This window comes from Monodelphis domestica, chromosome 4 (assembly GCF_027887165.1).
Source record: "Monodelphis domestica isolate mMonDom1 chromosome 4, mMonDom1.pri, whole genome shotgun sequence".
NCBI lineage: Eukaryota > Metazoa > Chordata > Mammalia > Didelphimorphia > Didelphidae > Monodelphis > Monodelphis domestica.
In genome coordinates this window covers 41,349,629-41,421,717 of record NC_077230.1, presented here as the reverse complement: position 1 = coordinate 41,421,717, position 72,089 = coordinate 41,349,629, and positions in this window count along the sequence as shown.

Here is a 72,089-nt window from a genome sequence, read left to right as displayed (position 1 = left end):
AATGCTAATAATAATAACTAATATTATGTAGTGCTTTCAAGTTGCCAAAGTATTGAGCATGTTTTCTCATTTTACTCTCACAACAGCTGTAGGAAGTAGATGCTATTATTATTCTCATTTTACAGATGAGGAAACTGAGAAATGAAGAGATTAAGAGATTTTCCTAGGGTCACACTAGTTTAGAATTGAATTTTGGCCTTCTTGATTCAAGTCTAGTGATCTAACCACTGCATAACCAACTGAAGGGATCTCAAAGTCCATCTAGTCCCATGGTGGCAAATCTGTGGCATGCATCCCAGTGTGAGCACTCAGAGTCCTCTCTGAGGGCATGTGCATCATCGCCCCGGCACAAAGTTTGTTACTAGAAAAATGTATTAGAGGGTTTGTTTGGGTATAATGGAGAAAAAGTATATGAAAATGCCCAGAAGGTAGAAGGAGGGTGAGATGGATCCCCCCCTTTCAATTTTCTTCAAATATGTCTCTCCACTAATCCCACCTTTACTCCCCTCTAAAAACTGATTTAATGGGTGAACCTTTTCCCCTTGGTTTTGGAAAGAGAGAGAAATCATCTCTCTACCTCTTCCAATATGACAAAGAAGTCATTATAGGATAACTGACAACTTTATTCTAACAAACTGTGATTAGGGGTAAGATAAGCAAGATGTCTATAGATTGAAGTCTATACAAAAGAGGGTTAGGAAAGTCCCTATTTGTCTAAAAATATCTTTCTCCCTCCCTCCAAAGTTGAGAGACCCAGGCTTGCCAGCCTGGTCTCTAAGAGTTTCAGGGTTTGGTGACCCCTGGTCTATCACAGCAGAACCAATGTCCAGATCCATCGTGACACAGGAGCTGTGTGAGATCTTCTGATGCTGTTCTTATTCATCTCAGTTTCTACCACAATTCTTGGTATTGGGGGTGGGAGGGTGGATGGTGATTAGGTTCAATGAGGGATTTGAATAGCTGAGGAGAGAAGTCTCTGATCAGACTGTCCCCTTAGCTGTCTCAAGATTGAGAGAAAGATCAACTGCCTTTCCTTGCTATCTTTGCTTCCCTCAAGATTCCAGGCCTTCTCAACCTTCCCCCACTGTGGATGGAAACCTTTGCATGTCTTCCAGGCTCTGCCCTTCAAAGCCTCTACATCATTCCTCTATCATAAAAGCTAGATGAGAAAACCGAGTCTGAGGTGAGGTGCCTCTTCATAGATCATAATTATTTGCAGAGATAGGTACATGAACAAGAGAAAGAAAGCTGCATTTGGACAAACCCAGCTCTGCCATTTGCTACCTTTGTGAACACTGGCAATTCACTGAACATCTCTGATCCCCAGGTTCTTCCTTAAATAGGGAGGTGTGGTGATGAAGAGAAGGGTTAGGTGACATCAAAGTTCCCTTCCAACTCTAAATCTATGAGAACCTATGAACTGTATCTTTAAGGAGTATAACTTGAATTCCATCATATTTTGGGCATCCTTTGTCTGCTAGTCTATGGAAATAGAAATCTGTGGTCTTATTTCTAGAATACCTTCATTCAGCGAATCAATCCAGGTTTTCCAACTTGTAGTCCATTGCTCTTTCCATTGTACCATACTTCCTCCCAATGACTTTGGGGGCAGCTGGGGAGACTACTGTTATGGACATTTTGTAACACTGTATAGAATTATTTGAAACTATCTATTAGCCTTTGTAAATTGTTGTTGATAAAAAAATGGGGGGCAGCTGGCCTTATAAACTGAGGTGAGCGATTGATAGGTTTTGGACCTAGTAAAATTGGCTGGCAGTAAAACGTCTAGGAGACAGATGTACAAAGTAAACCTCTGTTTACTATCTTAAAGGTTGAAGGAATATAAGGATAGTTGTAACAGGAATCAAGAATAGGGGTTCCCTAAGTCTAATAAGGGGTACTACCTCCAACCACACCCAACTCAAGGCTTCTCACGAGAATCACTTCCATCTGAAAATCCCAGACATGCTCTCTCTCTCCTTAACTCTAACTAAACCAAATTTCTATCTATATAAACCTATTTCTAATGTCCTTACAAAAATATATAATTCTCAAAAATACTGTCTCCAAATGTTCTTCCAGTCTCTACTGCACTGCTAGACTAGTCAAGGTTGAGTCTAGTTGAGGCAGGGGTGGTTTCCCAGCCTGGATAGACCCAGAGCCTTGCCTTCACTCTGCCATCCCACAGAGATCAGAGAAAAAGGTCTTCGTTCTTCTTTCTATCAGTCTTCTCACTCCAGCCACTGCCAAACACTCTTTCCCAATTGCCAACCTGGTATTCCAAAGTTTTCAGAGGAAACACAAGAAGAGCCAGGGAAAATGTCAGCCTCCAGGACCCAAGGTCAGATCCAGAGAGACAATGACAGTTGGAAAATCCAATCCTTATCAGTCTCTCAGAATTCTGGCAAGAATTCTGGTTCCACATTCCAAAGTAGGCCCAAGACACTGAGACAGCATTCCTTATCTATTCTTAATCACTAATCTCCTTTAATTAACCCCAAATCTTATAATATTCCCAGTACTACCATTTTCTAGATGTCTTCAACAACTCTTATTTCCCTGTTTCTTGCATCTTTCAGAAGTTGATTTTCTCAATCTCTTTTACTGGTTCTTCATCTCTATCATACTTTCTCACTCTAGGATCACAGTCTCACGCATACACAGTCTCAATGATCTCATCAGATCCCCACCAGCTCCTATGAGTTTAATTATTACCTCTCTGCACATGGGTCACAGATCTATATATCCAGCCCCCAAATCTACCCTGATCTTCAATCCCATATTATCAGCTACCTATTGAACATTTCAAAATGGATGTCTAAGAGACCTCTCAAATTCAACCTGTTCAAAACACAATTCATTAATTTTCTATTTTTTTGAAGGCACCATTATCCTCCCACTCTCTCAGTTTCACTTATAGTCATCCTTGACTACTGGGGCAAGAACAGCATTTACTTTATAGACTTGGATGATTTTCTTTTAATGAGTCTGTATTCAGACAGAAACTAATACACTGTGGTACAATTGAATGTAATGGACTTCTCCATTAGTGGCAATGCAATGATCCTGAACAACCCAGAGGGATCTATGAGAAAGAACACTATCCACATTCAGAAGAAAAACTGTGGGAGTAGAAACACAGAAGAAAAAAGCTGCTTGATTACATGGGTCGAGGGGACATGGCTGGGGATGTAGACTCTAAATGAACATCCTAGTGCAAATATCAACAGCGTGGAAATAGGTTCTGATCAAGGACATAAGTAATACCCAATGAAATTGTGTGTTGGCTGCAGGAAGTGTGGGTGGAGGGGAAGGAGGGAAATAAAGTGATTATTGTAACAAAAAAATATAAATTTTTTAAATGTAATTTAATTTTTAAAAATGAATCTGTATTTAGGATTTGGGTCTGGTTTGGAGGACTAGGGGCCAAGTATAAGGACAGTTGGTGTTCCTACTGTCTTGTTAATTTTCTACTATCCTGCAGGAAGGCCATCAAAAGTAAAGTAATGGACTTCTAGGTCATGTGAGCAATAAGATGGTAAACTAACAATGCATTTTCTCCAATCCCTACAACTTCTCAAACATCCCCAAAACAGAAATTATGTACCAAAGATAAAGCAACTTCAACTTTCCCATGGTGTAGGACACCCAGAATGATTCAAATGAAGGTTAGAGGAAAAACCACAACTCAGGAACTGATACTGACTGACCCTGAGCTCACTCAGGATCCCTCGCTCACATCCCATGCTACCACCAGTGAGACTGCACTAGCAGACCAGCCACGGACACAACACAGACTTACATAAAAACATACCCTGGTCTACCTTCCATCTTCCTCAGGATATTGAAGTTTTCTCTGGCCTCAGAGAGCTTGGCTACAGAGATTTGGAAGCAAAAGCATGCCAGGGACTGCAACCCACAAGAACCAGCAGTACAAAGCTCTGAACTACCAATGATTCTTTTTTCACATAACCTCCATCTTAGGTTAGCCCTTCATCACTTAGATATCCTCACTGAATCTCCACTTCAAGTTTCTCTTTATTCCAGTGTTCGGAAGTGATCTTCTTAAAGCACAGGTTCAAATTCAGTCCCACTGACTCACTGTGGGACCTTGAGTAAGTCACTTAGCCCACATCTGCCTCAGTTTCCTCAATTGTAAAATGGGAATAATAATGGCATCTACCTCCCAAGGTTGTTGTGAGGATAAGATAGGGAAATACTTCTGGAACATAGTAAATGCTTAATAAATGCTTATTCACTTCTCTCCCTTTCTTTAAAGTCCTTTACAACCTGACTCCAGCCTCTTCATACATGATTTCCCTTCCTAAACTCAATAAGCTAGCCAAAGTGACCTTCTTCATAGAAGCCGCTTCAACCAAAAAAATCCAGCAGCAAGAGATAAAAAGAAAAAAAAAAGAAATTCCATTTAAAATCACTCTAAACAATATAAAATACCTGGGAATCTACTTGCCAAGGCAAACACAGAAATTATATGAATACAATTAGAAAACACTTTTCACACAAATAAAGTCAAATCTAAATACCTGGAAAAATATTAATTGCTCATGGTTTGGCCAAGCTAATATATTAAAATGACAATTCTATCTAAGTTAATTTATTTAAGTATCATATTAATCAAATTACCAAAAATTATTTTATACAACTACAAATATAACATAACAAAATTCATCTGGAAGAATAAATGGTAAAGAATATCAAGGGAAATAATGGGGAAAAAAATCTGAAGGAAAGAGTACTAGCACTACCAGATCTCAAATTGTATTACAAAGCAGCAAACATTTAAAAAAATCTAGTATTATTGTGTAATTAGAATCTGTTACCCTAAAACTACAATGCCCAGGACCTCACTCTCTCACCTTGCATGCTGACATAGAGAGGTTGTAAATTTTGTGTAACCCCGCCTCTCGCTCTCTCAAACCTGATTGGTTTGGTGGAACTGACATGAGATGAGTGGCAGGAGCTCACGTGGCTTTATATTTTATTATATAATTACCTTTTTGTTATTTTATTTCAAGTGATTATTAATAAAATTTATAAAATATAACACAGTATTAGATATTTATTTAAATCCTACACTGTCTAAGAAATAGAATGGTAAATCAATGGAGAAGATTGCACATACAATATACATGGGTAAATGACCTTGGCAACATGGTGTTTGATAAACCCAAATATTCTAGCTTTTGGAGTAAGAATTTACTCTTTAACAAAAACTTCTGGAAAATTGGAAAACAATATGACAGAAACTAGGTACAGACCAACATCTTACACCCAATACCAAGATAAGGTCAAAATGGATATATAATCTAGATATAAAGAGTGATACCATAACTAAATTAGGGGTTTACAAGATATTTTACCTGGAAGATCTTTGGAGAAGGAAAGAATTTATGATAAAACAAGAGATAGTGAGTAGTATAAGATATAAAATTAATAATTTTGATTATATTAAATTAAAAGGCTTTTGTACAAAGAAAACTAATATAACTGAGATTAGAAGGGAAACAACAAACTGGGGGAAAATTTTATAACAAATCTCTCTGATAAAGGTCTAATTTCTCAAATGTATAGAGAAGTCAAATTTGCCAGAATACAAGCCATTCCCCAATTGATAAATGGTCAAAGGATATGAACAAATAATTTTCAAATGAAGAAATCAAAGTCCTCAATAATTATATGAAAAAATGTTCTGAATCACACTTAATTAGAGGAATGCAAATTAAAACAACTATGAGGTAGCATCACCTATCAGATTGGCCAATATGGTGGTAAAGGAAAGTTGTAAATGTTGGGGCGGATGTGGCTAAATTGGGCCTCTAATATATTGTTGGTGGAGTTGTGAATTGATCCAACTATTCTGGAGAGCAATTTGTAACTATGCCCAAAAGGTTATAAAACTGTGCATACTCTTTCATCTGATAACACTACCCCTGAGTCTATATCCCAAAGAGATAGTTTAAAAGGGGAAAGAACTTATTTTTGCAAAAATATTTATAGTTGCTCTTTTTGTAAAGGCGAATAATTGGAAATTGAAGGGATGTCCATCAATTGGAGAATGGCCGAACAAATTTGTGGTATATGTTGGTGATGGAATACTATTGTGCTCTAAGAAATGATAAGCAAGATGATTTCAGAAAAAGTTGAAAAGATGAACAGGAAGTGATGCAGAGTAAAATAAGCAGAACTAGGAGAACGTTATACACAACAACAGCAATATTGGGCGATGATTACCTGTAAAAACTTGGCTACTCTCATCAATGCAAAGATCTTGGACAATCCTGAAAGACATATGATGGGGAATGCTATCCACCTCCAGAGAAAGAGCTGTTGGAGTCATCTTTCACATCAGTATATTTATGATTTTACTTGGAGGTTCTGGTTATGTCTAAAGTGTGCTCTTACAACAATGACCAATATGGAACTGTGTTTTGCATGACAATAAAAATAAAGTTAAAAATAAAAAGAGGACACTCCATGTCCCATGCCTTTTCACTGGCCCTCTTCCATCCCTAAGATGCTCTTCCTTCTCCTCTGTGGTTCATAGAATCCTTCTCTTCCTTTAAGATGAAACTTAAGCACAAGCATCTGTGCAAAACCTTTCCCATCCCCTTCCCAACTCCCAGTGCTTTTGTTCTCTTTTGTGATCATTTGGTGTTTTCTCATTTATACTGTATGTACTTGTGATTTCTCCACATGAAATCAACATTCTTTGAGGAAAAGTACTGTTTCTTCCATTCTATCTTTTATATCATTGTATCTCAGGGTCTAGCACAGTGCCCTTCTTGAAGGAACCCTGCCTGTTGCTGCAGGGCATTGAATTCAGGACATTACATGAACTTATCTGATTGCTCTGTAAGAAGAGCCAGCTTAGATGAGGTTTTAATTTTTAACATTTATTCCATACCTTCTTTTTGAGAAAAATTGCTAGGGCACATCAAAACTTTTCATTTGCCCAGCTTCAAACAAAATCAAGGTTGATATTTTTTAGAGATTATAACAAACTCATTTCTTAATACAATATTTTCATTCTGGGAGGTGAGTTAACTAATCATTCACTTTAATAGCAATTTCCTGCTTCTGACGCATGTAAATATTCACTATATGGGTATAAGCACTGAATAAGTATTTCCTCTCTCAAGAGGCATGCTGTATTAAGAGTCACTTTGTAAACTCTGCTTTGCTCTATTTTTATGATTTATTTCTGCATATTCTATTGCTCGGTTTTCATATGACAATTCCCCTTTGATTCAAACAGGCTATGTTTATTCTTCTTAGGGTGGAGGGCCAGACAAAAACTAAATTTGAATTTAATATTCCTAACAGAAGCATAAGGCAAAGTGAGAGCCACAGTTATATTACCCAGAGGACTGAAGACCCAGGGCAATTCACACTCAACATCTCCTACTTCCCTACTTCAATATTTTTATGAACATGGAATTCAAACAGCCAGCCCTGGTGTCTTTCAAAACACTAATCTCATACAAGACTCCCCCAGTTGTTTGTGCCCTCCATCTTCATCATCCTGTATTCAACTAGTTCTTAAAAAATATTTTAGCCAGTACCTACTTTGTACCAATAGCTATGTTTAGTGTCCTGGTTATATTAACAATAACCTTCCTTCTGCTTTTAGCAAAAGCAGCTAGCTTTACCACTTTTTCAATCTAATTCAAGTCAGCCAATGTTTATTAGAATGTGTCTTATAATAAATGCTAGGGATTGTACTAGATGCTAGAGAAACAAAGACAAAAACAAAGAGATTCCTTTTCTCAAAGAATATATGTTCTATTTGAGGGGATGGAGCAGAATGGAATATATCATACATATATAGATGAATATGTGCAAGACATATATGCAAAGTAATTTCAGGAGAGGGGCAAGTGATAACAATTGAAGAGATTAGAAAGAACCTTGGACTGTATTCTGAAGGAAGCTCAGGATATTCCAGTCATAGGGAACAGCTTATTCAAAAGAATAAAGACAGGGCATAAAATGTCATGTAATGAGAATAAGTCTCGACCCAATGTGACTGGAATGAAAAATAAAGAAATAAGACTGGAAAAAAAAATAGGAACCATACCCTGGAGAATTTCAAATGGAAGCCTGAGGATTTCATCATTATAAAAAATAACATCATAATAAAACAGGATATTGTTTCATTTTATTTCTTGTCTATACATGGTGCCTCCACGTTCTCCTCCTATTTCCTTTTAAAACCTCTGTAAGCTAAATTTTGGCTTCATTTTTTCAACAAAAATTTCTCTCCCCAGAGTTAACAATGATCTTTCTTTCTTTTACTTCCTTTATTTAAAAAAAAAAAACTGTTACTGTCTACCTTAGTAAAAATTCTAAGACAGAACGATAAGGACTAGCCAAACAGAGGTTTATCCTTTCCTCCCTTCACCCCAGAATATGAATGGGCAGATCAAAAATTCAACACTTCAACAGCTAGCCCAATTTCTTAAATTCTAGGGAGAGTTCCAATTGAAAATCCCCTAAGAAAGATTCAGAAGCAAGATATACCAAGCCCCGGACTGCTTTGGGGAAGCCAAAGGAAGAGATTCTGGAGGTTTGAAGTAGATTATTTATTGATGAACAATAGCTAAAGCAAGCACTAACGTCTGCCATAAAGATTTTTTTCAAACTCTTACCTTCTGTGTTAGAACCAATACTATCAGTTTCAAAGCAAAAGAGTAGTAAATTAGAGTTAAATGACTTGTCCAGGATCATACATCTAGGAAGCTTCTGAGTTCATATTTGAACCTAAAGCCTCCAGTTTCCAGACCTGTCTATTCAATGATCCACCTAGCTGCCCCTGCTATGAAGATTTTTTTTAAGAGTTGCCTTGAAACTGAGTAACATCTGAGCAAATTGTAGAGTTAGAATAAAATGCATTATTGCACTATAAGGAATGATAGAGGTGAGGAATTTTTTAAAAACAGAAGACTAGCTGAACTGCTACAAAATAAATTATGTAGAACCAGGAAAATAATGAAAAAAGGAAGGAAGGAAGGAAGGAAGGAAGGAAGGAAGGAAGGAAGGAAGGAAGGAAGGAAGGAAGGAAGGAAGGAAGGAAGGAAGGAAGGAAGGAAGGAAGGGAGAGAGGGAGGGAGGGAGGGAGAAAGAGAGAGAAAGAGAGAAAGAGAGAGAGAGATTGATGAAACATTTAAAAACACAATAAGAAAGTAAAAGAAAATGCAGAACAGTACCCAGACAAGCAAAGCAGTGTTAAAACTACCATGCTAAGTTTGAAATGTATATATTTTTTAAGTGATGTGTACCAGAGATTGACAATCTCATATGTGGTCTTTTTTTCTGCTTTTTGAATGTGAAAATATTAATGTTTTTTAGTATTTATTAAGTTCAGAGTAATAAAAGATAATTTTTTTAAAGGAGAGGGGTAAGATAATGAATTCTTTTATGGACATGATGCCTATGGGAAATCCATTTCAAAAAATTATTAGACAATTGGTGATAAGTGATTAGGACCCAAGAGAAAGACTAGAGATTAATATGTGTGTGTGTGTGTGTGTAAATCATATGCATAGAAATAATAATTGAAATCATAGGAAATTATGAGATTATAAAGTGAAATAGCATATAGAGAAAATAGGGCCCAGAACAGAACTTTGAGGGATAGTTAGTGGACATGATGCAAATGAAGATTTAGTGAAGGAAAAGGAATGACAGGGAGAATGCTAGGTGGAAGAGAACCAAGAGAGCAAACAAGAGTCACACAAAAACAAAGGTGAAAATATCAAGGCAAAAAGAAGTGTTCAACAGTGTCAAATATGGATGAGGACTGAGAAAAGACAATATTTGACAATTGAAAAATAATTGACCAAGACATCTAGGTGGCACAGTAGTAGAGCACCAGGCCAGGAGGTCTGAGGTTCAAATCTAACCTCATACACTTTCTGGATTTGTGACCCTGGGCAAGTCACTTAAGCACCACTGGCTAGCCCTTACCTCTTGTTTTAGAGTTGTTACTAAGATAGAAAGTAAGGCTTTTATTTTGTTTTGTTTTTTTTTAAGAAAGATAATTTTGGAGAGACAAGTTTCTATTGAAAGATGAGGCCAAAATTCAGATTACAAAGGCTTTAAAAGAAGAAAGATGAGAAAAAGACACTGTGTGTAAATAGTTTTCTCAAAGAGTTCAGATGAGAAGGGAAAGAGAGGTACAGAACAATAGCTAGCAATGATGGCAGAGTCAAAGGCAAGTATTTTGTTTTTTAAAGATAGAGGAAATATGGGCATGTTTGTAGGAAACAGGAAAAACCAAGAGATAAAGACTGATGAGAGGAAGTGAGGTGATGAGGATGGAGCATAATAATATAATTAAAATGATGAACAAAACAAAAAAAAAGAGATGTCTTTTCTAGAATAACAATAGTAATAGAAAATTATACTTATGTAGCTCTTTAAGATTTGAAAGGCAATTTATATGTTATTTCATTTGATCATCATAGAATCCCTACCTATAGGAAAAGTATCCAATTTCCTTTTATAAAGGGTAGTTTTTAAAACCCTGTCACCATAAGTAGAGATGGTTCCCTACATGCTCCAGAAGAGAGTCCCTTCTCAAAGGCATAAATACTTTATAGAAGTCACACATTCTGACACTCTGCTCCACCTCTCCATGGATCCCTACCCTCTTTACAGATCTCCCTAAAATGAAGTAACTTCTTCTACACAATATGTACAAAAAAACCCACTTAACTATTTTCAGTCCTGAACTCCAAATTCCAGACAAACCAGCCTGCCTCCCAACAAAGCATGCACTCTGTTCTCATCTTTGCCTTTTAGAAATAGTAGCTTCTACACCCAAAGTGATAATAAAGAAAATATATGTATTAATATGTATTCATAACTGCACTCTTTGTGGTGGCAAAGAATTGGAAAATGGTGGGGAGTGTCCATTTATTGGAGAATGGATGATCAAATTGTGGTATCTGTTGGTGATGGAATACTTTTGTGCTGAAAAGAATAATGAACTGGAGAAATTCTATGTGAACTGGAAGAACCTCCACAAACTGATGCAGAGTGAAATGAGCAGAACCAAAAGAAAGTAAAACATTATGGAACAATCTAATGTAATGAACTTTACTACTAGTAGCAATGCAACAAGCCAGGATGCTCCTGAAGGACTTATATAAAAGAATGCTAACAACACTGAGAGAAAGAACTATGGGAGTAGAAATGCAAAGGCAAAATATATGACATCACTTATCACATGTATATATGGGTATGTGATTTGGGGTTTAGGCTTTTAAAAAATCACTCTATAGCAAAATTGAATAATATGGAAATACGCATCAAGTGATAACATTTGTATGACCCAGTGGAATTGCTTGTCGACTCTGAGAGAGGGGAGAGAAAAAAAATGAATCATGGAAAAATATTTTAAAATAAGATTAATTAATTGATTTTTTTAAAAGAAATGATAGCTTCTTTTAGAACTTAGCTCTAAAAGTGGAGCTTTTCCCAGTTTCCCAAGTTGTTAATTCCTTCCCCTCCATTGAGTATACTTTTGCATTTGGAATTCCAATTCTTCATTTGCTAAAGGAGAGACAATATGGAATAGCAGAAAGAGGGAGTCAATATATCAGGATCCAAATCCCATCTTTGGTGTTTTGATGCTTTGATATTTGTGTGACCTTGAACAAACCACTTAATCCACTTAGGTTTGTTTCTTTACAAAATGGAGAGAATTAACTGATCCCTGAGGGTCCTTAGAATATAAGATTCAGGAGGGAAGGGATTGCTTTGTTCTTGCCTCAGTATCCCTATCACTTCCCAGTGCCTGATCCATAGTAGGCTAAACTGAATAAATGAATTCTAGATCTCCTTTGTCCCTAGTCTTTTCCATAGACACAAAAATGCAGAGACTTTTCCCTGGCTATTCACACAAAGACTGTAAGTCAGCACCAAAGTGTGAGAAAGAGATGCTACTCCCTTAAACACCCTCCATCATCTTGCTCTCACTCATCTCTCCTACAGCACCAGCTGCCTTTCAACATATGGGAAGCTTGTTACAATAACACATTCCCAGCAAACTAAGCATCATATGTCATAGTTTTTTAAATTACATGTATCTATCTAAGTGTCAGCATAAACAGTGAGAAAGTCATCATGAAAATTGTACTGTTTTTAATATAAAAGGAGTGTGACCTTGTTTTTTCAACCCGCAAATAAGAACTGGAGGAAGGCTGAAAATCCTTTAGTGGTTTGAATCCAATCAATACTGATCTCTCAGGCAGGAAACTGCTCTAACACATAAAGCCACTCAGACATCCTCCTGAAGCAGACAGGGAACCAGACATCCTGACGGAGGATCACGTAATCATTCCTTAGCAGCAAGCTGCACCTTACTTTGCAGCACACCTTTTCCCATCAATATTCAAAATTGCCATTATGAGCTATTCAACAGCCATTTCATGTTTAAAATAAAAATGTCAGCTGCATGAAAAAAAATAACTCACTTAACCCATCTACATCTCAGCCATGCTGTGGATAATTCAAGTGGAAAGTCACTTAACCCTTCTGTGCCTGTTTTTCCATATCTGAAATGGAAATAATGATCTCTGCTCTGCCAGCTACTAAGAAAAACTAGTAAATCACAAGACAAGGCACTTTGCTAATAATAGTAAGAGCTAAGCAGTGAGGTAGTATAGTGGACAGGTCATGGGGCCTGGAGTTAGGAAGACTTGGTTTCAAATCCTGCCTCAGACACTAGCTGTGTGATCCTGGATAAGTCACTTAACCTCTATGTGCCTCAGTTTTCTCATCTATAAAATGGAAACAAAAATTATTCCTTCCTTCCAGAGTCCTTGTGAGGATCAAATGAGATAACATTTATGAAGTATTTAATATAATGCCTCCCCCAAAGTAGGTACTTAATACCTACTTAATGAAATCAAATTATAACTTTAATATGCCAAGTTGAAGAATTTTTTAAATTATTTCAGAAACAATAGGAGGTCACCAAAAGGGAGATTTACATGGTCAGACTTAAAATAAAAGCACTCAGGAAACAATTGTTGTGACTTTTTCCATTCTTCTACAATTGGGATAAGGGAATACCAGCACAAAGATGGAGGTTCATTCACTACTACAGTTTATCCATAGTAAAGTTCTGAGATAACATAATGAAAACAATCAGAGAGAAACGAGAACATAAAGATTTTTTATCTTACAGAAAAATTAATCAAGGACAAATAGTTGGAAGAATTTAAAAAATGTATCAAAGTACTATAGGAATTATGTCAAAAGATCTTAAAACAATTCCAAAAGACTCGTGATGAAAAATACTCTACCTCTAGAGAAAGAATTGATAGTCTGAATGCAGAATGAAACAAATTATTTTTTGACTTTATTTTTCTTTTTTTCTGTATCTGTGTTTTCTTTCTTAACATGACTAATATGAAAATATGTTTTGCATGACTGCACATATATAACATATCAAATTGCTTGCTTTCTCAATGTGTGGAGGGAAGAAGAGAATTGAAACTCAAATTAAAAAAACAACAAATGTTAAAAAAAATTATATGTAATTGGAAAAATATAATAAAATATTTTTAAGTGACAAATCTCAGAATGAGTTGAGGCTGGCAGTAACCTTGGGTTATTTAGGACAATGCTAACTCACTTGGTTTTAGCATGCATTCTGTTTTTCTCCTCAAAGTATCACAAAATTGCTTAAGCAACAAAAGTGAAATATAACCAACTCTCATAAGGTTTAGAGAAATGAGGAAATGAAGGCTTTACTTAAATCATTTCAGTCATTTTACAGTGGAAGAAACTGAGACCTGGAGAGGAGAGGTGATGTTTTTCCCTAAGACCACCCAATCAATAAGCAGGCAAAGCAAAATTTTGACCTCAAGTTCTCTGACTCTAAATCCAGTATTCTTTCCAAACTCCGGGAGAAGAGATATGAGTCTCTCAAGGTGGACAATACAGAAATAGTTCTCACATTGCTTCCACATGCATGAAATGTTTCTTAACAGTTCTCTGATACTTTGAGAGATCTATAATCTCAACAAGGTAATGTGCTCTCTCCAATAATGTAGAGCACCATCTATCCATGCTTCCTCCACTCCCTGGAACTCTTGTTCACATCGTCTCAGAAACCTGAACAGACAGTCCAGCCAAAATGCACTGTGTGTATCTTCTAGATCTCTTCATATTCATAGATTCCAGAGAAGTATGCTGACTATCCACTAGTTAATGATTGTCCTTGCTACAAGATCAGCCAATGATTTTTAAGTCCTATAAATATATCTGAGAGCATAATTCATGCCATTTCTCCTGTATAATTCCTCATTTGTAAACATAACCTGCTCCTGATCTCATGCAGTTCTCCACTGGCCTTTGGGTGTACCTCAACTTCAATTCTTTGGAGACTGTACTAGTCCATGACTCATAGCCATAATACATGACTGTGAGATTATAGTGATAAAAGGATGGGCATTTGTTTCAAGTAAAAACTTACAGTTCTTTAAAGAAATGAACAGTTTCCCAAAGGAAATTCAAGCCACTCACCTTTTCTATTTTGGGTATAGTTCATTAGCCATTAACCATACCTTTCCAAGGTATATTTTCTGGTGGAAAAGTTCCCTAGGCAGTCTCTATCCAGCCATATATCACTGTCTTCACTCACTTTGGTTTTCCTATGTGGATAATTAGATCAGAACCTTTTGTGTTATTATGAATCTCATTCAAGAGCCTCTGCAATGTTCTAGGGTTTGATAAAAATCAGTACAATATCATTTACAAATGGGACCATCTAAATTACCTTACCATATATGGAAAATTCTGATTCCATTTGGACTTTGGATAGACATCTTCTAATATAATAGACACCATTTTCAGAAAGCATTTATTTCCCTGTTTTGTGCTTCACTTGATAGTAATAATCAAAAAAAAATTTGAGACCTTGTTATTACCCCCAAAAAAGTGTCCAATATAATATCGGTAACTACTGACTACATCAACTGACAAACATTTAAACACCTACTTTGTTAAGCATTCCTTCTTATCTACAAAATCTTTATGGGAATAACTGATGTGCACATGTAATGTGGGTATTCTTGAAGAAGGTATGAAGTGGAGTTGATAGGCAGGTACCTACAAACAGAATAATAATAGGTAATATTTATATAGTGCTTACAATGTGCCAGGTACTATGCTAAGAAAGTGGTTTAAAATTATTATCTCATCTGATGCTATACAAAATATACCCTATGATAGATGACATCTTTAGTTGAAAATTTGACTGAAAGTAGAGAAGAAAAGATTCCATTTTGCCTATTCCGCATTGATTCAAATAAATTATTTCAATCAGTTGGACCAAATGCCATTTCTGAAGTTTTCTCTAAAAAGATATTTCTCAAGCAATTGTCAAGACCATATATGATCTCATGAAAGACATAACAAAGATAACTTTGGTAGTCCTGATTATTATTTTATAGTAGGTTTTCTAAAATATTGTAAGATTAAAATGAGTTGAGTGTGACTTAAAAGTAAGCCCGTCCCCAATATTATAGAACTCATTATCTAGACAGACTATAATCCTGAGCCAAATCCAATAGACTAAATTTTAATAAGAATGCAAAGTATTACCCATGGATCCAAAAAATACAATTGTACCATTATAAGGCTGGGGAAGAATGGATGGCAAAAAAAATGTGAAAAATTTTAGGGAGTTTTACTGGGCACAACAATGTGACTAGGGCCTCCCAAAAAACTTGGGCTATACCAAGAGACCTGGCATTCAAAATGAAGAAGCCATGTTCCACTGTATTTTGTCCTAATTAGACCATCTCTAGAATATCATGGCCAGTTCTGTTGCCACATTTTTAGAAGAATATTGAAAAACTAGATCACATCCCAAGTAGAGAAAGGGGTAGTATGGTGCAAAGGAAAAAAACATGGAATTTCAAATCAGAGGACCTGGTGTCAAATACTAATCATGGCACTTATTGTCTGGATCATTTAGACAATTACCAAGCTCTCCAGGGGAACAACTTCTTCATCCATAAAATGAAAAGTTTGGACTAGATATGCTCTGAGGTCCCTTAAACTCTTAATCTATGAACCTCGGGGCAATCAGTTTGGTGAGAAGACTAAAAGACATTCTGTATATGAATCAGTAGAAGGCCCTGAGAAAATTTATCTTGGAGAAGAGAAGGCTTAGGGGAAAGTGATAGCAATGATGTGCAAGTATCATGCAGAAGAGGGGTTATTTTATTTCACATAATCCCAGTGGTAGAACAAAGAGAATAGATTGAAGATGTAGAGTGAAGGACTTTGATTTAAAGTAAAAGGCACTTGTGGCACTGAAATAATCCAGTAGTCTAAAATAGTTCATTTTCTGCCTCCCTTAAGCAAAAAGAGTAATAGATTTCTATATTAATTATGCTTTGAGGGAGTATTATATCTCATTTCTCCACCAGATGGAGCTCCCTTTGAACCAATAACTGACCAACTTAGTTCCTTTTAGTTGCATTAGTGAAAAGCCCTCTACCCACCCACCTCCATCAACCACCAAAAGAATATAGTATCCCACTTTGGTAACTAGAGTCTACTAATGCTTAGAGTGCTCCCTGTCTTAAATGGCATTAAGACTTCAAGTAAAAGAAATTAGTGCTTTAAACATATGTTGATGAAATTCAGAGAAAAGAGCCTAAGATAGGAAATAAAACATTATTTAAAATATTAAAAACATGAAATCAAAATCCACATTTTGACTTTCCTCTCTTACCTTCCACAGTAACAGAATGAAGGTACAGTATACAGTGTCTATAATAAAATGGGGGTGGGGGATGGAAGGAAAAAAAAAGTATTCATACCTAGAGCCATTCACACAATCATCTCTTAGAAACCTCCTTCTTGTTCTTCAGCTTTATCTGTGGAACTACCAAGCCAATTTTTGCTATATAACTTGGATAAATAGGATTAAAAGACAGAAAGTATATTCTGAGCTATATATTCTCAAGGTTAAGAAACAGACCAGGGGCTTGGGTGACATATTTAAGAAAAAAAGTCTTTTCCTGCCTTTTCACCAATTCTCATAATTTTCAAATAGCTAGAAGCATCCAATACTCAGAACATTCTCTCTTTTTATCACTCATCTCTGTTCCAGTATATAAATTGTCTCCTACAAGTTGCTTTCCAAGAGTCTGATCAGGTGGCAGGAAATACCAATTCCCTGAGTCTCACCAGGCAATCTCAGAAGACTAACTTAAAGATTCATGATGGTCAGCAAGCTCACTTCCAGTGATAGCCACTAATCACAACAATGACTCCCTACGTGGTTAGAAGGAACTCCAAGACTCTAAGGAAATAGAGAAAATACTGAATGCTAATTTATATTTCTTATCTCATTCAATTCGATTACACAGCGTCCTGCCAATTTGAAATATATACAACATTTCACAAATTCCCAATATTTCACAAATCCTGTTTCAAAATTTCTGCAGCCCCAAATTCTTACCAACAAAACAAAAACACAGTTTGCATGAGGGAAAATTAGAGAGTCCAAACTTGAAGGCAGCCACCATAAAAGTTAGTATATTCCTTCTCACTGTAGATGTTCAAGAGGAGGCCAAAGGACTTTTTGTCATTAATAATACAAAACACTGGGTACAGATAGTCAAATGTAATCAAAGATCCTAAGCCATTATTGAATATTTAATACTTTTTAGAGAAAGGAGATTTGCATGTACATAAAAGAAATCCTATCAGGAAACAAAAATCAGGAGAGGAGCCTATAATAAAAATTGACTGACCTATTCACAAATTCACCATCAGCTCTCACAGCCCCTCCAACAAGGACTATGCGATATTTTTACCAAATTTTAAGAAGGAATAAAATATTGTATAATTGTTGGTAACAACTCTCTTTGAAAAGTCTGTAATGGGCAGTCAAGATAGTGTAGCATAGGCAGAAACTCAGCTAAACTTTTCCAATATTCCCCTCTAAACTACTTAAAATAAAGCTTCAAATTGAATGCTGGAGTGTCAGAGGCAATGAAAGGTTGGAGTGAGACTTTTTTTTTTCCATCCAAGACATCTAAGGAGGTAAAAAGGAAAGATCTATCACACTTCAGTGGTGCTCATACACATCAATACCAGTTGAAAGCAACTTTAATATCAGAAGCTATGGGAGATGGTAAGGGGTCAGATAATTGGTCAGAAGGACATGAGAGGAGACTCTTTGCTTGTACTGGGTTCAGTATCTTGTTACACTGAGTATACACAGTCCTGGATCATGGTTCTATGGCCCCTGCCTAGATGGAGAAGACTTCTTTTTTTTTTAAACATTATTTTATTTAGTCATTTCAAAACATTATTCATTGGAGACAAAGATCATTTTCTTTTCCTCCCCCCACCCCCTCCCTCCACCTCTCCCATAGCCAACGTGCGATTCTACTGGGTATCACATGTGTTCTTGATTCAAACCCATTTCCATATTGTTGGTATTTGCATTAGTGTATTCATGTCTCCTCAGACATGTCCACTCAACCCTTGTAGTACAGCAGTTACTTTTCCTTGGTGTTTTTACTCCCACAGTTTGTCCTCTGCTTGTGGATAGTGTTTTTTCTCCTAGATCCCTTTTTAGGAAAGATCCTTCTATTCCTATACTTTCTAGTGTTTTTAATAGGAATGGGTGTTGTATTTTATCAAAGGCTTTTTCTGCGTCTATTGAAATAATCATGTGATTTTTGTTGCTTTGCTTGTTGATATGGTCAATTATGTGGATGGTTTTCCTAATACTGAACCAGCCCTGCATCCCTGTTATAAATCCTACTTGATTATGGTGAATGACCCTTCAAGATTTTTGCATCTATATTCATTAGGGAGATTGGTCTATAATTTCCTTTCTCTGTTTTTGACCTGCCTGGCTTTGGACTCAGTACCATGTTTGTGTCATAAAAGGAATTTGGTAGAACTCCCTCTTTGCTTATTATGACAAATAGTTTGTATAGTATTGGGATTAGCTGTTCTTTGAATGTTTAATAGAATTGTGAATGCATCAGGCACTGGGGATTTTTTCTTAGGGAGTTTGTTGATGGCCTGTTGGATTTCATTTTTCTGATATGGGATTATTTAAGAATTCTATTTCTTCTTCTGTTAGTCTAGGCAGTTTATATTTTTGTAAATATTCATCCATATTGCCTGGATTGGTATGTTTATTGCCATATAATTAGGTAAAGTAGTTTTTAATGATTGCCTTAATTTCCTCTTCATTGGAAGTGATGTCCCCCTTTTCATCTTTGATGCTGTTAATTTGCTTTTCTTCTTTCCTTTTTTTAATTAGATTGACCAGTACTTTGTCCATTTTGTTTGTTTTTTCAAAGTTCCAGCTTCTAGTCTTATTTATTAATTCAATAGTTCTATCAATTTTGATTTTATTCATTTCTCCCTTAATTTTTAGGATCTCTAGTTTGGTTTTCTTCTGGGTGTTTTTAAATTGTTCGCTTTCAAGTTTGTTTGTTTTTTATTTGCATTTCCAATTCATTGATCTCTGCTCTCCCTAGTTTGTTAATATATGCACTCAGGGATATGAGTTTTCCTCTGATTACTGCTTTGGCTGCATCCCATAAGGTTTGAAAGGATGTCTCATCATTGTCATTTTCCTCGATGAAATTATTGTTTCTATGATTTGTTCTCTAACTAACAAATTTTGGAGTATTGGAGCCTTGTGAACTGAAAAGGTTGCATTTATTATTTCTGTTTTTCTGCATTTGTATGTCATGTTTCTGTGACCTAGTATACAGTCAATCTTTGTGAATGTGCCATGTGGTATTCAGAAGAAGGTGTATTCCTTTTTGTACCTATTTATTTTTCCCTTGATGTTTCCCTTTCTAGTCCCTCCCTTTTTATTCCCTCCCCCTCCCCCGTCTCCTTCCCTCCCTTTTTGTGTTCCTTTCCCCCACACCACTTGGTTTTCCCTTCTCCTTTACCCTGTTGGATAAGATAAAATTCAAGATCCCAATGGATCTGGATGTTCTTCCCTCTCAGAGTTGATTTCACTGAGAGTAAGGTTTAAGTAAAAACTCTCTTCCTCTCCTTCTTAGAGGAGAATTCTTCCCCTCCCCTTCCCATGTGTATCTTTGTGTGAGAAAGATTATTCTATTTAGGTTTTTTTCCCTATTTCATGGAGTATGCCTTAGTACCATCAATGATCCCCCCTCCCTTTTTCTTTCTATCCCCCCTCTTTCTCCATATCATCTTGATGCCCCAAATTTTCCCTATGCATGATTCTTCTCACTACTCTAATGATGCATACAATTTTTGAGAGTTACACATTATTTCCCCATGTATTAATATATATAATTTGATATAAATGTAGTCCTTATAGAAGAGAGTTTGAATAAAAGAAAAAGATAACGTTTTTCTCCTTTTCCCTTTCCTTCATATTCACCTTTTCATGTTTCTCTTGCTCTTTGTGTTTGGATGTCAAACTTTCCACAGAACTCTGGTCTTTTCTTTACAAACACTTGGAAATCTTGTATTTTGTTGAATGCCCATACTTTCCCCTGGAAGTATATAGTCAGTTTTGATGGATAGCTGATTCTTGGTTGAAGTTCCAGCTCTCTTGCTTTTCTGAATATCATGTTCCATGCCTTTCAGTCATTCAGAGTGGAAATTGCTAGGTCCTGTGTGAACCTGATTGGTGTTCCTTTATATCTAAATTGTCTTTTTCTAGCTTCTTGTAAGATTTTTTCTTTTGCTTGGAATCTTTGGAATCTGGCAATTACATTCCTGGGAGTTGTCTTTTGGGGGTTTAGTGTAGAGGGTGTTCTGTGAACTCTTTCAATGTATATTTTGTCCCCTTGTTCTAGAATCTCTGGGCAGTTTTCTTTGATGATATCAGGTATTACGATATCAAGATTATTGTTTATTTCTGGCTTTTCTGGTAGAGCAATGATTCTCAGATTGTCTCTCCTTCCTCTGTTTTCCAGTTCTGTCACCTTGTCAGTGAATTATTTTGTTATCTTCTAATCCTTTAGTCTTTTGACTTTGCTTTATTAATTCTTGCTCTTTTGCAAGATCATTGTCTTCCAGTTGCCTGATTCTGACCTTTAAAGACTAGTTTTCCTTTTCAGTTTGTTCTGACCTGTTTTTTGAGGCTTCGAGCTGTTTCTGCATTTGCATATTTTGGTCTCTCAGATTGCTGAGTTCCTTTTGCATTGTTTCCCATTTTTTCTGCCAGAAGGCTTTCACCTTTTTTATAATTTCTGATTTAAATTCTTCAAGAGTTTGTGGAGAATTTTCATTTCCTTTGGAAGATTTTGGAGCATTTGCTTGTGTTTCCTCTTCCATCTCCTCTGTATTTTGTATTTTTGCTCCATAAAATGTGTCCAAAGTCACCTCATTCTTCTTGCTTTTCTTGGTGTTTGAAGGCTTTTGCACTTCTGTACTGTTTGCCATCTCTATGGTTTTTCTTCACCTTTCCAGTCAGAAATTTGAGTGAGAAGGACTGGCTCTTAGTGTATCTGTCTGATGGTCTGAGGCTTTAACCCCAGGCAAATTGTCCTTTCTCTGGAGCTGCGCTGTCTTCCCGGGGAGGCCCAGGGTCTTCCCTCCCCTGCCTGCTGGTGTTTCAGGTGTTACTGCTCTCAGTTCCCTCCAGTTGCTTCTCTGTTGCCTTACTTCCATGCTCTGAGCCTGGGACAGCACTGTCCACAAGGTACCTCTGTGCCTTTGCCAGCCCTGAGGTTCCTGTCCTTTCAGGGGGCCCTGCACTCTAAGGGGCAAGGGGTTCTGGCCTCCATGAGTTCTGAGGACTCCTGATGGGATTAGGTTCAGCTAGGTTGGTCTGGATGTGCCCTGAGGCAAAAACCTCTGGTGAGACTCCAATGGAAGGACCCAGCCAGGGGGCTACAGGCTCCCTCTGTCTTTCTCAGGCTGCTTCCCTGCCGTCTGTGTTAGACACCCCGAGACTGACCCAGGTTGCTTTCAAGTTATGCCCTTCAGAACAAGTGGCCCTGAGGTCCTTTTGCTGGCCCTGAGGTTCCCGCTGCTGCAACAGGCTCAGTGCTCTGGGTTGGGAGGGAGGGGTCCTGGGACCTTCCTTCTGCCTTCCCCTTAGACCCGAATGATCTAGGATTCCGGCTTTTGCGGGGCATACCTTTTGATTTGAGTCCAGAAGGAGGGTTCCCCAGCTCTGTCCTATTGTTAAGTTTGAATTTCAGTCCCCTAGGAGCATTCAGTTTTTGATTGGTAAGGAAGGGTGTTCAGAGGTCTGAACTTTTGCTGCTTCTAAGCCTCCATCTTGACCTGAAGTCTGGTGGAGAAGACTTCTAATGGTCTCTCACAAAGGAGCAAAAGCCCTGATGCTTGCACCATAGGAGAGCAAGGGATCTGGTCATAGTTCCAGAGCTAAAAGAAACATAAGCACTTGTAGTTGTTGGGTAACAAGGTCCTATCCTTGGTAAAGATGAGAGTACAAGCCAGGAGAGCAATGACTACACACTTTCTTGTGTCATATCATTTTAGAAAAACAGAAAAACTTCAGAGCCCCAGAACTAGCTCTGAAAACAGCAGCATGAAAAACGTAAAATTTGGGATATTTACCCCAAGAACAGAACAAAAAGTTAAAAGTAAAAGAAGCAGCCTGAGAGAAATAAGCAAACAACTAAAAACAAATCTGTTATAAGGGAGTATATAACAAGGGAGACAATAGTCAGAAGCAAAACAGACTTCTGAGAAGGGACAGGATAAAAAGATAGAGAGAAAGATAAAAGGGAGAAAATAGGATGAAGGAAAATACACAATAATCATAACTATGAAGATGAATGGTATGAATCTACCCATAAAAAGGAAGAAGATAGCAGAATGGATTCAAAATTAGAATCCCAACAATATGTTGTTTACAAGAAACACAAGTGAAACAGAGACTCGCACAAAGTAAAAATAAGGGCTTGGAGCAGAATGTATTATGCTTCAGTTGGGATTTTTAAAAAGGCAGGGGCAGAATTGATCCAACCATTCTGGATGACAATTTGGAAATATGCCCAAAGGGTTTTAAAAGACTGCTGCCCTTTGATCCAGCCATATCACTGCTGGGTTTATATTCCAAAGAGATAATAAGGGAAAAGACTTGTACAAAAATATTTATAGTCATGCTCTTTGTGGTGGCAAAAAATTAGAAAATGAGGGATGCCCTCCAATTTGGGAATGGCTGAACAAATTGTGGTATATGTTGGTGATGGAATATTATTGTGCTCAAAGGAATAATGAACTAGAGGAATTCCATGTGAACAAGAATGACCTCCAGGAATTAATGCAGAGTAAAAGGAGCAGAACCAGGAGAACATTTTACAAAGAGTCTAATACACTGTGGTACAATCAAATTTAATGATCCAGGACAATTCTGAGGGAATTATGAAAAAGAACATTATCCACATTCAGAGAAAGAACTGTGGGAACAGAAACACAGAAGAAAAACAACTGATCAATCACATGGATTGATGGAGATATGACTGGGGATATAGACTCTAAATGACCACCCTAGTGTAATTATCAATAATATGGAAATAGGTCTTGATCAATGACAAAAGTAAAATCCAGTGGAATTTTACATTGGCTATAGGAGTGAAGGAGAGAGGAGGGAAAGAACATGAATCATGTAACCATAAAAAAATTCCCAATTAATTAATAAAATAAAAATTTTAATTCCCAAATAAATAAATAAATGAAAATTTAAAAAAGGGGGATCAGAAATAATGATCTTAGACAAAGTAAAAGCAAAAATAGACTTAAGTAAAAGAGAAACAAGGAAATCACATCTTGCTGACAGGAACCAAAGAAAATTATGTAATGCCAACACTAATCATATCTGCCCCAAATTGTAAGCATCAAAATCCTTAAAGGAAAAGTTACACAAAAAATAGTAAAACTATACTAGGAAGGAACCTCAACATTACCCTCTCAGAATCAGATAAATCTAATCATAAAATAAATAAGAAAGAAGTTAAGAAGATTAATATGATTTAAGAGAAGTTAGATATGATAAACTGTAGAAAATTGAACAGGAATGGAAAGGAGTACAACTTTTTAATTCAACTGTATATGGCACCCACCGTCACAATATGATCATGTATTAGGGCATATAAAAACTTCAGAAATGCTGAGAAGCAGAAATATTAAATGCATACTTTTCAGACCATTATGTAATAAAAAATTATATTCAATAAAGGGTCATGGAAACATAGATTAAAAATTAATTGGAAATCAAATCACCTAATCCTGAAAAATGAAAGATGGGCAAAAGAAAAATCATAAAGTCAATGAATAATTTAAAGAAAATAATAAAATTAAGACAACATACTAAAATTTACGGGATGCAGCTGAAATGGTACTTAAGGGGGAAATTTATATCTCTATTTTCTGAGAAAGTATGAAAATAATTCTGGTGATTTGAGCTGCCATCATAAGAGAGCTAAATGGTGAGACTTTTTCCAGAACTGAACTCACATCAGCAATGTCAGTGATGGTTAAATAATTCTGATTCTAATCTTCTTCATACATACATTGTAAATAATAATTTGTGTCTTTGATTTATTGTTACATAATAAATGAATTACAGAGGCAGTTTTATTATGGGATAGGACCACTGCTCCCAGTGGATGAATTGATGAAATTGAATGATGGAGAGAAAAAAGGGGCTCAATTCTAACTTTACTTCTGTTTTATTTGCCAAAGAGAAGAAATTTTGAAGAGGAAAAATAACAAAAAAGTCTAAAAGAGAGTTGAAATTCATGTTAATATGTAGATAGTGAGAAAACTGATGTACCCTTGATGAGTTGAAATCACCAGCCTCAAATAAACTATATCCCAGGCAATTGAAATAACTGGCAAACATTATTGAAAATGGCATGAAGATTTAAAAAGTAGACAAAGAACCTAAAATGGACAAATGTTGATCTGATTTTTAAAAAAAGAAAGAATACAATATTTCAGACTTTGAGTCAATGTTTGACTTTAATTCCTGAAGAAATTCTAGAATATACTATTACAGGGATAGTTAGTAAACATCTTTAAAACAAGGTTGTTGTTGTTGTTGTTTTTAAACCCATATCTTCTGTCTTGGAGTCAATACTGTGTATTGGCTCCAAGGCAGAAGAGTGGTAAGGGCTAGGCAATGGAGGTCAAGTGACTTGCTCAGGGTCACACAGCTGGGAAGTATCTGAGGCCAGATTTGAACCTAAGACCTCCCATCTCTAGGGCTGGCTCTCAATCCACTGAGCTACCCAGCTGCCCCCTAAAACAAGGTTTTATTACAAATAATCAGCTTGGCTGTATCAAGAATGAGATTTGTTAGAATTGTTCTCATTTTTTTTACAAAATTACTAATTGATTAAATTTGGTGAAAATTATAGTGTTTACCTCAATTTTATCAAGACATTAGGTAATATGTCTAATGGTTTTGTTTTGTTTTTACAAAATGAAAATATATGAGCTAAGGAGAATTTAAAATTGAAGGAGTGGCTGACCTCAAAGTACAACTATTAATGATTTGCTATTAATTTGGAAAATCTCCTATGAAATGAAAGCCCAAGGAATTTCCATTTTGTGGTGGTCCTTGAGCTATTTAATGTTTTTGCAGTTAGTTGGATAAAATTATGAATTGAATATTTATAAAAATTACATATGACACAAATCTGAAAGAGAAAGTGTGAGATTTAAAATGGTATGTGTCTTAAACTGTAAGAGTTAAAATGGTTGAGGTTATAAATTGTGATAGATATAAGAGAGGGTGAGTAAATTTGACCGCAGAAAATATGTTTCACTACAGTGTCTTGGTTTTTAAATCAAATATAAGGTGGTCGCCAGGGAAATATTCCCAATTATTCAAATACCCAAGTCAACTGGGTTTTATAGAGATTTTAATTAATAATATAATGAGTAATCAAAGAAAGAGAGAGAGAGTAAGAAAGGAATAAGTATGAAGGGCCTCAAGCCAATATGGCCTAGACCTGAGTCTTAAGAGAGAAATCAGTCAATTTTTTAACACTCACCACAAGGTCTGCCTAAACAAGGATTCTAGTGACACCAGGCCAGCTCCATCTCAGCTGACTTCACCAGAGAGCCTTCCAGCAAGACCTCCTTAGAGGTTGTCCTCCAAGAGCTTCCCTTCTCCAGAGCCTCTCTCAAGAGATTCTTCTCGAGCGATCCTCATCAGAGATCCTCCAAAAGGATTTCTCCAAAAGGATATCTCCTCAAGAGATTCTGCTTTTTCTTATATAGGGGTTTTTCTCCCATGTCACCTCCCCTAAGTCCCTACATCTACCAATCACTGTAGATGCTTTCCAAAGGACTGCCCATCTAAATTCCTGCTAAGTCGACCAATCTCCTCAGTAAGTCTGAATCAGAAAAAATGCTGCTGTGTCGATCAAATCTCCTCAGTAAGTCTGAACGAGAGAAAACACAGCTGAGTCAACTAATCTCATCAAGAGAAAACTTGCCCGACCCTTTTAGGTACCTAGCATCCCATTGTATCAATTCTAAAAACAGGCCTGGCTCAAAGAACTCCTTGCCCCACCATAAGCATGGATCCAAGTACTTTCTTTGTTTAGCAAGGAGTTTTCTTCCCTAAAGCATTCTTAAGTACGGGTGGAATAGAGGTCCTCCCATTTCTGATCCTGGCAAGTTCTCACCTCAAAATGGGTAATGTTTCTCAGTAGGGAATTTGGAGATTCCTTTATGTGGAGTAAAATTTTTAACATTCATAAGTCTGTGAAATTTTAAGGTTCACAATAGTTAACATTGAATGACAGAGTCAGGATTCAAAAACAGCTTGAGAGTATAACATTGGGCTTAATCTAAAAAAATGGAATTTAATAGGGCTGAATATCAAGTCTTATATTTGAGTTAGAAAAACCAACTTCAAAAGTACAAGTTACAGGGAAACAATAATCTGCCTGGAAAAAGATTTTGGTGTTTTTGTGAATTTCAAATTAATTTTAGCAGACAGTTTTTGCCAAGAAAATTGCATAATTTATTAGCAAGAAAATTAATGCAGTAATAAAATATGTTGAGAAAGATGATTGTAGGAAGACCTGGAAAAACCTCCATGAACTGATGCAGAGTGAAGAACTAGGAGAACGTTGTATATAGTATAGTATAGTATAGTATAGTAGTAGTAGTCTCTCAGTGATCGAGAATGACTATTGTCTTTGTGCAGTTTCATCTATGATGTACCCTCATGTGGCTTTGGAGTCCAAAGGCTGAGGCACCCAGTTTGTGGCACATGGGGCATGGGACACCAGTTGTTACGGGAGGTGCGGTTCTGGCCTGGTGTCAGCATTCACGCGCAGCGGCAAGACATCGACGTCGCTCATCTTCAAAGGTGGTGGTGGCATGGTGAATGTGGGTTCGCCAGCTGCTTCTGTCAGAGGCAGCAAGTTCTAGTTGATTTGGTGTAATGCCAGCCCACTTCAAGTTTGACTTTAGCTGCTCCTTGAATCTTTTCTTTGGTCGGCCTTGTTTCCTGAGTCCAGCTGACAGTTCACCATAGAATACCTGTCTTGGTATTCACTGTGGATCCATGCGGATGACGTGTCCAGACCATCGTAGCTGGGTTTGGAGGACCAGGACTTCGATGCTGGTGGAGTTGGCTCTGTCGAAGACTTCCTGATTGGTGATTGGGTCCTGCCATCGGATCTTCATGATTGACCGGAGGGAGCATTGGTGGAATTGCTCCAGCTGTTTCATGTGCTTCTGATACAGTGTTCATGTCTCCCAACCGTACAGAAGCGAGCTGAGGACCACTGCGTTATACACTTTGAGCTTCGTCACAGTGCTTACACCTCTATGTTGGAGGACTTTGAAGCTCAGCCTCCCAAGTGCCTGGCTGGCCTTTTGGATCCTGGCGTTAATCTCATGGTCTAGGGACCCGTCGTTGGCGATGGGGCTGCCCAGGTACTTGAAAGTGTTGACGTTAAAAAGTTGCGTTCTGTCGATTGTAATGCATGGCTGGTTCGTTGGCCTCCCTGGTGAAGGCTGGAACAGCACCTCTGTTTTGCTGAGGCTGATAGGCCAAACAGTTTTGTTGCGGTGGAGAACCTGTCCACAATGGTTTGGAGATGATTTTCTTGGTGGGCCATGAGAGCACAGTCATCTGCAAAGAGAGCTTCCAGGATGAGTCTCTCTGTTGTCTTTGTTTTTGCAGTCAGGCGGCAAAGGTCAAATAGTGAGCCATCCAGTCGGTATTTGATGTAGACGCCCAGGTCTAGATCCATCACAGCATGTCGTAATACTTGGGTGAAAAATAGGTTGAATAGTACCAGAGCGAGGACACAGCCTTGTTTCACGCCATTGGAGATGTTGAAGCGATCAGAAGTCTCTCCACCAGATAGGACTTCCCCTGTCATGTCGACATGAAAGAGCTGAATCAGTTTAATGAATTTTGCTGGGCAACCGAGCTTACTGAGGATCACCCACAATGGGTCCCTGTTCATTGTGTTGAACGCCTTTGTCAGGTCTATAAAGACAATGTAGAGACTCAGGTTCTGCTCAAGGCATTTTTCCTGCATTTGCCTCACTGTGAAAACCATGTCGATGGTGCTGCGATCTGGTCGGAAGCCACATTGTGATTCAGGCAGGTTCTGCTCTGAAACAGATGGCAGGAGTCTGTTGAGTATAACATGGGTGAAGATCTTTCAGGCAGTGGAGAGTAGTGAGATGCCTCTGTAGTTCTTACAGGCTGCTCGTACACCTTTGTTCTTGTATAGGGCTACGATGGAGGCATCTCTGATGTCTTCCTCTTCCCATATGCTGGTCAGCACTATGTGGAATGCCTGGAGCACCTTTCCATTTAAGGTCTTGTACACCTTGGTTGGGATCCCGTCTTTACCAGGTGCCTTGCCTACACTCATTTGTTTAATGGCTTTTTGGACTTCCTCTATTGAAGGAGGGATGTCAAGTTGTTCAATGCAGTGGTTTTGGGGGATCTGGTCAAGGGTGCTTTGGTCAACTGAAGAGGGTCAGTTGAGAAGCTGACTGAAGTGTTCTTTCCACCTGTTGCTGATGCCTTTTTTATCTTTTATGAGAGTGTCACCGTCAGAGGATAGCAAGGGAGTGGTGGTGGGTTTTAATGGCCCATAGACAGTCTTGAGGGCACTGAAAAATTGTTTGTAGTTTTTCATATCAGCAAAACACTGGATTTCTTCTGCCTTTTTTTCCCACCATCGGTCTTGCATCTTTCTGATCTCACGCTGTGCCGTGGCTTGAAGAGACTTGAATCTGTCCTTTTTAGGTGCAGGGTTTGGGTTATTTTGCCACTCCATAAAGGCTTTGTTCTTCTTGCTCAATAGGTCTTCAATAGCAGTGTTGTTCTCATCGAACCAGTCCTGTTGGTTGCGTTGTTTGGGGCCTAGGACTGCCTTTGATGTTTCCTTCACTGCATCTCTGAACTGGTTCCATTTCTCGGTTGAGCTTCCAGTGAGTGGTCCCTTGGCAGACAGCTTGTTGTCCAGAAAGGACTAGAATGTTTGCAAATAAGATGGATCTCTAAGACGACTCACGTTGTAAAATGTGAGAACTGTCTGGGCACGTTTTGGATGGCAAGGCGCAATGAGCATTTGAAGAGTCGCTCTAACCAATCGGTGGTCTGTCTAGCATTCAGCTCCTCTCATGGCTCTGGTGATCTGTACATCCTGGATGTCTCGCCGGCATATAATGATGTAGTCAATGAGATGCCAGTGTTTTGATCTTGGGTGCATCCACGTTGTTTTATATTTGTTCGCCATTCTGAACACAGTGTTCGTGATGGTGAGTTCGAACTCTGAGCATTTGCTGAGTAGCAGTAGGCCATTGTTGTTCATTTTGCCCATGCCGTGTTTGCCAAGCACTCCTTTCCATCTTTCATGGTCCTGGCTAACGCAGGCATTGAAGTCTCCCAGTAGTATCAGCTTGTCATTGGTGGGCACTGAGTGCAGGATGGCACTCAGGTCAGAGTAGAACTGCTCGATGGTCTCCTCTGTGCTGGTCAGTATTGGGGCATATGCGCTGATGATTGTGGCATACCGGTCTTTGCTGAGAGGCAAACGGACCTTCATGAGCCTCTCGCTGATGCCCACAGGCAAGTCTGGCAGCTTTTTGAGTAAACTGGTCTTGATGGCCAGGCCAACACCGTGGATTCTATCTTCATTTGAGGCTCTACCTTTCCAGAAGAAGGTGTATCCAGTGGTGGGTTCGCTGAGTGATCCCTCTTCTGGTAAGCATATTTCGCTTAAGGCTGCAATGTCGATGTTATATCGCGCCAGTTCTTTACCGATTAGAGCTATTCTTCTCTCAGGTCTTGGGGTATTCTCTATATCAAGTAATGTCCTGATGTTCCATGCTCCTAGTAGGAGTTTCTTTGTATTTTTTCTTTGGTTTCGACCGCTTACAGGGGATGACCCACCAGCCACAGTGTGCTGACCGGGTGTTTGTAGGGCAGGCAATGTTTGGGACACCTTTTCTAGTCCCCTCCCTTGATTAGGGTGAGCAGTGCTGTCCTAGAGAGGGCTGCTCAGTCGCCCAGGATGCTGTCGAAAGTCCCTGCTGCCCACAGGGCCGAGCGACCACTGTTCCGTGGGCCGCCTACATGGAGGATCGTGACTACAACTGCCAGTGGTCACCTCCACCTATTTCGTCGTCACTCCCCCATCTCCACAGGTCTTGAAGAGGGTGGACGGGGTTAGGATAGATGAGTGTGCACAAAGATACTTGTTCATGAAAGAGATTTAAATGGAAAAGCCGATGCACAGAGACAGTCCCACTCTCTCGGTGTTGGAAGCCTGGGTCCAGTGGCACAAAAAAATTGTTATGTCTGGAGACTTCCTCAGCTGCATTGGATGGCCATGTTGTCCTTTGTGCTCCAACACGCCCTGAGCACTCCACAGTGCTTTGCTGCGTCGCCATCTCAGCCGTTGAAACTTCTTATTGGTTTCTTCCGTCTATTCAGCCGAAGCAGTCTTCACATGCTGGGTGAGCAAAGCCCTGGTTCACCAGGGGTCAATGACCCGATGGCTACCCTCACAAGGTTTAGCCGGCCTGTCGAAGCCATTGCCCGGGGTGTGGCCGCTGCCACATGCTAGCAGCTACTGGGAGCCACAAGTGAGAGCTGGGTGTTAGGTGAGGGTCAGAGGCTGGAGAGCTGCCCTAGGAGGGCACAACAAGCCCTCCATAAAAGAGATACTACCCCTCCCTGAGCACCCCATACACCCCTGTATATAGTAACACAATATTATATGATGAATAATTGTGGATAAGTTAGCTATTCTTAACTATACAATGATCCAAGATAATCCCAAAGGACTCATGATGGAAAATGCCATCCACCAGAGGGGGAAAAAAAACCTGATAGAATATGAATGTAGACAAAAACATAGTATATTTCACTTTTAAAAAAATTTTAGTTCTCTTCCACAGTGACTAATTTAGAACTTTTTTACATTATTACACATGTAAAATCTTTAACAGCTTTCTTGTCATGAAAGGGGAGGGGAAGGAGAGCAAAGAAAAGAGGGGGAGAATTTGGTTGCTTTTTTTTTAAAAAATGAACATTAAAATTGCTTTACATATATCTGAGGAAAAATAAAATATCATGTTTAAATGAAATAAAATATAACAGACTTATGAATTTAAAAATATAATGCAACCATAAGCTCCAAACAAGAAGATTAATTTCCAGGAATTAAGAAGCAATGGTTCTGCTATCATCTGCTCTTGGGCAGACAACTTTAGAAATGTTGCATTTGTTTCAGAATGGCACATTTTACGAATTACATTAATAACCTGCAATGTCCAGAAGAAGACAAACAAATTAAGTAAATGTGTGATATTTATTCTGAGGAAAAGACATAGAGAGGATATGATGGGTATCTTCAAATATTTGAAGTACTCTAAATTAATTGATTAGCATTTATTAAATGTCAACTTGACATAAGCACTGGATATACAAAGAAAGGTTAAAGGTAGTCTCTGTTCTCAAACAGGGGAGGTGGGGTTAATTTGTTCTGCTTAGCCACAGAAAGCAAGACTAGAAGCAGTGGGTAGAAGTTGTGAAGAGATAGTGTTAATTCATAAAATTAGTTCTATCCAAAAATGTCACCTTTGGAGGTATTTGGTTCCCCCTCAATTACAACCTTAAAGCAAACCCTGGATTACCTCTTTTGGAGTATCTCCTTACTTTAACCTCAGTCCAGGCATAAAAAAAAATGAGTCCATAATGATCCTGACGGTCTGTCTATACCACTTAGTTGCTCTGGTTTAGCAGCAGAGAGATCAATGAATGACAAGAGAACTAGGTCCATTAGACCAGTCATTAGGCTAACTTTTGATGTTACAGATAAACCTGAAGATGCAGTTGTACCTGTGTGTAGGTGGGGACACTAGAGATTTCCCATGTGAAATATGCCTTAAATGTAAATTACTGCTATACATGTGAATTTTTTTTGCATGCTTGACTAGTTTCTTAACTTGCTATTATGATCATTTGATTATGTTTTGTGTAAATTTCATGCTATGGCAATGCCTGTTGTTTGCATATATGCTTCTGCTTTCCCTTAAGTTGTATTTTATGGATGGATGCATCCATACTATTGTAGCTGGCTGGCTTTGCTTTGTTGCTTTTAGTTGATTGCTATGAACTATGGATTTGCACATACTTTAGAAATGTGTCCCAAATGTAGTTAGCCATGTTGTCCTTGTAGTATCCTTCCTGGTGATCCACTTTATTGTGCTGTCTTGTTCAGACATTTCAGTGTCTGTCTCTTCATGACCTCATTTGGGGTTTTCTTGGCAAAGATATTGGAGTGGTTTGCCATTGCCTTCTCCAACTCATTTTACAGATGAGGAAACTGAGTCATCCAGGGTTAAGTGACTTTCCAAGGATAACACTGCTAATAAATGTCTGAGGCCATATTTGAACTCATGAAGATGAGTTTTTCTGGCTCCAGACCTAGCATTCTATCCACTGTACCACCTAGCTGCCCTATCATGTCTACTGCAAGTAGAAGTTTTATGTTAATGTTAATGTACCCTCATTTTATTTCAGTTTTAACAGTATCTTGGTTATTTGGGAAGCCAGGAAAATCCCTTGTTGTTTCAAAGAGTTGATATTTATATTCACTTTGTATAGTTTTTGTATAGTTTACTGTATAGGTTTTGGGTTTGCCCTTAGCTAACATTTGCAAGAGACTGCAAAGACTTCAGTCCAATTTCTGATATTATCTATGTGACTTTGAGCAAGTCACTTAATGTTTCTGAACCTCAGTGCCCTCAAATTAAAATATATAGGGTTTGTATTTAACAGTCTCTCCTCCCTTTTAGCTTTCCATCTATGAGCCTTTGGGGTTTTTTTCTTTTAAATATTATTTTATTAGGTCATTTTCAAACATTATTAATTGGAAACAAAGATCATTTTTTCCCTCCCTACCTCCTGCCACACCCTCCCATAGCCAGCGTGTGATTCCTCTGGGTATCACATGTGTCCTTGATCTGAACCCATTTCCATAATGTTGGTATTTGCATTAGGGTGTTCATTTAGAGTCTCTCTTCAATCATATCCCCTCCACCCATGTAGTCAAGCAGTTGCCTTTCCTTGTTGTTTTCACTCCCACCATTTGTCCTCTGCTTGAGGGTAGTGTTTTTTCTCCTAGATCCCTGCAAATTGTTCAGGGATATTGCATTGACACTAATGAAGAAATCCATTATGGTCAATTGTACTACAGTGTATCAGTCTCTGTGTACAATGTTCTCCTGGTTCTGCTCCTTTCGCTTTGCATCACTTCCTGGAGGTTGTTCCAGTCTCCATGGAATTCCTCCACTTTATCATTCCTTTTAGCACAATAGTATTCCATCACCAACATATACCACAATTTGTTCAGCCATTCCCCAATTGAATGGCATCCCCTCATTTTCCAATTTTTTGCCACGACAAAGAGCACAGCTATAAATATTCTTGTACATGTCTTTTTCCTTATTATCTCTTTGGGGTACAAACCCAGCAGTGCTATGGCTGGATCAAAGGGCAGACAGTCTTTTATCCCTTTGGACATAGTTCCAAATTGCCCTCCAGAATGGTTGGATCAATTTACAACTCCACCAGCAAAGAATTAATGTCCCAACTTTGCCACATCCCTTCCAGCATTCATTATTTTCCTTTGCTGTCAGGTTAGCCAATCTGCTAGGTGTGAGGTGATACCTCAGAGTTGTTTTGATTTGCATTTCTCTGATTATAAGAGATTTAGAACACTTTTTCATGTGCTTATTAATAGTTTTGATTTCTTTATCTGAAAACTGCCTATTCATGTCCCTTGCCCATTTATCAATTGGAGAATGGCTTGATTTTTTGTACAATTGATTTAGCTCTTTGAAAATTTGAGTAATTAGACTTTTGTCAGAGGTTTTTGTTATGAAGATTGTTTCCTAATTTGTTGCTTCCCTTCTGATTTTAGTTACATTGGGGTTTTTTTGTACAAAACCTTTTTAATTTGATATAATCAAAATTATTTATTTTACATTTTTTATACATTCTAAGTCTTGTTAGGTTTTAAAATCTTTCCCTTCCCAAAGGTCTGACATGTATACTATTCTGTGTTCGCCTAATTTTCTTATACTTTCCTTCTTTATGTTCAAGTCATTCACCCATTCTGAGTTTATCTTGATGTAGAGTGTGAGATTTTGATCCAGACCTAATCTCTCCCACACTATCTTCCAATTTTCCCAGCAGTTTTTATCAAAGAGTGGATTTTTCTCCCAAAAGCTGGAGTCTTTGGGTTTGTCATAGACTGTCTTGCTGAGGTCATTTACCCCAAGTCCACTGATCCTCCTTTCTGTCTCTTAGCCAGTACCAAATTGTTTTGATGACCACTGTTTTATAATATAGTTTGATATCTGGGACTGCAAGGTCACCTTCCCTTGCATTTTTTTCCATTATTTCCCTGGATATCCTTGATATTTTGTTCTAAATGAACTTTGTTATGTTTTTTTCTAATTCAGTAAAAAAGTTTTTTGGAAATTCAATGGGTATGGCACTAAATAAATAGATAAGTTTGGGTAGGATGGTCATTTTTATAATGTTAGCTCGTCCTACCCATGAGCAGTTAATGTTTTTCCAATTGTTCATGTCTAGTTTTAGTTGTATGAAGAGTGTTTTGTAGTTGTGTTCATACAGTTCCTGTGTTTGTCTCAGCAGATAGATTCCTAAGTGTATTATTTTGTCTAAGGTGATTTTTGAATGGGATTTCTCCTTCTAAATATTGCTGCTGAGCTGTGTTGGAGACATATAGAAAAGCTGATGACTTATGTGGGTTTATTTTGTATCCTGCAACTTTGCTAAAGTTGTTGATTATTTCCACTAGCTTTTTTGGTTGATTCTCTAGAATTCTTTAAGTAGACCATCATGTCATCTGCAAAGAGTGATAGCTTGGTCTCCTCATTGGCTATTTTAATGCCTTCAATTTCTCTTTCTCCTCTAATTGCTATTGCTAATGTTTCTAGTACAATGTTAAATAATAGAGGTGATAATGGGCATCCTTGTTTCACTCCTGATCTTATTGGGAATGCATCTAGTTTATCCCCATTGCAGATGATGTTGGCTGATGGTTTTAGATATATACTATTTATTATATTTAGGAAAGATCCTTCTATTCCTATGCTTTCTAGTGTTTTAAATAGGAATGGATGTTGTATTTTATCAAAGGCTTTTTTCTGTGTTTATTGAGATAATCATGTGATTTTTGTTGGTTTGCTTGTTGAGATGGTCAATTATGTGGATGGTTTTCCTAATATTGAACAAGCCCTGCATTCCTGGTATAAATCCTATTTGATCATAGCGAATGACCCGCCTGATCACTTGCTGGAATCTTTTTGCTAGTATCCTGTTTAAGATTTTTGCATCTATGTTCATTAGGGAGATTGGTCTGTAGTTTTCTTTCTGTTTTTGACCTGCCTGGCTTTGGAAACAGTACCATATTTGTGTCATAAAAGGAATTTAGTAGAACTCCTTCTTTGCTTATTATGTCAACCAGTTTGTATAATATTGGGATTAGCTATTCTTTGAATGTTTGATAGAATTCACTTGTGAATCCAACAGGCACAGTGGATTTTTTCTTAGGGAGTTCTTTGATGGCCTGTTCAATTTCTTTTTCTGATATGGGATTATTTAAGAAATCTATTTTAAGAAATCTATTTCTTCTTCTGTGAGTCCAGGCAATTATTATTTTTGTAAATATTCATCCATATCACCTAGATTGGCATATTTATTGCCACATAACTGGGCAAAGAAGTTTTTAATAATTGCCTTAATTTCCTCTTTATTGGAGGTAAGGTCCCCGTTTTCTCTATGATACTGTTAATTTGCTTTTCTTCTTTCCTTTTTTAAATTAGATTGACCAGTACTTTGTCTACTTTGTTTGTTTTTCCAAAGTATTTCTCCCTTAATTTTTAGGATTTCTAATTTGGTTTTCTTCTGGGGGGGGGGGGGTAATTTGTTCGCTTTCAAGTTTTTTGATTTGCTTGTCCAATTCATTGATCTCTGCCCTCCCTAATTTGTTAATATATGTACTCAGGGAGTACTGCTTTGGCTGCATCCCATAAGGTTTGAAAGGATGTCTCACCATTGTCATTTTCTTCAATGAAATTATTAATTGTTTCTATGATTTCTACTCTAACTACCTGATTTTGGAGCATCATATTATTTAATTTCCAATTGATTTTTGATTTGGCTCTCCATATACCCTTATTGATCATTATTTTTATTGCCTTTTGATCTGAAAAGGTTGCATTTATTATTTCTGCTTTTCTGTATTTGTATACCATGTTTTTATTAGCTAGTTTATGGTCAATCATTGTGAATGTGTTATGTGCTACTGAAAAGAAGGTGTATTCCTTTTTGTCCCTATTTATTTTTCTCCATATATCTATTAACTCTAATTTTTCTAAGATTTAATTTACCTCTTTAACCTCTTTCTTATTTATATTTTTATTTTATTCATCTAAATTTGATAGTGGTTGGTCACCCACTAGTATAGTTTTACTGTCTATTTCCTCCTTCAATTCTCCTAGTTTCTCCATTAGAAATTTGGGTGCTATGCCATTTGGTGCATACATGTTGATTAGTGATATTTCCTTGTTGTCTATACTCCCTTTTAACAAAATATATTTACCTTCTCTATCCCTTTTAATCAGGTCTATTTTTCCTTTGTCTTTGTCAGATATCATGATTGTAACTCCTGCCTTCTTTCTATCAGTTGAGGCCCAGAAAGTCTTACTCCATCCTTTAATTCTGACCTTGTGAGTATCTACTCGCCTCCTGTGTGTTTCTTGAAGACAACATATGGTAGGGATTTGGATTCTAATCCATTCTGCTATTCATCTACATTTTATGGGTGAGTTCATCCCATTCACGTTCAAAATTATGATTGTCACTTGTGGACTCCCTGGCATTTTGATATCCTCCCCTAATTCTGACCTTTCTTCTTTTGCTATAACCCTTTAAACCAGTGGTTTACTTTAAATCAGTCCTCCTAGTCCCCTCCCTTGCTATGCTTCCCTTTTTGGCCCCTCCCTTTTTGTTCCCTTCTTGGTTTTTTTTGGGGGGGGGAGGTCTGCTACTTTCCCTACCCCTCTCCTTCCCTCCCTTTTTGAACTCCCTCCCCTCTAGCCTCCCCACCCCCCTGTAATTTTTCCTTCTCCCTTAGCCTGTTGGGTAAGATAGAATTCAAGATCCCAATGGATCTAGATGCTCTTCCCTCTCAGAGTTGATTTCACTAAGAGTAAGGTTTAAGTAATATCAATTAGCACTCTCTTCCTCTCCTTCTTATAAGAGAATTCTTCCCCTCCCCTTTCAGTGTGTTTCTTTGTGTGACAAAGATTATTCTATTTAATTTATTTCTATTTCTTCAAGTATATCTTGGTACCATAATTGATTCCCCCCTCCCTTTTTCTTTCTTTTTGTTTTTTTCCTCCAAATCATTTTAATCCCCCAATCTTTTCCTATGAGTGATTCTTCTGATTATTCTATTAATGCATATAATTTTGAGAGTTACACATAACATTTCCCCCATATATTAATATAAATAATTTGATCTAATTGTAGCACTTATAGAAGAGAGTTTGAATAAAAGAAAAAAACATTTTTCTCCTTTTCCCTTTCTTTCATATTTACCTTTTCGTGTTTCTCTTGCTCTTTGTGTTTGGATATCAAACTTTCCACTGAGTTCTGGTCTTTTCTTTACAAATTCTTGGAAACCTTCTATTTTGTTGAATACCCCTACTTTCCCCTGGAAGAATATAGTCAGTTTTGATGGGTAGCTGATTCTTGGTTGAAGACCCAGTTCTCTTGCTTTTCTGAATATCATGTTCCAAACTTTGCAGTCTTTTAGTGTGGCTGCTGCTAGGTCTTGTGTAATCCTGATTGGTGCTCCTTTGTATCTGAAGTTTCTCTTCTTGGCTTCTTTTAAGATTTTCTCCTTAGTTTGGAATCTCTTGAATTTTACAGTTACATTCCTGGGAGTTGTCTTTTGGGGATTTAGTATAGAGGATGTTCTATGAACCCTTTTAGTTTATTGTGATTCTAATTAATATAGTGGAAAGAAATTAAGGAGAAGGAAGAGGGAAAATGTGAAGGATTTCTCCCTCCTGGCCTGAACCAGGGGGAAGATTGGAGGCTTTTTCTAAGAGGATAGTGTTTGGAAGATAAAGGAGAAAGTATCAGCCTAAACTCCAAGAGAGCTCAGCTAAGATGCCTGAACCTGAACTAGCTACTCAGCTTCTCCCAGTATAGTATCAAGGAAAACTCACTGCCAAATCCAACAATAACTGCCACCACGCCAAGATGCCAAGACGCCAAGGCCCCCAGCATGCTGGCACCAGACACATCTCCGCCATGCAAGAGGCCAGAGAGAGGAACTGACGAGAAGTATATAGACAATTTTACATCACTTTCCTACATCTCACCTATACCAATGGTAGCTTTTGCTTGACTTAGATAGCCCAGGTGTCTGTCAGATCTTTCTTCTTTGTGGTTTGCTATCACATGTCTGTCATAGGCCATCCTCCAAAATACTTAATTCTTAAGTATGGGTGTAGACATTCCTGATTTTGTTAGACTAAGTAGGGTGGAGTAATCTAAAGTTCACTTGCTCTATGATCCTCTTGAAAATAAAAAACCAGGAAGTTCCTTCATTCATATATATATATAATGTGTATTTACATACATTCAGGTCCCTATATAATACCTATATTGGAAGTTCATTATTACTTTGACATTCCAAAAATATGATTGGCTAGAAATTTCAACTTCTCCTTCATTACTTCATCACAGGAGAGGTGGGTCTTTGCCTAAATAAGGAAAACATCAACACACCCTTCCCCCAGGCACTTGGCTGACTCATTATACTTTTCCATGGGTCATAGTTCAACATGGCTGATCAGCTTTGCCTTTATTTTTTAAGATTATCAAAAGAAAAAGATATTAGCCCCATTCTACAAATGGAAAAAATTGAGGTAAAGAAAGGTAAGGTGATTTGTTTAGTAACATATAACAAATAAAGGAAAGACATAGGAAAGACAGAGACTAATCTAATAGTTTTGGTGGTGGGAATAACCTTAGTTTGGAAGAAGGTTGTTTCAGGCTGACCTTGCAAGGATAAGGGGAAAAATGATTTCACATAAAAATATTGCTAACAATACAACTCAATATTAATTTTCCTCAAATCCCTTGGCTTGTCATATTATGTGGGCAGGGACTATGTGATCATCAGTCATTCTGGCTGCCCTCCACAGCAACTGGTACAAAGTAGTTAACTAATAAATACTTTTTAAAGTTATATTATATAGCCATACTTCACTTTTGAGACTATCTGGGGAATAGTATTCCCTTGGGGAGTCCCAAGTCCCCCCTGCATCAGTAATTAGCAAAGAATAGCCTGGGGGATGAATCAAGGATTTTCTTATATTGCCATTTCTAAATATGGGGCAAAATTGCAGTTAGAAAAAAAAAAGATTGTTTTGGTGTTAAATGGAAGATGATATCAATTACAAAGTAGTGATGTCCTCCCAAGGTCAGCCAAGGATCTGACCTCCCTGGCTTACTCATTGCTTTATCCCTCTACTCAGCATTGTCATGATAGGCTGGATTGAAAAGGCTGCAGAATTGACTCATCAGCCCTGCCTCAGGAAGGAGAGAAAAGCTTCCCAGCTTTTCACTACCGCCTTTCTTCAAGGTCTCTTATGTTACACAAAGGATGAAAAGATTCACTTTTGCCCTGAGGGGAATCTTTTGTTAAAAAGCTGAGCCCTGCACAATCTGAACAAAGATTATGGAAGTTTTATGTTAGAGTTTTTTCCCATGTAAATTCATTCATTCAAGAAGTAATTTTTTCTAGAAGATAGAGGGCTGGCTTTCTAAGTGAGAAAGCCCTTGTTTTGTGTTCCACCTCTGACCATATAGCCCTAGCCATGTGAACAATGGGGTGTTACTTAGCTAATCAGGGATCCAGGCTCCATTGCTACTAAAAGGCATTTCTCTGTAAGAGAAGGGAATTTCCACAGAGGGCTTTACCTATACCAATAAAAGCACCGATTTTGACCCCTTCCCTCCTTCTCCCCCCCCCAAAATCCAATCAATAAAAAGTTTAAAGTGGCTTAAACGTTTTTAAACAATAATAATAGTTAGAGCATTTATATAATGCCTATACTAAGGCACCATACTAAGCACTTTACAAATATTATCTCATCTGATCCTGACATCAAGCAAAGTAGGTGTTACTATCTTCTTTTTTCAGTTGATGAAACTGGGTCAAACTGAGGTTAAGGGACTTGAACAAGGTCATATAGCTAGTAAGCATTTGAGATTGGTTTAGAACTCAGGGGTTCCTAAGAAAAGAAGAGCAAGGAAGAAAAATGGCTCTCTGGTGGGGATTCATAAAAAGCTGAGGAAAGAAGGAAAGGGGAAGGAATGCAGAATTCCAGAGAAAAGCAAAGAGATGAGAAGGTTTTCTTACACAGAGCAATACAAAGACATAGCAGAAAATAATAGAATGAGGAAGATAAAAGATCCTTTTAAGAAAATTAGAGAACACAAGTGAATATTTCATGCAAAAATGGGCATGATAAAAGACAAACATGGTAAGGACTTAGAAGTAGAAGAGATTAAGAAGAGGTGGCAAGAACATACAAAACTGTATAAGAAATGTCTTAACATCACTGATAATCATAATTGTGGGGTTACTATCTACAGCCATACATCTTTGGAGAATGAAATCTAGAGGACATTTGGAAGCATTGCTAACAATAAGGCTAGTGGAAGTGGTGGGAAATTTTCAGGTGAGCCTTTTAAAAGCCTAAAAGATGATGCTGACAAAATACTATGCTCAATATGCCAGCACATTTGGAAAACTCAACAGTGGCCAATGGATTGAAAACAATCAGTTTACTTCCCAATCCCAATCCCAATTTGGTGACACCAAAAATGTTCAAATTACCAAACAGTTGCACTAACTTCACATAACAATAAGGTTATGCTTAAGATTCTGCAAGTTATTCATGTAGCTTTAAGTTTTCAAAGCTTTAAATTATTTGCTAAGTCCTGATACCTAGGAAAGAATAAGGACAACTATAACTCAATACAATTAATGAATATTGATTCAAAAAATGGAAAATAAAATCCTATCAAACTACAGCAATCCATCCAAGAAATCATTTATTATGATCAATCACAATTCATGTCAGAGGGATGACAATATTTCAACATTAAGATAGCAATCACTATAATCCATTCTGTTGAAAATAAAAACTTCCAAAAGCACATGAAAAGATGCCTTTGACAAAGATCAATAAATTGGCGATGGGAACAAAAGAAAGGAATAGTAAATGCTGAAGTAGCTTGGGACAAGAGGCACACTATGACATTGTTCTAAAAAAATAATAATTTAACACAACCATTTTGGAAAGCAACTTGCATTTATGTAAATAAAGTTACTAAAATGTTCACCAAAAAAGAAGTTTCTGCAAGTTAGGCTTCAGTGATATGTGAACCAAGATTACCAGAAGGTTTTCTAAAAGGCAGAGGAACTAGAGACCAAATTGCCAATATTATCTGAATTATGGAGAAAGTAAGCGAGTTCCAGAAAATTATCTATTTTCCTTCATTGAGTACACCTTAACTGTGTGGATCATAACAAAATATGGTAAATCCTCAAATAAATAGGAGTACCCGATCATTATACATGTCTCCTAAGGAACCTGTATGTGCATCAAGAAGCAATAATTAGAACTAATCATGGAACAACTGATTGGTTTAAGATTGGGAAAGGAATACAATAAGGACTTATTTATTAACTTATATAAAGAGTACATTATGTGAATGCTAGGCTAGAGGAATCAAAAATCAGAATTAAGGTAACTAGAAGAAATATCAGCAATTTCAGATATGCAGCTGTTACTATTCTGATGGCAGAAAGCAAAGAAGAACTAAGAAGTCTCTTGATGAAGGTGAATGAAGAATGTGTATAAGCTGTCTTGAAGCTTAATAATAAAAAAAAACCTAAACTATTGGCAACTGATGCCATCATTTCCTGACAAAGAGAGGGAGAAGAAATGGAAACAGTGTCAGATTTTATACTCTTGGGTGAGTACAACCATAAAATTAAGAGAAACTTACTCCTTTGAAAGAAAGTTATAGAAAATATGGATGACATTCTCAAAAGCAGACATCTTTAACAATCTTGCAACAAAGGCCCATATAGTCAAAGCTATCAGTTTTTTTTTTTTTTAGTACTAATGTATGGCTGTGAGAGTTGAACTGTAAGAATCTGTAGAATCGACACTTTCAAATTGTGCTGCTATAGAAGACTTTCAAGAATCCCTTGGACAGCAAGAACATGTGAATCTTGAAATTTCTCAGACTTGTGAATGTTAAAAAATTCCCCATTGGGGAATTTTTTATTGGGACAATTCCCTATTGGGACTATTCCCCATTTTAAACAGTGAAGCTACTTAGATCTAAAATGTGAGAACTCTACTTAGATCAGAAATGAGAAGACCTCTACTCCACCCGTACTTAAGACTGCTTTAGGGGAGAAAACTCCTTGCTGAACAATGAAAAATACTTAAACCCATACTTAAGCCATGCCTATTTTTAGAATTAATACAAAGGGGTGCTAAGTACCTATAAAGGTCAGGCAACTTGTAAACTTACATGGGACAAAGAGGTGAGAAACTTATTCAGAGATTCTAGCCTACTCAGGTGTGGATTACTAAAAGGATTAGTCTACTCAGGTGTGAATTCAGAATGGGCTGTCCTTTGGAAAACATCTACTGTGATTGGTAGATGGAAGAACTTAGAGGAGGTGACATAGGAGAAAACCCCCTATATAGGAATTGAAACAGTGAGCTGGGAGAGGTGGCCTTGAAGGGTCTCTCTCGGGACTCTCTCAGGGAGATTCAGATTGAAGCATTGAGCTGGTGGACTCAGCTGAGATGGAGCTGGCCTGGTGTCACTAGAATCCTTGCTTGGACAGATCTTATGGTGAGTGATAAAAGACTGACTGATCTCTCTCTCTTAAGACTCAGGTCTAGGCCATGTTGGCTTAAGGCCTTTCATACTTATTTCTTTCTTATTATTTCTCTCCTTTTCTTTAATTCCTCATTTGTATTATTAATTAAAGTCTCTATAAAACCCAGTTGACTTGGGTATATTCATAATTGGGAATATTTCCCTGGCGACCACCTTAAATATTGATTTAAAACAAGACACTGTAGTGAAAACATATTTCTTGCAGTCACAATTTACTCATCCACTCTTTTATCTACTACAATTTATATCATCTACTATTTTAATCATTACAATTTAAGTCTTCAACCCTTTTAACTCTTACAGTTTATGGCTCCCACTCTTTTAAATGTCACAAACATCAAATTGCTCAATACTTAAAGAAATGAATTCAAACTATTCATTGAAAGGATAAATGCTAAAGCTGAGGCTTAAATACATACAGAGACAAATAAATGTAGATCATATTCAGAAAGAGTTGGGCCACACCCCATACCATTTTGCTTGATTTGGTTGGGGGGAAGAAGAGGTGAGCAATAAACATTTATTAAGCACCCCCAATACCAAGCACTGTACTAAGTGCTTTACAAATTTAATTTTCACTTAATTCTCACAACAGCCCCCTGAGAGGTAGATGCTACTATGATCCTCATTTTACAGATGAGGAGACTGAAGCAAACAGAAGTTATGGGAGTTGTCTGGAAAAACACAGATTGTCTGAAGCTAGATTTGAACTCAAGCCTTTCTGACTCCAAGTTCAGAAATCTTCCTACTAACTACCTAACTTCATTTTGTATCTATTTTGACTTTATTTTATCTAATGTTCTTTGTTCTTCATTTTCAAAGAGGGCTAATGATGTCATAAAGTGATAACTTCTCATGAATTAAATTTAAGTGAGGGAGAGTTGCCCAAAGTCATCCCCTTACTCTCTCTTCCTGAGTCATTGATGTCCAGTGGCAAGACCAAAGTCAGGACATCTGCCAATGACCTGGGATATGGGGGGTGACCTTGGCATCTTCAATGTCTGGCCAAGCTCGAGGCTCTCCACAGTGAGTGCTTCAGTTGCCTTTATGGCCATGGAGATAAGCCGTTCCCATCTATCCCTTCTGCCAGGGGAAGTCTTCATATGCTTGGGGGAGACACCCCCCTAATTCACTGACAGGTGGAAGGCCTATTGGTTTCCCTCAATCTGGTTGATGTGAGATGGTTTTATTGGGGTGCAGCTGCTTCATATGCTACAGCTTCTTGGAGCCTCAAGTGAGAGGTGGGTGAAGAACAGACACCAAAGGCAGATGAACAGCCTTGAAAGGAATTTGAGGAGTCCTCACACCAGAGGTGCTAAGCCTCCATGAACACCCCATAAACCTGTGTCTCTACTGTTCTCTGTCCCACCTTGACAAGTAGAATATAAGTTCCCTGAAGGCAGGAACTGTTTCTTTTTTGCCTTAGAATCTAAAAACATTACCTGGCACATTATAGGTACTTAATAAATGCTTGCTGTTTGGCATTTTAAACATTTAATACCCTAGCCCCCACCTATCTTTCTAAGCTTCTTATACCTCCTTCCCTGATATATACTTTACAGAGTACACTTCCTGAAGCAGACACCCTGAAAATTAGAATAGAGCAAACAGAATTCAATGAATCTTTGAAGTAAGAAATATTAGACTGATATCAAAAGGCTGGAAAATTAGAAGAAAGAAAATACCCAAAACAAAAGAGCTGGAAAGCAGATTGAGGAAAAAACTTTTAAAAATAATTAGAATCTGAAAACCATGACCAAATGAAAATATTTGGATGCCATATTCTAAGAAATGTGTTATTTCTTCTTTCTTTTTCAAGAAAATCTGTCCAGATCTATTAGAACCAGAGGTCCAAGTGAAAAGAGAATCTACATCTACCTTCTAATTCATTAGGAGATAGTATTTTGAGAAAGTTGCCCATAATATAGACAGACCCGATCACTTTTCCTTAAGAATAAAAACAAATAAACTTCACCAGGCTCAACATGTAGGATTTTCCTTTTGATCAGGACATTTTTGTTATATGCTGTCCTGATATCAGTTAACAAGACAAGAACATCATAGTCATCCTTTTAAAGGGAAATAGTCCAAAATACCCATTCAGCTCATTCAATAGTTCAGGGAAACATATATCGATATAAAGAAAAACTGACATTACCAGAATTCCAATTACATTTTATTGATGGCAGAAAATACATTAACACAGCTAATGGCATGCTAAAAATGGTCAGTGTTTTCTGGCCCTAGGGGTCGTTTACTGGTTTCCTGCAAAGATTACAGACATAAAAATTAAAAAAAAAAACCCCAAGTGTCACTAGCATAAACAACATCTGGGACCTCTCTAGGGCCTGAGGAATAGCAGCAGGACATTTCGGGTTCTATTTTTTTAGCTTTTACAAAGTAATGTTTCCTTTAAAGATAGAACAGTAGCAAAAGGACAAATTTCTCCACAGCTCTTCAAGGGTACAGTCTCCCCCATACCACCTCGGTCTCTGGAGAGATCAGGCTCAGATTTAGCACAGTTTCAACAATATATTGGTTCCATTCAATTCACATCCAGACATGCATGGCTCGGCAGACAGAGGAATTCTCACTTTAACTACCCCTGGGCTGAGTCCCAAATGTCACTCCTAAAGGTCATCCTTCAAGAGGGATATCATTGTTGGGCCTCTACTGCAAAGTCCATCAGAGACTCTCTCCTAACCTTTTGGAACTCATAAGGTCAGAGCCTACAGTTTAACCCCCTTCACCTAAAACAGAAATGAATAAGCCTTGAGGCAAAAGAATAAGTCTCATTTTCATTGGACCGTATGTTGACCTCAGAGGAAAAGGGCTAAGTCCTGCCCTTCTTATAGCATTATTTCTCATCTGATGCCCTCGTAGCCCCCTCCTACCTTTCCAGTTTTCTTATACCTTACTCCCCCAAAATATATACATTACTTTGACTGGTAATGCTGGCTCCTAGATGTTCTACGAACAAGATGCTCCATCTCTCAGCTCCAGGCATTCTCTCTGACTCTCCCCTATGCCTGGAAGGGTAAATCTCCTCTGCTCTGATTACTAACTTCCCTGGCTTCCAGTAAATCCCAACTAAAATCCCATATTTTACTAGAAGCTTTCCCCAATCCCTCTTAATTCTATTGCCTTCCCTTCATTAACATTCTTCTATTTACCCTGATTATCACTTACTTTCTATATACTTGTTTGCATAGAGTTGACCCCATTAGATTGTAAGCTCCTACAAAGTGCCAGGCACTGCACTAAGCTTTAAGGGTACAAAAAGAGGCAAAAGACCCTGGACAAGTTATATAATCTATCTCAGTCTCAGTTTTTTCATCCATAACATGAAGGTTGTAATAGCACCTATCTCACAAAGCTACTGGGAAGACTGAATGAGACAACCTAGGTACAGGCACTTTGAAAACTTGAGTGCATATTATCCAAACCGCTGGAAACCCTCAATTAGTAGTGATACTAGATAAGCTTGCTTTCCTTCCTTTGAATCACTCCCTGTTCCAGAAGGGCATTTCCATGAGCACTAACTTGCCAGGAGAAACAAATGGTAGTAGTAACTATTTCATATGAACATTGTCAAAGAGAGAATAGGCATGCATGCAAGACAGAAATCTGAGGACAGAAGAGCTGTCAATCAAGGTGACAATTCCATTGAAATGTTCCTGGGAGAAGCAGTTAGAGCCAAGCCAACAGCTGAGCTGGGCTGGATATCTTCTGAGCTAGGCTGAGAGGCTGGTGAGCTAAGTTTTGGTGTGGCTGATGGTGGTGGCTGAGAAAGAACCTATTTGTATCTCTGTGACTTACCTGGCTAATTAGAAGAAGAAAGAAGACAAACAGTTGTTCTTTTCTCTCTCTGACAGACTTTGTGTCACAGTTGTGACAGAACTGCCATTTCCCCAATATCCTCAAAACTAAGGTTCCTTGTATAGACTAGGGAAAACCCCATCCCTCTTACCTCATCCTCTATCCTTGTCCTGTCTTCCCCTATAAACCTCCTTACTTGAGAAATCAAGAGAAAGAATATTTCCTCTAAATCTCATAGTTTACCTGAATGACTTGAAAGGAAAGGAGCACCTAAAGGCTTCAGAAGAGAGGAGGAAATGGGAGGCATTGAGGGAGGAGGGTAGGTAAAACCTTGATCCATTAGTCATCCAGTATCAATCAATAGATCCCCCCTCAAGTATCACTCTATTACAATAGCCAGGTAGCATAACCAACAGGACAATCCAAGAGGCTCACCAGGGTGGAGATAGTGCTGTATCATTTTAAAAGTTCATCAAGTTTTTTTTTTATGTTATTATTATTTGATTTTTATTATTGTGCTCAAAGGAATAATGAACTAGAGCAATTCCATGGGAACTGGAATGACCTCCAGGAATTGATTCAGAGTGAAAAGAGCAGAACCAGGAGAACATTGTACACAGATACAGATACACTGTGGTACAATCAAATGTAATGAACATCTCTACTAGCAGCAATGCAATGATCCAGGACAATTCTGAGGGACTTATGAGAAAGAACTATGGGAGTAGAAACACAGAAGAATAACAATAGCTTGATCACATGGGTTGATGGGGATATAATTGGGGATGTAGATTCTAAATGATCACACCTAGTGCAAATACTAGTAATATGGAAACAGGCCTTGATCAATTACACATGTAAAACCCAGTAGAATTGAGCATGAGCTATGGGAGTGGGGTGAAGGAGCAGGGAAGGGAAAGGTCATTAATTTTGTAACCATGGAAAAATATTCTAAATTAATTAATTAAATAAAATTTCCCAAATTTAAAAATATAAATAAAAGTTCATCAAGGTTTTAGAGAGTGGGATATAGGGCAGAAAATGAGAATTCAATTTCTACATCCATATACTAGGATCACATTTTCTCTCATTGCCTGCTGTTTTAGAAGTAAAAGCTCAGACCTTTCTCTTCCAAAGCCACACTGATGCTTCATGGACAACCTGGAAGAGGATCTATCAGCCCCAACCTACTTTGTTGTTAGAAACAAGAACTCGAAGAATGATAGACTTAGCTCCTCTTCAATTTGCCAAGTGCTGGTCTCCATTTATCAGTATTGCTTTTCCCTACTGTGTTGATGTCAGTTACAGAACTATCAATCTAAGGAAATAAAGGAGAAGAGCCAGCAATCCTTCACTGAAGGGAGTCTATAGTCATACTTCTCCTACTCAAGCCTTAGCATGGAACTTCCATTTTCCTTAATGTCTCCACCCACACATGAATAACTACCCAGCCAATCTTTCAGTCTCCCTGTTGCTTTTTTATTGAGCTTCCCACCATCTTCCACTCTTTCTTCCCCCTATTAGACTTTCACCTCTCTAATGTACCATGGCTTATAAAATCAGGGAGGAGATTTGTCTGTCTTTAACCACTTTTCACTCAACTGGGACTCAAAAATATTACCTCCTTAGGATAATTTGAAGTTTTTCAGTCATTCAGTCATGTCCAATTCTTCATGACCTCATCGACCACATTGCCCTTTGGGTTTTCTTGGCAAAAATACCAGAAGGGATTGTCATTTCCTTCTCCAGTAGCTTAATGTAAGCAGAAATAAAGTGGCTTTCCCAGGGTCACAGAGCTAATGAGTGTCTGAGCCCAGATTTGAACTCTAGTTTTCCTGACTCTAGGCCTAGTGCTCTACCCACTGAGTCACCTAGCTTTGCTTCCCAAGAACATTTGAGTAACCAAAATTCTTTCTAAAAGAATATTATCAGACAAAAGCAGCAAGATATAGTCAAAAGATCATTGACTTGAGGACCTGGGTTCAAATTATGCCTTGGATGCCTCTGTATGTCCTTGATAAAGCACTTAATCTCCCAGAGCCTCACTTTCCTCATATGTAAAAATGTAGGGGTTGAACAAGATGACCCCTGAGTTCCCTTCCATCTCTACACCTATAATAGCATGCTCTTTGGACGTGATATTCAGCATTATAGCTGAAGGGCTGCTCAATAGAGATTTTCTGTCTGAAATGTGGTTGGATGACAAGTCAAGACAGAGGCATCTACAACACAACAATTTACATTCTTCCAGATTTCCCTGTTCCTGTCAAAAGTTCTCTCAGACTTCCAGCTCTCTCTCCCTTAAATCCCCACTCTCTCACATCACATATTGAATCAATTGCCAAATCTTGCTGTTCCAACTTCTATAATATCTCTTGTTATAGAACCCATTCTCTCTATTGATGCTGCTACTATCAAAATTCAGGCTTTTGTCATCTCTCAAATGGACAATTCCAATAACCCCCTAATTGGTTTCCTTGCTTCTAATTTATTCCCACTCCAAACCATCCTCCAATAAAACTGTCTTAGGCAATTTAGATGAGATCTTACCATGTAGTTCAGTCTTATTTGATTCTTCATGACCTCATTTGGGGTTTTCTTGGCAAAGATACTAGAATGGTTTACCATTTTATTATTCTTTAACAGATGAAGTAATTGAATCAAATCAGATTAAATGATGTGCCCAGGGTCACACAGCTACTAAATGTCTAAGGTCAGACTTGAACTTTGGTCTTAACTTGGGACCATTTCATTCCTTTACTTAATAAATTTTAGTAGTTCCTTATTGCCTCTGGGATTAAATATGCACTCCTCTTTTTAGATTTTAAAGCCCTACACAATCTGGACCCAACCTATCTTTCAGGCTTTCTTGTACATTATCCCATCTCACCCATTTTGCACTTAACCAACCAAAAAATACTTATATTTCTTCCTCAGGGACAACCCTCCATCTCCCATTTCCATGCCTTAGGGCTTACAGTCTCTCATGGCTTCAATGCACCATTTCCTCAGTGCTACTTCAGAGAATCCCTGTTTTCCTTCAAGAAAGAAAAGCACTGCCTTTCACATGAATCGATTCCTACAATCCCAAATTTCTGGTGCCTTGTCTCTCTAACACTCTATATTTAACTCTTATATTTATTCGTATTTATTCTCTTTATTTTTTAATAGAACTTACTTATAAGTATCTCAGCCTCTTCCTCCCCTCCATGAATCATAGAAGACACCATCCAGGAGATCAATATGTGTATAGAAAAAATTGTATATCTTTCCTATTTTCATTTTTTAATTCATTCTATGGAAGTAGCAAATATTATTCCCTTTATATAAATTATGTAAATACATGGGTACTTGTGTTCCTGGTAAGTTCTATGAGAATAGGAAATGTTTCATTCTTTGTGTATGATGCCAAGAGCTTACCATGGTAATTACCACATAGTAGGTTCTCAAAAAATTTTTATAGATTGATTAATTTGTTCAGGTCACTTTTATCTCTGGTTTCTGATTTTTACCATACATAATCAATTCTTGTTACTCTTCAGGAATTAGCTATCCACTGGGAAACATGCTTTATTTAAGGGCACTATTACTCATGGAAAAGCTGTTATGGTGATATGTATGTGGGATTTCTTGTAGTTTCTTGAAAAAGGAGGGTTAGTGTCATCTTAGCTGCCCTGTATTGACACTTACTGCATGTTAAGTGCCCTGAAATAGGTTTCACTTCAAGTGCCCCAATAGAAAGACTAATGTTAAGGAAGTGCCTAATTTATTCCAAACCAAGAGATTTAATAATTGTTCCCAGTCCTGAATGTCTGAGCACAAAAAAAAATTCTCTTTAAAATTGATGCTTAAAAATAATTATCCTTGGGCTCATATCATAACAAGTTCAAAAAATGAATGTATTGCAAGGTTACAATTGATTGACAAGCTCTCTAGCTCCTCGGTGTACTCTGATTCTTCAGAACAAGGGACTTGGCACCAATAGCACATCTTGAAGTTTCTCTGTCAAAATCATCTGAGTTGAAAGTTTCTTGAATCAGACTGTCCATCATAACTTCTATAAGAGTTGATTCATTTCTGAATCTGCCCTGGCCTGGCTTTTTGCATGGAAGACACAAAAGTTGCTGACCTCTACTGAAACAGTGTCAGCTGAAACAGTAGAGTATGATTTACCAACTTTCTCATAAGGGCATGAGTCTGGCTTCACAATAAAATGGTGTAATATAGGAAATGTATGAGGGAAAAATTGTCAGAGGCAATATCTTGGAGAAGTACTTAAGCAGCTTCAGAAAGTATATGCTTATAGTTTTTAAGAAAAATGCACTTTTTGCCCATTGACTATATAGCAAACTATTTTAATCTATACTTGTACTTTATTATTACATGAAAATTTTATTTTTTGATCTATAAAAAAACCTGTGTTTAAAACAAAAAAGCAATATAAAATACAGAGAGCATAGGATCAAACCCTATAGAGAGAGGTAGGAGATGAAGATACCATAGAAATCTGAGCCCATAGAGGAAATAACTGCTCTTGGCAAGAGGAGAAAGATAAACCTGTCAAGGAAAAAAAAAAGATGGTAAAGAAGAGAATCTAAAAAAAAAAACACTTGAAAATGTATTGATTGGAATCTTGAACCCTTAGGACTAGAACCCCCACAATCCCCTTTTCCTTTTCCTGTATGTGCATCATCACATTGATTGAGCTTTAGTTTAATTTCCACCACCCACATTCTCTCTGGCTGGACCCATGAGTAAAATGGGAGTGGTTCAGCTTTTCTCTGGATTTATTTCCCCTTTGCTCTAAGCTGATTTTTAAAAATTATTATTATTATTATAAGGGGTGTGGTAGGGTAAGGTGAGGAGTTTTTAGCTTATTTTATTTTATTATAATTTTATTGAATTTTTATTTGTAAAAAAAAGACAAGGAAAAAAATTTATTTATTTATTTGTTGCTGTCCTCTGGTGGCAGAAAACAGTCACTGTAGCTAAGCAAAAAAAAAAGGAAAGAAAGAGGAAATTAGAGGGGGGAAGGAAAAAATAGATAGTATTAAAATAATACTTAGAGTATTGAATATTACTTTTAATCTTCACTAAAGGAAAGAAGTTGAAAGGAATCCCAATGGCCATCTGCCCTGTCCTTTCCCAATGAGTAGTCATTCTGGCTTTGCTTGAAGATTTCTAAGGAAGGGGAACCCATTCATCTTCCAAAGCAGCCACTTCCAGACTGTTCTAACTGTTAGAAAGGTTTGCCCTCTTTGGACATTTTTCTTTGGTTCTGATCTCTGGGGCCAAACAGAACAAGTCTAATTTCTTCTCTGTTTAACAGTCCTTCAAATACTTAAAAATGACTCTCAGGAATAAAACTCCTTCCTTCACATGATTCTCACATATCATAGATTTATGTGACCTTTTATTGCTAGTCATTTTGACTTTTGTCCTGTCGATGGACTTTGATGACTCCTGAAGAAAGAATGAGGCTGATGACTGTGTAACTCTGGCTCACTTGTATCTAATTCATGTACAAGTTAAAACATCAGCCTCATGATGTTATTGGTCCTCTTAGAAAATGAAGAATGAACAATAAGAAGCCCTAATACCATGCTGGTTGCTCTCCTCTAGATGCTCTCTAAAATCAATATTCTCAAATAGTACTGCCCAGAAGTGAACATAATATTCCAGCTGAGATCTGAATAGGGCAGAGAACAATGGGACTACCATATTCCTATTACTGTAACTTATGCCACCTTTAAAGTAGTCCAAGATAATATTAGCTTATTTGCTTGGCATGCATAACACATTGTTGATTCATATCAAACTTGAGTCCACTAAAATCTCTTCTTAAAAAAAAGTTTCATAACAACTTCTCTTTGACCATACCTCCCCCATCTTGTTCTTGTGAAGGTGTTGTTTATAGTGTTTGATAGACATTGCTTTTTTTCCCAATGAATTTTATTTTATTCAGTCCAATACACTAACCTATCAAAGTCTTTTTGAATCCTGATTGTAATGAAGTATTAACCATCACCTCTCACTTCATAATATCTGCAAATTTGATAATCAGGCTTTTTGCCTTTACCTATGTTATTGATAAAAAGAAAACAATAAGTAAATTAGGCCCAAGAGCAGATCTTGGATAATTTCACTGCATACTTCTATGGACAAAATACTTTATTCTTTATTACTATTGTTTGAACTTAGCTTTATGTGGTTAAATTCTCCAACCAAAGCTTACCATAGGCCATGCTGATGCTCAAAGGCTTGTAAAATTTGACTCGAATCCAGGACTTCAATACCCAGAAATCCTTGCTCCACTTCCCCAGAATGCCCTCTAATCTCACTGAATTCTCACCTGGGCCAAGAGCAAGATGGGGTATTTAAACCTGGTTGTGAATAGGCTCGCTCTCTTTTGGACTTCCTTTTTGGAGCAGACGCGTCACTTTCATGATGTGAGGTTATCTTGTCTAGGCCTCTCTGGCCTATTCTGTATTTTCTTTAATCCTTAACCTTTAATAAACCTCATAAAAATATAATACTCCACGCAGAGAGAAACAAATTTCTACCTGCCTCAGTTTCCTTAATTTTTAACTGTTACAATTTTGGTGACCACGAAGGGACAATGAAATATCTCAATCTTCTGATTCTTTTCCTTACTGATCTTTAGTTCAGCTTTTAATAGCTAGTGCCTAGAAATTGTTTTGATCCACGTTTATCTGGCCAAGATTTTTTTACCTTTGCAAAGCTGCTGCTCGTTCCAGCCATTAGATAGCTCACAGGCTCACTCTGGACCTGTTGTGTTTGCCACCCACCTGGCCCATGGCTGCTAAGTTCTGCCTGTCTGTTTCTCCTGCTGCTGATCCTGACCTCTCTCCATCCTCACCTGGTGCTCCGGCTCCAGGCCCTGTGTTCCTGCCCTGGCCCACTCCAGTGGTCTCTCGCCCATCTGACCCAGCTGATCCCAGTCCAGCAAAAACTGGCCTCCAACCCAGACGGCTCATCACCCCAGCCCCAGCCCCAGCCCCAGAACCGAGGCTTCTGGTAGCAGATCCAGTTTCTTCAGGATAAAAAACCAGGTAAAAAAAAAAAAACAGGGGTATTGGCCACATGGGCGGAGGGGAGAGACAAGAGGGAAAGGAGAATTTTCCCTTAGGCTAAGGAGTATTGACCACGTGGGCGGATCATAGGAGGAGAGAGAGAAAAGGGAGAGGAGAAGAAACAGACTTTTCCAAACAGGAACTTAAAAGCAATGGGCTATTTAAAAGGATACCTTTTGACTGTTCTGGTAATTTCATTGATTTCAGCTGCATGCCAGAAGAAAGATTCAGCCCAAAGATTCAACTTTGAAGGGGCAAATGGGTGGCTCAGCGAACTGAGAGCCAGGCCTAAAGACATGTGGTCCTGGGTTAAAATCTGGCCTCAGATATTTCCAGCTGTGGGGCCCTGGATGGGTCCCTTAACCCTCATTGCTTACCCCTTACCACTCTGCCTTCTGACAATAGACATTTAAATGGATTATTAAAAACAAAACAAAAAAAAAAAGGAACTTTAAAGACTGGAGGTTATAAATTTTAAGGCATTTCAGACTCCTATGGTGTATAAAAAATCTCTGTATTGCATTTTCCTGATTGTTTTGTTTACGGTATAACTTTGTGATTTTAAGTTTATATATTACTGGATTCAATATTATTCTGTTATACTGTTCATTTAATATACTGAGTTTTAAAATTCTGTTGTTTTTCCCCTATAACTATTGAACAAATATTGTAATTAAGCCCATTATGGAAAAAACAAAACAGCCTTTCTATTTTTGCCTTTGTAAATTGTCACATAGAGGATAGATGGACTTCAGAACTGGTTACAATTGCTATAACAACCTTTGGAAAATTTAATTTGCTAAATATCTCAAACTGATTTTAAAGGTTTTTTTAAATATGATTTTTGGAATTTTTTTTTGCAATCTCTGGTCAATTTTGCCTGCCTCTACCAAGAGGTAAGGCCCATAGCTGAAGTGAATACATTTTATAACCCCCAACCTTCCTGCATTTCTAAATATGTGAATGGAAGTTGGGGCAGTTAATCTCAGGGCATTTGTATCCCTAAAAAGCCTCCAAAAAGGAGCATCTCTCATTTATACTCTTCAGCTCATTATTTTACTTCCACCAGAATGATATATAGATTTCTTGATTATGTTCTTAACCCAAGATGTGTTTTACTTTGTTTAAAAATATGTTTATTCACCAAGGTTGAAAGATTGGTATGAGTGTATAAACTTGTGACAAATATCCATCAATTCATAGGTTTAAAAATGCCATACAACAACTTATGTGAAATATGATAGTGTGTTTGTTTGCTATTGCAATTAATAGGGCTATTGAGAATTTTGGGGATATTGATAACTACATATTTGTAATACTGTTCTTTAAAAATGAAAAATGTTACCTTGCTCAATTCATTTGTCATACTTACAGTAGAGCATGGCCAGATATTAAGAGGAAATGGATCTCATTTTTAGTGAGAAAGCCTTGTATTCTATATTTTCTTAGCTGACACAGAGTGTCAATTATTATAAGCTATTTTTGAATTTTTAAAACTCTTTTATTATATTTTTCTTGCATGTGCAATATAATTTTTCAGCTTTTTATTCTTTTCTCTCCTTTTTTATATTTGAAGCACATGTCACCAGCATTAAGATTTTCTTTAACTTTTTGATTTTGCAGTACTATAAGTTTAAAATACATTTGTCAATGCATGCCCAAAAAGCTAGACTATAAAAATGATGCCACTAATTATTTTTTTAAAAATTATGGGACTTTGCTTAATGATTCTGTCTGATTCCAGGACAACATATACACACAAGAGCCATTGCACAGAGCCAAAGAAAAGCCAATCCAGGATGGATTGATGCACTTCTAGGCCAATACAAAGGTCTTGAACCTAGTGTGAAGACTTGAGGTTACTGTGTTTATCATTGCTAGACATAGGCTTTCCTTGTGTCCACACTCACTCTGAAAATACTCACAGATGAGTATCCCCAAAACCTTGGCTCATATAATCTGGTCCCCTTTTCTGCCTTTCATAGTGTGGTAACTTTCTGTAGTCCTGGCTACTAACTGGGTAAATGCATCATTGCTTCGATCATTTTAATTGGGCCCTGATTCAAGGACCTGTAATAGATTTATTTTTCTTTTTACTTGGAATTTTTACACATAAGACTTTGATAGTCTGTATTTTCATCCAGATGTTTTTCTTTTTTATTTGGATTTTTCTGATGTCTTTTCATTTCTCTTACCAATTGATTCATATACCTCATACCTCAGCCATGTATCCCTAAGTGATCCTGTATTTTGTTTTGTTTTTTTCTTTTTCAATCACCCTCTTAATGGGGGAATGTAAAAAATATCATTATTTTTAATTGTAAAGTTTAAATTCCTTTTGAGAAGAATTTTAGGTAAAGAAACATGATACCTCTCTGAATCCAGAAACTGAACTGTTGGAGAAGACACCATGAAGAAGCCTCCAGACCACAAGCTGCACAAAAATGAACTTTGGGTGTGGTTGATTGAACATTTATTTGTATGTATACTCTCATGCCAAAGGGGACTGACCCCTAACTGGCTTTTTGTCAATGCATCCAGCAGTTATTGGTTTTTTTTTTCTCTTATCCTCAAATTATTGTAATCTTTAAAATTGATTATGTTTTTATGATCCTTTTGGGGAAGTCCTCCCCAGAGGATCAAACGGCGGTATGTAAAAATAGACTCGAATCCAGGACTTTAATCCCCAGAAATCCTTGCTCCACTTCCCCAGAATGCCCTCTAATCTCACTGAATTCTCACCTGGGCCGAGAGCGAGATGGGGTATTTAAACCTGGTTGTGAATAGGCTCACTCTCTTTTGGACTTCCATTTTGGAGCAGACGCGTCACTTTCATGATGTGAGGTTATCTTGTCTAGGCCTCTCTAGGCATGTGCTTTCTTATTCTGTATTTTCTTTAATCCTTAACCTTTAATAAACCTCATAAAAATGTGATACTCCTTGCAGAGAGAAACAAATTTCTACCTGCCTCAGTTTCCCTAATTTTTAACTGTTACAGGCTCTCCAGGGATGCTAGAGATCATTGCAAGAAATGCTGGGACATAACCCAGGTCTTTCTTATTTTAGATCCAATCAGGCCTGAGGGCCATGCAATAGCTTGTGTTCTGACTTTGCCCAAGTTTTAATGAATATATAATGAATATAAAATATATATTAAATATATATATTTTAATGAATATATTTACCTGCTGATGTGCATCTCAAGTAAACTGCCTATGTGCAGTAGTGCATGTACTTGTGTCTTTGAATTCTATATAATGTGAAATTTAGCATATAATCAGAGAGGACTCATACCTTTTTCTGGATCTGCCCTCTATCAAATGATCAAATTGCTTTCTAAAACTTTCAGATTTGAGATTTTGTTCTTAATCAAAACTTCCTATTCAGCTGACATAGAACAATAACTATTTTTGAGTCATCATCCAATCATATTTAATTCTATCTACTATTTAAACAACCTAGTCCCAATCTCTTCATCTTCTTTACAAAAAAAGTACAAGAATTGTTTCAAAAGTGGCGCTAAAAACTGGACCTAGAGTATTTCTCTCATCTATTAATTTACTAATCCTTTCAAAAAGGAAAATGAGATTAGTCTGGCATGACCTCTTCTGTAGAAAGTCATTTTGGCTCCCTATAATAATCACTTTTGTTTCTAAATGTATATCAACAATCTCTTTAGTAATCCATTTTGATCTTTATGCTTTCTCCCAGCCCCCTTTAAAAAATTGAAGGCTTCCCTTGGGAAAGAACCAAACCTTAGACCAACAGTCCAGATTCTCACTCCTAGCAATAAGGAGCCCACTGCAATGTTGGCATCATGTCAATAACCTGCTTGTGGGAACACTGAAATCACTTGGAAAATTCACAGACAGGAACTCTGGGGCTGTCCCTATCCTAAAAAGTCCCTTTAAGGGAATAAAATGTCTATACTTCGAATACACAGGGATGCTTTCTACCAAGAGATGACCCAACAGTACAGTGCATGGAAGTAAAACTTCTTGCTACTTGGTGGGGATGAGTACTCCCTGTCCTCCTATGCAGACCATTATCCTGTCTCCTTCCCTTGGTTACTGCTAGTGTAAATGTGTGTGTGTGTGTGTGTGTGTGTGTGTGTGTGTGTGTGTATGTGTTTGGAGAGAGAGAGAGAAGAGAGAGAGAGAGAGAGAGAGAGAGAGAGAGAGAGAGAGAGAGAGAGAGAGAGAGAGAGAGAGAGAGAGAGAGAGAGAGAGAGAGAGAAACAGAGAGAGAGAACCCTCCCTGCACCACTGGATTGGACTTTCCAATTATTCACAGACCTGTAACTTCCCATGACAGGCTAATAAACCATTGTGGTAATCAGCATTTCAGATACCTCTCCTTCCTTAGGAATCTGAACTCTGTAGCTACATTAGCCAGCTCATCCAATCTCCCCCCCCTCAAAAAAAAAAGAATAAAAAAAGTACATCAAAACTTTTTCTCAATACATGGAAGGGAATGTAAAGAAACATAAGCAAGTAGAATTACTTTTTAAATTATGTGCTTCATTTATTATGTGCTTGAAAAGAAAAGCAAACTGCACATAATAGTTTCATGTATGATCTCTTTGTTCATGATCCTCAAATCTATCTACCCTGCCCAAAACTTTCTGCTGACCTCCAATCTCATATCTCCAACTTTCAGAAAGCTCAACTTGTATGGCAAGTATACATCTTAAATTAAATATGTCCTTAAATTGAATTCATTTTCTTTCCACTTAAATCCTCCCTGTGTCCTACCTTCCCTATTACAGAAGAGGACAATACCATTCTCTCAGTCCTTCAAGCTCCCTACCTGGGAATCATCCTGGACTCTTCACTGTCAATCTATCATACTCCCTTAACCAATCTGTTTCCAAGGTCTGTTTATTTCATCTTTAAAATATCTCTTGAATACTCCTTGTTCCTTTATTTGAAATATATTTAACACAAAATTTGCAGAGAGGAAGAGAGGGGGTAGGATCCAACTTTCCCAAACCATCACCCCACCTCACTCTTCCTTCTACTGAATAACTTAATAACTACTTTCTAAAAAAAATGTTTAAGTAGGGTCTTGTTCTTGACTGATAACAAAAACCTACTGGTGTTCTAAGCACAGATCCAGCAGGGAAATAAAATGTCAGCAAAAGAGTCCAAAAAATTAAGGTAAATAGCACATATAGCCTGACTACAATTATCCAAAGTTGTGACTCCAGCACAAATTTTCTGAGCATAAGAATTGAAAGCGCAAATATAAATAAGTAGTAGAAGACATCAATCACAATGAGGAAATATTCTAAGTCAAAAATTATGAAGAAAAAAAGAAGAAAATAACTTTACAAGAACTACAAGCTGAGCCATGGTAGGGTCTAGGGGGAATGCCTAAGACATAAAAACTATGATGGCATCTGGAAAAAAAGAATCAAGAGATAGAAAATTTAAAAGCTCTGAAGAAACAAAAGGTAGGAGAGAATAAATAGCTTAGAACAGAAAATGAAAAACCTTATCCGTGAAAGCAGGGTTATTCTTAAAGCAAAAGTCTGATAATGTCACCCTGCCCACCCTACTCAATAAACTCTGGTGGCATCCTATTACCACAAGGATCAAATCAAAATGCTCTGTTTGACATTTTAAATATGTAATAATAACCTAGCCCCCTCCTACTTTTCTAGGCTTCTTACACTTTATTCACTGACATATAAGTTACAAAGTACACTTCCTGAAGTAGATTCCCTGAAAATTAGAATAGAGCAAACATAACTCAGTGATTCCATAAGAATCCAAGAAATATTAGACCAATATCAAGAGATAGGAAAAATAGAAGAACATATCAAAAACAAATGAGCTATAAAGCAGATTGAGGGAAAATTCCTTAAGAATAATTAGATTCTCTGAAAACCACAACCAAACGAAAATATTCAGATGCCATATTCTAAGAAATATGCTATTTCATCTTTCTTTTTCAAGAAAATCTATTCAGATCTATTAGAAAGAGAAAGAATCTACCATCTATTTTCTAAAAAAAAAACCTCAAGTAAAAAACTCCCAGAAATATTATAACCAGAATACAGAACAACCAGAAAATAATTTTAGGTATCAAGGAATACCGATCAAATTCACACATGGCTTTGCTACAACTTCCTTAAAGGAGAGAAAATATTGGGGTACAATATTACTAAAAGGAAGACTTGATACCAATAACTTACCCAGAAAAACTGATCATATCTCTACAGAGTAGGAAAATAACTTGTAATGGAATAGAGCACTTTCAAGTATTCCTAATGAAAAGAACAGAACTGGACAGGCACTTTGAAATGTAAATACTGGAATAAAGAGAAATATAGAAAGGTAAGCATATGTGAGCAAATGGAAGTGGCTAAAACAGTGATGGCATTCTAACAAAAGAAGAGAGAAAAGTCCTTTCTATATTCCAAAGTCATCAATGGTCACAAAGGAAGTAAGAGAAACATAGAGACTAGATGTGGTTTTATTCTGCTTGATATTCTTAATAGAGGAAAGAAAAAGGAGGGGGAACATAATACTTTGAATTATTCAAATTCACACTGCATATTTCCATTGAGTTAAAACCAGTTACCATATTTTACATAATTATAAATCTGAATAGTGTGAATTAAAATGCATTTAGCACTTCAGGAAATTCATTATTCACACTAATCAAGACAGCTATATAACTAAAACAATGAGGGAAAGAATATGTAGGGATACGAAAAGAAAAGAGGAAGAGGAAAAGATATAGAGATTGGTCATCATGAATTTTACTCTTATCTGATCCTGACATAGGAAAGTTGAGATGATGCACACACGCGGGCACACGTGCACACACATGGACACAAACTTACATATATAGTACTTGGTGGGAATAGATAGGAACAAAGAGGGGGAGAGCAGGGTAGAAGGAGAGGAGTTTGAGGGAGATTATAGTAGTAAGCAAGAAATTAAAAAAGACCCTACAACTCCAGAGGGTGTACCCTAAAGAATAGAGTTAAAAGATAAGTAGAAAGTATAAGAAGCAGTGATTGGACTCAGGGTAAGGTAGACAGAGAACAAACAACGGAGTAGAAATAAGACATTTTAAATATAGAAAAATAGTGTTGATCTGAAGTATAATCAGAGAGATGCAAATCAAAACAACTCTGAGGTATCACCTCACACCTAGCAGATTGGCCAACATGACAGCAAAGGAAAGTAATAAATGTTGGAGGAGATGTGGCAAAATTGGGACATTTACGCACTGCTGGTGGAGTTGTGAACTGATCCAACCATTCTGAAAGGCAATGTGGAACTATGCCCAAAGGGCACTAAAAGATTGTCTGCCCTTTGATCCAGCCATAGCACTGCTGGGCTTGTAACTCAAAGAGATAACAAGGAAAAAGACTTGTACAAGAATATTCATAGCTGCACTCTGTGGTGGCAAAAAAAATTGGAAAATGAAGGGATGCCCTTCAATTGGGGAATAACAAATTGTGGTATCTGTTGGTGATGGAATATTATTGTGCCTAAAGGAATAATAAACTGGACGAATTCCATGTGAACAGGAATTGATGCAGAGTGAAAGGAGCAGAATCAGGAGAACATTGTACACAGAGATTGATGCACTGTGGTAATGTCAAATGTAATGGACTTCTCTACTAGTAGCAATGCAGTGATCCAGAACTATTTGGAGGGACATATGAGAAAGAACGCTATCCACATCCAAAGGAAGAATTGTGGGAAAAGAAACACAGAAGAAAAACAATTACTTGATCACATGGGTCAGTGGGGCTATGACTGGGAAAGTGGATTCTAAAAGATCACCCTCTTGCACATACTAATAATAAGGAAATGGGTCTTGATAGATGGCACATGTTAAACCCAGCAGAATTGTGCATCATATATGGGAGGAGGATGAGGGGAGTGGAGGAAAGGAACATGAGTCTTGTAACCATGGAAAATTATTCTAAATCATCTAATTAAATAAAATCTTAAAAAAAATTAATAGTGTTGAGCACAATTCTTCTATTTACCAGCTTCTTTGTAAAAAGGTATATGGAAAACAAATAGGTAAAAAAGTAGAAAACAATATAATGGAAGGAAATATACAAGTAATATTCATAATTGCAAAGTTTAGGGGGTTAAATTCACTCATAGAAAAGGATGATAGCAAAATGAATTAAAAAGCAGAATCCAATAATATATTGTTTATATGAAAGGCATAAGAGATATCAATATTCACACAGATAAAATAAGAAAATGAAGCAGAATCATTTATATTTCATTTGAACTAATTTTAAAAAGTAGGGGGTAATAATCATATCATATCAGAGTAAAATGGGCAGTGAAAATAAATAAACACGTAGCTTACATAATGCTGAAAGTCACTACAGAAAATGAAATAATATCAATATTCAATATATATAAACTGAATAGTGTAGCATATAACTTCTATGAAAAACTAATCAAATTACATAACTAAATAGAAAAACTATAATTATGGGAGATTTCAATGTGCCCCTTTTCAAATCCAGACAGTTTTAAGACATTTAAACAAGAAAGAAACTAAGAACTTGCATATGACTTTAGAAAAGTTAGATCAGATAACTCTCTGGTGAATTCTTAATAGACATAGAAATATATTATTTATACATATATATATATATATATATATATATATTCAGCTGTCTATGACACCTTTGCAAAAATTAACCATGTGCTAAAACATGAAACAAATGTAGGAAAGGATAAATATTAAATCCATCCTTTAAAAAACCACAAATGAAAAAAAAACTATAAATGATAGAAAACTCTGTTACAGACAAAAGAGTGGTTGCCATAAACTGTGACCTTGAAAATATGGGTTTCAAGACTGTGAATTCCCCAAACTGTAAAATAACATTAGTGTCTTGATTTAAATCAAAAATAAGTGGTTACCATGGGAAAAATTCCCAAATATGAAATACCCAAGTCAGCTGGATTTTATGGAGATTTTAATTAATATAAATGGAGGAATTAAAGAAAGGGAGAGAGAGAGAGAGGCAGAGGAAACAGTAGGAAAAGCTTTAAGAGAGACTAGTCAGTCCTTAATCACTCACTACAAGATCATTCCAAGCAAGCTCTAGTGTTCAGAGAGACCCTCCAGTTCAGCTCCTGAGCTCAACTAAGTTCAGCCACCAAGAGACCCCAATTCAATTTCCTAAGCTGAACTAAGTCCAGAGGCCTCTGATCTCCTTTTAAAGAGAATTTTCTCCTATGTAACCTCCCCTAAATTTTCACATCTACCAATCACAGTAGACATTTTCCAAAGGACTGACCATTCTTAATTCACATCTTGTTATCACCTTCTCTGGGTAGACTAAAACTTCTGAGTATTTCACACCTCTTTGCTAAGGTTGTCCTTTGCAAGTTGCCTGGCCTTTTAGTGATTAATTTGACCTTCATAGGTACTTAGCACCCTTTTGTATTGGATCTAAAAATAGACCTAGCTTAAGGGCTTTTGCCTCACTATAAGTATGAGTTAAGTACTTTTTCATTGTTCAGTAATGAGTTTACAACTTTATCTTCCCCTAAAGTATGCTTAAGTATGGGTGGAGTCATTTTAAAGTTCCCAATACATTCCTGATCAAGTACCTCCATTGTTTAAATGGGGGATAATCTTAATCTGAACCTTAAGATAATGTTCCAAGGTAGAGTTGAGAATTTTTAAGATTCACAATCCCCCCTGATGATCATTGTGAGACTAGTCTGTGATAATTAAAGCAAGGGAAATATATAACAATTATGACCGTTGAAATATGTTTTCTACTGTGTCTTGGTTTTATATAAATATAAGATGGTCGCCAGGGAATATATTCCCAATTTATGAATATGCCCAAGCCAACTGGGTTTTATAGAGAAATTTAATTTATAATACACTGATTAATCAATAGGAAAAGAGAGAAAGTAAGAAAGGAATAAGAATGAATAAATCAGTCAGTTGGTTTTATCACTCACCCAAGATCTCTCTAGGTAAGGCTTCTCATGCCAACCTCAGGCTCCACCTTCAAGAGAGCCTCCTTTCAAGAAATGTTTCCAGAGAATTTTCCTCCTTCAGAGCCAGCCTTCTCTCCTGGTCCTCCAACAGAGCAACCTCCTCAGTCCTCCTTCAGAGCCACCTCACTCAAAGCAAAAAACTCTCTTCTTCTCTCCTCAGACCCCACTATCTTTCAGGAAACCATCTAAGTCCCCTCCCCTCAGTTCTCACATCTACCAATCACTATCCATGTCTCCCCTGTGCCAATGGTGGCTCTAGCTTAACCCAGGACTGCCCAGAGGTCTGCTTCCTTTGCACATGTCTCTTGTAGGTCATATTCTCAAATAATTAAATCTTGATCTATGCTGCAGCCCTTCCTAAATCCTGTTAGACTGAGTAGGGTGGAGATTGTAAGTTCCAAGACCTGGTTCTGTCATTCCAAGTATCTCTATTGTATCAATTCTAAAATCAATCATGACTCAAAGAACTTCCTGTTCTATGCTTAAGCATAGGTCAAAACCCTTTCCATTGTTTAGCAAAAGGTTTCTGTCCTAAAGTAGTCCTGGTAGGGAGGAGAAAGATCCTCCTATGCCAAGGGGTTTCACATTCCAATAGAGTTCTTACTATCAGTAGGAAATTTTTTCCAGTATTAAATTTCCCAATGGGGAAATTTCCAACATTCATAAGTCTAAGAAATTTTAAGGTTTACAAGTCTCCCCATTGATCATTTAACATAATCATCTTGTAGTCTTAAACGCACTTCAAACTACAGATTTATACAATATTCAATTTTCTAAAAGGAAATTACAATAGTGAGGGAGGAATAGAAAAGAAAGAAAGCAAAACCAATGTTTTGCTAGGCGCATTGACAGAAAGCCAAATTAGAGGCAGTCCCTTTTGGCATAAATATGACATTTACAATAAATGTTCAATCAAACTTCAGTTCAATCAACCACACCCAAAGTTCATTCTTGATCTTTTTGATATAGTGTGGGGTTTTTTGGCATCTTTCTGCAACAGTTCATTCTCTGGATTTAGAAGTTAGCAAGCTTCTTCCTTGAAGATCTTTTCCTGAACAAAATCAAAATCTTGGATTTTTATAAAAATACAATCTCAAACAAAGATTTAATCAAAACTTGAAAGACTAAATAAGTTAATCCTAAACAATTTGTGGATCAAATAAAAAATCTTAGAAATAATAAATAACTTCCACAAAGTAAATTATAATAATGAGACAATATCCAAAAATAATTTAAATACATCCAAAGCATTTCTTGGAGGAAATTTTATATCACTAAACATTTACATTAAAAAAAATTAAAGAAAGAAATTTCTGCTGCAAACTTCACTTAAAAAAAAGTCTGAGGGACAAGATTTATAATATAGGAAATGAATTCAAATATATAAGAATGCTGTTTGTGTGGATCAAGTGACTTGAATTCATCTTTCACTGCCTCCTCATTTACCTTAGGAATGGACTTCCTAGTAGACATTTTTATTCTTCACGTTCAGTGCAAAAGTCATTCAACCAGGCAATAAGTCAACCAATACTTATTGAGTGCGCTATGTTAAGTGCCAGGAGCACTGCTGCGTGCTGGTAATACAAACTGCAAACAGAAAGAGTCCCTTGCCCTCAAGGAGTTCACATCCTAATGGAGAAAGACAACATATAAAAGAAAACTGAAAGAGAAGGTGGAAAGAGAAGGTTCCTGCTTTGGGGATGTAGTGAGGAAAATCTTGACAATAAAGAGTAGAGCCCTGAGTGGAATGAAGTCATGGTTCTCTTGAACACTTTCCTTAATTATGGAGTTTGGTGGAGAAAATAGAAGCAAAATAAAAATGAAGCAGCTCTGCTTTCTCTCATTTGTCAATTATCATTGTCCTATCTACCCCAAGCAAAGGTCTTACCTCTTTTTGAGTCTCTTTTCTTCCATAATAGTTTTTAAAACTGTTTTTTGTTTAAATTAGCTTCCCTGGCCAGTACTCCTGATATTCTTTTTGTGTGCCTTTGTCATTCTTTATATTTTTCATTAGTTACCAGTTCTGGCTACCATATTTAGTATGTTTTTTTTTTAAACTATGTCATTAGGTGAGTTTCTTGATCAGTAATATCAGTTTCCTGAGCTAGGTAAAGCCTATTGTAAAGAAAAAAAAGTGAAAAGCAGGATATAAAGATAAGGACACAGAAGCAAAAAGAAGACCAGAAGAATTACTGTAGGATGCTAGTGACTCTGAGCAGTCAGGGCAGGGCTAAGCATATTTCTAAACTTAAAAGAGAAGCAAAAACCTTTGATAGTTGTCAAAGCAACTGTTGTCACAGAGCTCTCCTGACATTTACTACTGTTACGGGAGAAATAGCTCCTCTTTGAGTTTGTCTGGTAGGTTACTGCTGCCAAAATAAACCAAAATTACAACATAAAAATTAAAGGGATTAAAAACCTAGGTTTTATTTGCTTAAGCACAGGTTTGAGTCAGGAAAAAAGCAACAACCCTGAATACTTTAAGATTCTAAAAGCCTTTTAAAAAAATTTTTATATAGACAAAATTATAAAATTGACAGAGAAATTATTCTTTTATCTACTACAATCTTATATATTCTCTTAGACTATAAAAGTTTGGAAAGACAGATTCACAATCCCATATTTCTTGCAATGTCATCAAAATTGAACAAAACTAAGTAGAACCATAACCTCATAAATCTTTCAAGGAAACAAACCTAGTTAAATAGATTTATAATCTATAGGTAACCTAAGTCCAGTTGCAGTTAAAAACTGAGTTAACAAAACCCTACATTTACAAAACTATAAGGCTACCTTTTTAAAGAAATCACAATGAGCTAATTGAAAGGAAAGGATATACATGTAACTAAGACTAAGTATCAGGAAATATCTTCCACGAATAAAATTTGGGGGGAAAGTCTTAAAGAAATTATATCTCCTTCTTCCTCTTATTTGATGACATCATAGGAATATCAGCAGTAATTTTCCATGAGTCATGTTAGGTAAAATTAATAGTAACAGAATACAGGTTTTCAGTTAACCAAAAGTTAAAGGAGAAATTGCCTTGAGCCCCCCAAAATAAAAATCAATAAGAGGAAATAAAAGATGAAAAATTATTACCATATTACTGTAAGCTCTAAAGCAGTATTCCCAGACCTAACCGTACTGTGGACCAATTAAACATCTAATAGCTCTACTTTGGACTCTCCCAAGGTCATAGGGAAGATGCTAGGAACCAAGGATTGGTATAAACATCATGCAGGAGAAAGGAAGAGAATGAGTGTGTCTTTTAGATATATCGCTTTTAATTAAGAAGCAAAGATTTTTGATAGTAAAAATTTTGCAATATATTAACTTTTAAAAAATGTTTATATCTTTAATATCTATAGCACCTTCATTTCTAGACATATTCCTTAGTCTCACAACCATCATTATTCCTTGTAACAAAGAATAAAAATAATAATTTAGCAGCACTAATCACTACATCAGCATAGTTTGACAAGATAGGGAATAATATTACATACCCATAGACCCTCTACCTCTAAATAAATTCTTCTCCAGATCCAGGTTGGGTTAATATTCTATTTAGGGTTTTTTCTTTCTGTTTCCATTGCTTTAGTTATTATGTATATGGTTTATTAGTTCCTTCCTTCTATGATTAGTTTATATATCTTTTTTCCCTTTATACTCATTGTTTCTTATAGCATAGTAATATTTCACTGTACTCAAGTACCATAACTTTGCCCATTCTCCAATACAATTTTGTGTCCAGATTTTTTCTATCACAGAAAAAAAGGTCACTGTGAAATCAGGTCAGAAGAGACTGTTGCAGCATCTAAGAAATAGATTCAGAAACTAGGGCTTATATTCCACTATTGGTGTTTATTTTTGTTGTTTGGTTTAGGGATGCTTATTTATCCCTGCTCAACTAGAATGTAGAGAGGTATTTCTTCTATTCCTTTGCCTTCCCTTCTGTGAATTTTAGTTTTACTCCACCCTGCTTAGTCTTTAAAATTCTAGCAACCAGGAATGTATAAACCCCTATTTAAGTGATTAACTGTGAGGAGGATGGCCTATGACTGACATGTGCTAGCAAGTGACAAATCAGAAACAACTGACAGACCCCCTAGGCTGTCCTAAGTCAAGCTTAAGCTATCATTGGTACATGTGAGATGCAGGAAGTGATGTAAAGAATGGCCAGCCTATTTATTTTGTGTCACTTCCTCTCTCCAGCCTCTCACTCTCTCAGAGACTTGGGTTCTCGCAGTTCAGAGTTGGGAGATCGTGGTAGCATTCTTGGCATGGTTGCGGGTTTTGGTTCTGTAGCATGGTTTAGGTGAGGCATCTTCCCTAAGTGAGTCTGGTGAGTGGTTAGGCTGATTCCTCCTTTCCTTTACCTCTTGAAAGCACTATCCGCAAATCATGGCTGCAATCTAGATGCCACACGCTTCCTCTCCCCGGGACCGAATGAAATAGACTACATCAAAGGAGCATAAAAATCACCTTTGGAGGAACAGAAGGACACCCCAGTACTCCACAGAGGCGAAGGTACGGGGGGCTTGAACATTTCCACACTATAATAAGGAAGAAAAGCTTGCACAGAAAAGTGAACTGAGCCGCCCTTCCCCCACCCCACCTCCCCCACCAAACCAGAGTGAGCTACCTGAGCACTCACTGGGACAGCGAGTGAGTGGGGAACGTCTCTGTCTGGGGGGGAGGGGGGCACTCCAGGGTCCTTGGGATCTGGGGACTGCCAGGAAAAAACATCTCAGGGCGGTTTCACTGGAGAATCCAGCACTGATTACTGGGGTCAGCGGAGCTGTACTTGGGGCGGCTGCGCTGAACATCTCCGCGGAGCTAAACACCAGGGGTGGACCACGCTTTGATTATCTGGGTGGAGCTGAACACCTGGGCTGTGTGGCTGTGATCATGGACCCAGCGCTCTAAGAAACCTCGGAGGTTGGGAAGAACTAGACTGAAGCAACCTAAATTCACAGAAAAACCGCCCATATAACCCAGACTCCAGACCAAAAAGGAAAGGGGAATAAAACCCCCAAAGGGATGGCTCACATGGCCCAAAATCAAGCCTCCAGGAAGAAAGAGAAAAAAGTGACTATTGAAAACTTTTATGGTGGAAGTACCCAAGGAAAAGAGGAGAATGAGGAGGAAATCCAAAAAAAAATCAGAACATGCCTCCCAAAATGGAACCTATCAACAAGCTCTGGAAGATCTCAAACTGGAACTTATCCAAAAGATGGAAACCTGGAAAGAAAAATGGGAGAAAGAGATCAGCAGTCTGACAGATAAGACTGCTCAATTGTAAAAAGAGCTCGAAGTATCCAATAGAAGGGCAGACAAGGCTGAAAAGCAAAACCAGTCCCTAATGACCAGAATTAAACACCTCGAAGAAAGTGAGATCATAAAACAGCAAGAATCAATAAAGCAAACCCAAAAAATTAATGAATTAGAAGAAAACATAAAATATCTCACTGAGAAGGTCACAGATCTCGAAAACAGAGGGAGAAGAGAAAACCTCCGAATTATCGGTCTCCCAGAAAAACCAGAGATAAACAATAAAATCGATATTATTCTACAGGAGATTATGAAAGAAAATTGCCCTCACGTTCTGGAGCAAGGGAGCAAAATAGAAATAGAAAGGATTCATAGAACACCTTCTATACTAAATCCCCAAAAGACAACCCCTAGGAATGTAATTGCCAAATTCAAGAGCTTCCAAGAAAAGGAGAAAATCCTACAAGAAGCCAAGAAGAGGAGCTTCAGATATAAGGGGGCTCCCATAAGGATCACACACGACTTAGAGGCTAACACACTAAGAGACCACAAAGCATGGAACACGATATTTAGAAAGGCAAGAGAGCTGGGTCTCCAACCAAGAATCAACTACCCAGCAAAACTGACTATATACTTCCAGGGGAAAGTATGGGCATTCAACAAAATAGAAGATTTCCAAGCATTTGCTAAGAAAAGACCAGAGCTCTGTGGAAAGTTCGATATCCAAGCACAGAAAGCAAGAGAAACATGAAAAGATAAATATGAAAGAAAGGGAAAAGGAGATAAATCTTATCTTTTTCTTTAAGTCAAACTCTCTTCTATAAGGACTACATTTACATCAAATTATATATATTAATATGTGGGGAAAATGTTTTGTGTAACTCTCATAAATTGTATCATCATAAGAGTAGTTAGAAGAAACATGCATAGGGAAAGATTGGAGCATTAAGAAGATTTGGGGAAAGTGGGGGCAAAGAAAGGAAAAGGGAGGGGGGAACTGTTGATAATACTAAGATTAACTTCAAGAAATAGGGGGGGACTCAATAGAATAATCTTTCCCATATAAAGATACACATGGGAAGGGGAGGGGAAGAACTCTCATATGAGAAGGAGAGGAAGAGAGCGTGAAGTGGAATTACTTAAACCTTACTCTCAGTGAAAGCAAATCTGAGAGGGAAGAACATCTAGATCCAGTGGGATCCTGAATTCTATCTGATCAATTAGGGCAAGAAAGAAAGGAAAATTAAGGAGGGGGAGGGGGAAGGGAGTATAAGAAGGGAGGGAAGGAGAGGGGGGAGGGGAAGGAAGCATAAAAAGGGAGGGACTAGAAAGGGAAGCATCTCAAGGGAGGGGACTAGGGGGACTGACCTAAAGGAAATCACTGGTTCAAAAGGAGAAAGCTAAAGAAGAAAGGTCAGAACTAGGGGAAGATATCAAAATGCCAGCAAATCCAAAAATGACAATCATAACTTTGAACGTGAATGGGATGAACTCACCCATAAAATGTAGACAAAAAGCAGATTGGATTAGAACCCAAAACCCTACCATATGTTGTCTTCAAGAAACACATATGAGATGGGTTGACACTCACAAGGTTAGAATTAAAGGTTGGAGTAAGACCTTTTGGGCCTCAACTGATAGAAAGAAGGCAGGAGTTGCAATCATGATATCTGACAAAGCCAAAGCACAAATAGACCTGATCAAAAGGGATAGGGAAGGTAAATATATTCTGCTAAAAGGGAGTATAGACAATGAGGAAATATCACTAATCAACATGTATGCACCAAATGGTATAGCATCCAAATTTTTAATAGAGAAACTAGGAGAATTGAAGGAGGAAATAGACAGTAAAACCATATTAGTGGGAGACTTGAACCAACGACTATCAAATTTAGATAAATCAAACCAAAAAATAAACAAGAAAGAGGTAAAAGAGGTGAATGAAATCTTAGAAAAATTAGAGTCAATAGACATATGGAGAAAAATAAATAGGGACAAAAAAGAATACACCTTCTTTTCAGCACCACACAGCACATTCACAAAAATAGATCACACACTAGGTCATAGAAACATGGCAATCAAATGCAGAAAAGCAGAAATAATAACTGCAGCCTTTTCAGATCACAAGGCAATAAAAATATTCATCGGCAAGGGTACATGGAGACCCAAATCAAAAATTAATTGGAAATTAAATAACATGATACTCCAAAATCGGATAGTTAGAGAAGAAATCATAGAAACAATTAACAATTTCGTTGAAGAAATTGACAATGGCGAAACATCCTT